The sequence below is a fragment of the Lycorma delicatula genome, chromosome 1 (assembly GCF_047948215.1).
Source record: "Lycorma delicatula isolate Av1 chromosome 1, ASM4794821v1, whole genome shotgun sequence".
NCBI classification, from domain to species: Eukaryota; Metazoa; Arthropoda; class Insecta; order Hemiptera; family Fulgoridae; genus Lycorma; species Lycorma delicatula.
The window spans coordinates 63,879,648-63,951,736 of record NC_134455.1 but is presented as its reverse complement, the minus strand read 5'-3'; the positions used below and the strand labels follow the sequence as shown (position 1 = coordinate 63,951,736).

The window sequence follows — 72,089 nt, the reverse complement described above, 5'->3', positions numbered from 1 at the left end:
TCCTCAACGAGGATTGCTATGTCATCAGCATAGCCAATTGCAGTAACTCCTTCAGGATAATTCAGTCTGAAGACTGCGTCATAAAAAATGTTTCACAAGGTTGGGCCCAGCACAGAACCTTGAGGAACGCCACCAAACATCTGGAAAACTGCCTTACCTTCCAAAGTTTTGATCTCAAGAAACCTTTGATGTAGATAGTGATTAACTTGATTTATTAGATATTCGCTTATTCGCATCTCATGCAATGCATCAATTATAGATGACCAGGTACTGATCCGAACGCGTTCCTAATGTCCAGCATTATCACTAGGGGGATTTTCCTGGTCCTCCAGGTACCGCTCCTGCTATTTAAAGCCCAATTTTTAACTTTCTCTAAGGCATTTATGGTAGATCGGCCTTTTCTGAATCCATATTGTTGTGGATGTAGACAGCCCTTTTCCTCAAGCTCTGCCCTAAGCCTGCCTTCTATCAGCCTCTCAACCACCTTTCCCATATTATTAATAAGAGTAATCGGCCTATATCCATTATTTACCCCCGCCTTGGGTATAAAAACCGTCCTGGCTGCTGGAAAGCAGCCAGGAAAATTACAGTTTTGTAGACCATAACTAGCCAGATCCACAATTTCCCAGGGTATTATTCCTGCTATTGTCTTGATGATGGCCGCAGGTATGCCATCCGGCCCTGGACTTTTCCGGTTTTTCAACTTTTTAATGGCCTCCATTACCTCTTGTTCTGTGAATCTGCCACCTTCACAAACAATTGTTTCCCTATTCAGATTTTCAGGTCTAGGGAAAAGAATCCTAACTTGTCGTTCTGCTTCCTCCTTACTTAACGTTGGGACCTGTCTACCTAGCCTTTTGGTAATTATCTTAAAAGCTTTCCCCAAGGGTCAGTGTCAAGTTCGTTACAGAGCTCTTGCCATTTATTCCTCTTAGATTGCTTAATGAGAAAGTTAACCTTTTTCCTGGCCTGTCTATAGTCTTGGGCAGCACGTCGACTTTCTTCATCGTTACTATTCCTTGCTCGCAACCTCTGAGCAGTTCTTTTGTGACGCTGCATGATTTTCCTTTGGTCTTCAATTTCTCTGGTCCACCAGTACACCGGATGGTATCTATTACCGGACTGCGGTATGTTAGCAATTTCCTCTTTGATTATTTCTTGAAATTTCTCCGGTTCTATGTTTTCACAGTTCCTAATCCTATTTGCCGCATTATTTGACACCCGGTGTATCTGGAAATCCGTTAATCTAGAGATAATATTATCCTGCCTTACCCGCCTTGGACAATCTCTGATGTTAACCAATACAGCCTTGTGATCACTACCAGTTTCTTCGGTAAGGACAGCAAACTCGACGGTATCTGCTCTAAACCTACTATCCACAATTACCAGGTCTATTGTTGATTGGTGACCTCTTGCTCTGTATGTAGGAGCCCCATCATTTATACAGCACGCACCCGTAACCTCCAACAAGTCCTCGAGAATTCTACCTCTAGCATTTGTAGAATTGGCACCCGCTACAGTAGTTTTACAATTAAAATCTCCAAGCACTACCACTCTTTTCCGCGATCTGGTCATGATCTGCTGTAGGTTAAATATCTGGTTTTGATAAAACTCTATAGTGCAACTGCGGCTGATGTATGTACCCATAATAATCGTGTCACTTAATTCAATAGCTATTATTCTGTCTTCTCTGCTGTACAAGTTATAATCCACTCTATCGAGTATTCTTCTGATGGCCACAGCCCCATTCCTGTCTGGTATCCATTGACCTCTGGCAGCCGAATACACATTAGGCTCCGTAGACACCAGAAAGTCGACATTGTATCTTGTGGCTACTTCCAGCGTTAGGTCTCCTGATAGTAGGCTTCTATTATTATTACTTAATAATATTTTAATCATTATGTTTATTGCAGGTCACACTCCCGGTTCTGTGTTCTGTACTTCTGCAATCGAGACACTTCATTGCTTGCCTACAGTCTTTGATGAAATGCCCCGTATTACCACAGTTGAAAGTTGGTGCAGTCAGGGCCCCTGCATTCTATTCTACCGTGCCCCATGCTCCAGCACCGGTAACATTTTTCGTTTTCGATGCGGATATATGCCCTACAGCAAACCCAGCCTACTCTCAGTCTTGCTGTTATTAACTTTGTTGCGCTGCGTTGAGTAGTAATTACTGTAGCATTTTTGGTACTAGCGTATGCGTCTCTCATAGATGTTATTTGAAATCTCTCACCCGTTCCTAGGACCTTCTCAATTGCCTCTTTTAGCTCACCTTCCGTGGTATCTCCAAGCATGTCCTTAATGTGTACAACTGTTCTACGGTCTCCTTTGTTACGTATATCGACCTGAAGATCCCCTGCTCTATCCTTCAGCATTGCAGAAAACTCCCCTGCCTTCTGTACTCCACTTACCCTAACTTCTAACTGTTCATCTCTACCCTTTCTTATAGAAAGAATTTCTCCAGCCTCCTCTACTTTAACTTTCTCTTTCATAGTTTTTAATAGATCAGCGTATGTTTTCCCTTGTCCTTGTACAACAATGGTTTTACTCTCGGCGACCGGTGGGGTTCCTCGCCTTACAGACGCCGATCTGGATCTTGGTCTCGCATTGTCACTAGGATTGGGGAGGACCATCCTCGGTAAGGTCTTCCCCTTCCTTAAAATATATATTACTATTTTCCTAATCAAAATGCCTGGAGGGCTATTTGGTATCATGAAAACTGAAGACTCAGAGTTACCCACTACTCTTCTTAGTGCCTTAAGTACGTGTGACGCCATTTCCTTATCCCCGCAACTGGAGTCATAGATGACTGTGTATCTTGTACCATTAGTTGTGACCTTACTGTCTTCGAGTATCGTTGATTCCTGAAGAAGCATTGCACCAGGCGTTGCTCCTGCATATATGCTGTTTGGTCTTATGCCATTCAAGTCTACAAAGTGACAACTACCCTCTCCAGGTTTTGCTGCGTTAACCTGAGTGATCCTGTTCATCACCCACCTTGACCATCTGGAGGGCAGTCTCTCTATCAATTGCTCGTCTGATAGATCAACATCCAAAATATCCGACATCTCGCTGTTATAATGACCTTCAGTCTGAGTGGTCTGATTACATGTCTCCGCTTTCTCTTCACACAGTCTTTGTAAGTCTTCATATATTTCTTTAAGTTCCCTTTCATGGGCTTTGATTGCAGTTTGACTCCCCTTGCCAGTCATGTGTCTCAGTTGTGTGATTGCATTACCTAATTTGTAGGTAATTTCCTCAAGAGTAGGAGGGGTTTCTTCCTCCTCCGAAGAACCCGCTCTAGGTCTTTTGGCTACTCTGCCCTCGGTTTCCCTCCATTTATTCTTTTCCTGGGTGCTCACCGTAGTATCCATACCTTCAGAGTCCACTGTGCCACTCTCTCTCCTTCCAGTTGCTCCCTTCGAGGGTCCAGCCCCTTGTGAGGCTGTATCCTCAGATGGGAGGGAGCTACGACGTCGCATGTCTCGAAATTGTACTTAGGGGACAATTCCGCATCCGTTCATACCCAAAAAAAAAAAAATATATATATAAATGATAGCTTGATAAACTAAGCTACAGCAGTCTATCTTATCAAGAGATAACAACAACCGAAATTAATTAAATTTATTCCAATATCAAAAGTTTATCACTTGAATAATAATAAACAATATTATCAGTCGATGCCAGTTACAATTGTCTATGCCATCCACTACAGATAAGCTACACCCGAATTGAAAACAACTCAAGGTAAACCACTACTAACTCACACTAACCACTGCGACCAGCAGTCAACTATGAACCTTATTGCCAATAGCAATAAGGCTACTCAGATAAAAAAATTCAATTAAAAGGTCAGTCCGCAACCAAAAATCACCAAATTATATTAAAACACTTCCGAAAATTTTCCACCGTCGATTCCCAATTCCAAAAATCAGATATAAAACCGTTAATCCGAAAAAAAAACAGTATAAGACAGAGCGCACAACAATACGTCCGACCGCAACACAAGCTTCCACTTGACTTTCCTATTGAACCACCTGTTTGTAGAGTTCTGCACCAGAGCACCTGTTGGGATATTACGGAGAGACAGGCACATCGTCTCCAAGAAACGATGTATTAGGTTTGAAGAAAACATAGCAGCACGCCTGGTTGAACCGCTACGACCGAGGGAATTCATGTTAGTGGTGCAGGACGAGTGTGTGGCGTCCGGAGTTTACACCAAACGCCCACCGACTCGCCATGCCTATTGGTGGACTCTCCATATTGAACACCTACGGAAAACAGCATGGGCGGCCAGGCGGACATATCAACGGGCCTCCAGACGAACACCGCAGGAGCAAATAACAGACATCCATACCAGATACAAGACAACAAGGGCTGCCTATAAGGCAGCCATCAAAATTGCAAAGAACGTCTGTTCGAGGGAACTCTACGAGGAGATGGATCAGGATCCTTGGTGGAAGGGATACCGTATCGTCTCCAGGAAGTTAGGCAGGAGAGCCCCAGTACTAACATTAAAGCAAGTACATGACTCTGTAGTGGCGCTGTTTCCGGAGAGGGCAGAATTTTTTCGAGAAGAAATAGTCGTAGAAGATCTAGCCCCGTTTACCATGGAGGAATTGAAAACAGCCGGAAAGAGGCTTAAGCCGCGGACAAGCCCTGGACCGGACGGCATACCGGCAGAGGTGGTACGGATACTGGTGGAAAAAGCACCAGCCGAACTACTTCACGTAATGAACATCATTCTCTTGGAAGAGTCGCGTCTGGTGCTGCTTCCTAAGTCTGGTGCATTGAGTACCACCTATCGCCCGATATGGTTGACAAACACACTCTGCAAGCTATTGGAGAAAATGTTTGACGCCAGACTGAAACGCAGTCGGCTTTCGGAAACGCAGGTCGGCTCCGGATGCGGTGAAACACGTTTTCGACCTGGCGTCTGAGGCAGTAGCTGGTACTTGGCGCACGAGGAGAATACCGTAAGTAGTATTATTAGATGTCAAAAACGCCTTCAACTCGTTGCGCTGTGAGGTCGTCTTCCAAGCTCTCAGGAACAGAAGAATCGATGACGGAATAAGACGGATAATACAAAGGTACCTGGAAGAACGGTACTTACTATATGAAACAAATGACCAACTGATCCGCTTCCCAGTCACGTGCGGGGTCCCACAGGGGTCTGTTCTGGGCCCCACACTGTGGAATATCGTGTTTGACAAAGTACTCCGTCTCCAACTCCCTGAGGGTGTTACTCCTGTAGCATTTGCAGATGATCTTGCTCTGGTGGTAACGGCGAAGACAGTTGACGAAGTAGCGACGTCAGCGACTGAAGCTATCAGGACAGTTCGAGTGGCTGACCAACAATGGGCTGGCTCTCTCCGGGGATAAAACAACGTTTGTTTGTCTAGCAGGTAGACGACCGCTCCCAGCAATCCCAGTGAGGATAGACGGCACACTAGTTTCACAGGTGAAAACAGCCAAATACCTAGGCATTTGGCGGGACCACAGAAGGTCCTTTGCAGTTCATGTTAAGAAGACCGCAGAAAAAGCAGGAGAGCACTCAGCAGGCTGCTGGGAAACGTCACTGGCCCTAGAACCTGTAAAAAGAGGTTATATGGGTGCCTTATAAACTCTATACTTTTGTATGGAGTTTCAGTGTGGGGGAATGCTCTGGAATTTGAAACCATCGTGGCGCGTAGACGGCTGTTCCAGGAGTGGCAGGAACGGTGGGACCAATCGACGACTGGAAGATGGACCCACCAATTTATAAGAGAGATCGAACCATGGGTCAACTGCAAGTTCGGGGACTTGAACTACTGGTTGACCCAACTACTGACGGGCCATGGCATGTTTCGAACCTTCCTCCATGATAGGAGAAGAGCAGATGACGAACAATGTCGATACTGCGGAGAGACCGATACCCCAGAGCACGTCATGTTCGAATGTGGGCACTGGGCGCAGATGCGTCAACGTCACCGGACCTATAACAATCGACACGATAATACAGGTGATGTTAAGCAGCAGAGATAAATTGTGGTGAGATACATAACACTGTGGTGAGACACGTAACACATGTATTCACAACCCAAAGAGGACGGAATGACAAGAGATGAGGGTAACCTCCACAAAACAGCGTCAATGTGTAACATACACTACTGGTGGTTAGGAAGACCACAAGACGTAAACTAAACAGAGAGCGAAGGGGTGAAGGACAGCCCTCTGCAGAGCCATCACTCGTCTGCACCTGAGCGGATGGGTGCTGGTGATGAGGCACGGGGACTCTTGACCCCCTGAGCCCAAAAGACACCCTCGAGGTTGTGCTATGCTTGACTGTTGATCCGGTGTCGGGTGGGGAGATACGGTGAAATAGGAGTTTTAGTCGGTAGGGTACGGGCACACATAGGTTCTGATAACAACATCTAGCCGAACCTGTACGAGTCCGACACTCCCCCACTTTGGAGGGGGGGGTACGTAACTGATATTTCTCCGCAACACTGCAAAAAAAAAGTGAAGGAGATGTATTCCAGAAAGAAGGATGAGTTGATCCGGTTCTGGTTGGTGCGATCAGTGAGATTCTGCACTCGCTACATTGACCATTAAAGTCTTTTGATCTTCCAACTGGTTTATTCCTGTCGATACAAAAGCATATTGTCTTGGACACCTGTAGATTAGTAAGGAAGTGTATAACATGTCATGATCTTGCAGCTCATCAGTATATGATATGAGGCGGAAAGCTTGGAAATGTAATGTAACATCTCTTATGGCAAACGGATAGTTTCCTTTCATGTCTTCATAATGCCGATCCAATATAAATACAATAGTTTTATGCCTTGTCACAACGGCTGAATAATGGAGATAAGCCATGGGATGATTAACAACAATAATAAAATTTAGCTCATAAAATGCTTAATAACAGTTCTCTGAAATGTTATTTTAGGATTTACGACAGATTAACCCTATCTTTATCAGTTGAAAATTGCCTCCAATGCCTTCTCAACATCTTTCTACATGAACTCGAAGCTGAGATAAAATATATTCCAGCCGTTTGTTCACTCCTACATATTTACATAAAACATGTTGCACAAGTCTTTACTAGAGAAAAATAAAATATTATGTTTTATATATATTTCTATATATATATATAGAGTCTAATTAGTCTATATATATAACTTTAGTCTAATTTAGAGAATTATTCGATTGTTAACTATTTGTATTGTGTATACTTAGCGGTTAGTATACAACAGCCTGCCTGGTTTTTAGTTATGAAAACTACTTCTGAAAGTTAATTAATCATTTATGATTGTTTAGTTAAAGTTTTTCGTTAATAATTTCAAGCTTAATTGTATCCAGCTTAACAATTTTTTTTTTTTAATATACAGGAGTTAAAAAGTGAACAAAAATTATTTTTTTCTGTTTGAATTATTTTACCATGTAAACTGGATGTTTGAAATATTATATGAACAAATAACAGATGAGAGGTCCTTTTGATTAAGTATGATAATTAATAATTGTAGTTAATTTATTAGAAGATCTTAGATTATTAGGAAATTTTATAATAAAATTAAACATTTAAAAAAAAACCATGACGAAAAACCTTAAAAAAGTGGAATAATTAAATTACTATGTTTATCTTATAATCCTCTGTGACATTGTGAAATTATTTTCAAGACAATAAAATTGAAGATTTTGATTAACAATTGTGCACGACTATGATGATAACTAAAGCTTATCATGCAGTCGACGGGTCACGCACGATCGTCAATAAAAATCTTAAATTTTATTGTCTTAAAAACAATATCATAATGTCATAGAGGATTATAAGGTCAAAATACAGTTATTTAATTACTTCTCGTTTTTTAAGGTTTTTTCGTCGTTGGTTTTTTTAAAATTTTTAGTTTTAAGTTTTATTTATTACTTTTTAAAGATTAGTAGGCCTGTGCCCAACAGTGGGACGTTAATAGGCTGATGCTGATTAAATTTTAGTACACCTGATCAGCTCAAATTATTTAATAATCCACACAGTAATGTAGCCTTGCTAGAATTAGAAAGACATAAAAACATTCAGAAGCTGTTTTGAAGAAATATATCTACTGCAGTGTCCCCGGTGGCCTATAACCGTAAAACTAATCAAAGAACCTAGTCTGAGGTGATACCTATGTAATGCAAAACACCGCATTGAAATCGGTCCAGTAGTTTTTGAGGAAAATATTAACACACAAACACAAAAAACCTCTTACCCCAAACTCATATACCGTCTCCGTTCCATCGTGGGTAAAAATACATACATTTGTAACTGAAATATAAATTTCTGTAAAAAAAATGCTCAGAAAAAACTAAGTTCCTAGATCTTGTTTATATGAACTTTTTTCTTAAACTGAAATGAGAAATACACTACTGAAATAAATAAAGCAATTTTTATTCCTCCCTTTGATATGAAAAAAATTCTATTGAAAAGGTAAAATTAACACGGTAAAACAGACGATAGTTTTTAAAAACGCTTGACTTATTAAATGTATTCACAATGGACAAGTGACATAGTCCAACCTTTTCATTTTTGTAGACATATTAGGGTTTCAGTGGGTGAATCGTGTGTATAAAAAGGAAGGAAATTATGAAAGATTTTCTTTATCGAAATAATACTTTTCTCAGAAATTAACAACACAATAGGCTGTAGTGGCCGAAGTTGCGCACTACACCTCATTTGGAATAAATATCTACTTTTCTTTTAGTTTTCTTTTGTATTCAGCCTCTCGAAATGTTCTTTTACCCAGCGGTAATCGGCAAGCATTTTTGGGCTCCGTTTTCTCCTTTAGCATAATTCCATCATGAAGTATACTGGTGAAAGCGTTCACAGTGCTTAACACTTATATTACCAAGATTAGGAGAGAAAAAAGCCAAATATGAAAGAAACATTTGTATTTTTAGACGTATTTCATTCCATTATTTTATAGTTTTCAAGAACTTCGCTCTCCAGTTTTATGTAATTCCAATTTTACCAACTATTTACACAATTTACACAAAGAATACAAATATCACTCTCTGTTGTAGAGGATATAAAAACGTTACAAAAATAGTGTTACATGAAGATTTTATGATGAAACAGCTCACATCAAGTACTGTGAACCGATTTAAATAAATTAAATACTTACTGAATTCAAAATTTTCATGTTAAACCTCTACAGGGAGAAGTACCTAAATATTTCTGACCAGACCTGATTTATTTGCGGTCTTAAAAAATTATTAATTAGAGAGGACATTGTAAAATAACATTCGCTCCCAGTTTAATCTTTACTTCCTTCTAATTAATGCAGAAATCTGCATTTTTGTGAAATGTTATGAAGTTCATAACATTTCAAAAAGAATTAGTCAGATCGTCACAGTGGTTCTTGAGTTTTAAACAACCATATTTATCTACAGAAATACAAAATAAGTATACACACAGACATTCAGGTATTATTTATTTATCAATATGGACAACTTTATTACAGTTGATTAGTTACTTCCTAAAATTCCTATTTAGAAACGATAAATCACAAGCAATATTTTGGCTTATGTAATGAAAATTTACGCATTGTCAAATTGGTTGGTGTATCATGGTAGCTATAAAGTGTAACGTGTTAAAGATAATGTTTAAAAATTTATCTTTAGAGAATCAATAATAATTTTGTATTTGAATATTTATGTCACGAGAAATCACTATTTCAAAACCGTGCAGATTAGATTTAAAATATATGATATTATGTTCATTTATTACAGTGAAATAATGTGAATAAACTGAATGGAATGTGGCCCAACCATATTAAGTGATTCTAATCCCCTCGAAGGGAAACTTATTAACATTAAAATACACATGCCCACATATATTGACCCTAACGTTCACCAAACTTTACATCAGATTCATCACCCCGGATAAAGAACTCTTCAGAATAATCCAGTACAGATTCGTTCAATAAAATCAGATTACACCGATTTCCAACTAATCAGAATACCGCATCTTCCTGACTTGTTAAAAGTGTTAATACATTTGACTAATTGGAAAACAGTATATTTTATATCTATATCTTATTTATAATATTCATCATAGATGTATAACTTTGCTGTTTTAGTTAAAATAATCATTTAATTTGCTACTCCCTATTTAGTTTTATTAAATCATTTATGATTTTTTTTTTTATTGAAAATGATTCTATTTTAAATGATTTCATTAGGATGAAATAAAAATTTTGGCAGCTTTAAACTCTAATAAAGAATATTGAAACCATTAAATCAATTCATGTGGTTTTATCTTAATTCCATAACTCATAATTATGAAATTTCTTCTGTTACCAAGAAATTTTAATTTTTTATTAAAAATAAGGACTGAAGTAATTCATATTAAATTATAATGTTTTTATTTTTTTTATCAACAGAAAAAATATATCACTACTAAAGGAACTACTTTTGCTATATAAAAGCTGAAGTAGATTTCTTTTCTACGTTTAGTGCTGCATACATTTCTTAGATTAATTTTTTATTCCTTTTTATTAAGCTAAGAAACGTAGGCAGTACTAAACACAGAAACTATAGTCATCATAGCAGAAAAAATAATAGTAATTATTATCTTAACATCAACAATTTTAGTCTTCATTTATAACACAACTGATGATGAAATGAATGGGTAAAGTAAATGTTTGGTCAAGGATTTTAACTGTATTATTTAAAAGTTAACCATTATATATATATATATATATATAAAGTTTTCTTTCCTTTTATCTATTTTGTAAACCAACAAGTAAGCTGTATTTCTAATAAAAAAACTGAAATTGGGGTTTAGTACTTCAAAAAAGTGATTACCAATTACATTCAATTTAATTTAAAAGGCTTTATGAACAATTAAATTTATTAATTTAAATATTTTAAAAGTTATATTTAATAAACTACAATGAACTGAAAAAAAATAGTTTATGATTATAAAGAACAATTCCTCCTCTATGAATCATGAGACATTGCCGTTGGTGAGGGGGCTTGAGTGCTCAGGGATACAGAGTAGCTGGACCGAAGGTGCAACCATATCGGAGAGATATCTGTTGAGAGCCAGACTAAGGAATGATTCCTGAAAGAGGACAGCAGCTCTTTCAGTAGTTGTTAGGGGCGTGAGTCACAATGACTTAAACGGCCGTATCAACATCACTCAGTCCTCTGAGTACTGCGCAGCTGAAAGCAATGGAAAACTACAGCTGCTTTTTTCCAAGAAAATGTGGCTCTCTGCATTTTCACATAGCACTAATGGAGGAGCCTTCCTTGGTAAAATATTCCGGAGGTAAAATAGTCCCCCGTTCGGATCTCCGGGTGGGGACTACTAAGGAAGGGGTCACCAGAAAATTAAAAAATAACATTGTACGAGTCGGAGCGTGGAATGTTAGAAGCTTAAAAAAGGTTGGTAGGCTAGAAAATTTAAAAAGGGAAATGGATAGGGTGAATGTGGATATAGCAGGAATTAGTGAGGTTCGGTGGGAAGAGGAAGGCGACTTTTGGTCAGGTGATTTTAGAGTAATTAACTCAGCGTCAAATAATGGGCAGGCAGCAGTAGGTTTCGTGATGAACAAGAAGATAGGGAGGAGAGTGGAGTATTTCAAAACACATAGCGATAGAATCATTGTAATAAGGATAAAATCAAAACCTAAACCGACAACGATTGTTAACGTTTATATGCCTACAAGCGCCCATGATGATGATGAGGTAGAGTGTGTATACGAAGAGATTGATGAAGCAATTAAACACGTAAAAGGAACTATCGGCAATTAAGAAATGCTATAAATAGGAAGTGCAAACTGGCGAAAGAAGAGTGGATTAAAGAAAAGTGTTCAGAAGTGGAAAGAGAAATGAACATTGGTAAAATAGACGGAGCATACAGGAAAGTTAAGGAAAATTTTGGGGTACATAAATTAAAATCTAATAATGTGTTAAACAAATATGGTACACCAATATACAATACGAAAGGTAAAGTCGATAGATGGGTGGAATATATTGAAGAGTTATACGGAGGAAATGAATTAGAAAATGGTGTTATAGAGGAAGAAGAGGAAGTTGAGGAGGATGAAATGGGAGAAACAATACTGAGATCTGAATTTAAGAGAGCATTAAAAGATTTAAATGGCAGAAAGGCTCCTGGAATAGACGGAATACCTGTTGAATTACTGCGCAGTGCAGGTGAGGAAGCGATTGATAGATTATACAAACTGGTGTGCAATATTTATGAAAAAGGGGAATTTCCGTCAGACTTCAAAAAAAGTGTTATAGTTATGATACCAAAGAAAGCAGGGGCAGATAAATGTGAAGAATATAGAACAATTAGTTTAACTAGTCATGCATCAAAAATCTTAACTAGAATTTTATACAGAAGAATTGAGAGGAGAGTGGAAGAAGTGTTAGGAGAAGACCAATTTGGTTTCAGGAAAAGTATAGGGACAAGGGAAGCAATTTTAGGCCTCAGATTAATAGTAGATAGAAGATTAAAGAAAAACAAACCAACATACTTGGCGTTTATAGATCTAGAAAAGGCTTTCGATAACGTAGATTGGAATAAAATGTTCAGCATTTTAAAAAAATTAGGGTTCATATACAGAGATAGAAGAACAATTGCTAACATATACAGGAACCAAACAGCAACAATAACAATTGAAGAACATAAGAAAGAAGCCCTAATAAGAAAGGGAGTCCGACAAGGATGTTCCCTATCTCCGTTGCTTTTTAATCTTTACATGGAACTAGCAGTTAATGATGTTAAAGAACAATTTAGATTCGGAGTAACAGTACAAGGTGAAAAGATAAAGATGCTACGATTTGCTGATGATATAGTAATTCTAGCCGAGAGTAAAAAGGATTTAGAAGAAACAATGAACGGCATAGATGAAGTCCTACGCAAGAACTATCGCATGAAAATACACAAGAACAAAACAAAAGTAATGAAAGGTAGTAGAAATAACAAAGATGGACCACTGAATGTGAAAGTAGGAGGAGAAAAGATTATGGAGGTAGAAGAATTACATTCAAAAATTAATTTAAATCTCAGGAAAAGATTTTTGAAAGTGTATGTTTGGAGTGTCGCTTTATATGGAAGTGAAACTTGGACAATCGGAGTATCTGAGAAGAAAAGATTAGAAGCTTTTGAAATGTGGTGCTATAGGAAAATGTTAAAAATCTGATGGGTGGATAAAGTGACAAATGAAGAGGTATTGCGGCAAATAGATGAAGAAAGAAGCATTTGGAAAAATATAGTTAAAAGAAGAGACAGACTTATAGGCCACATACTAAGGCATCCTGGAATAGTCGCTTTAATATTGGAAGGACAGGTAGAAGGAAAAAATTGTGTAGGCAGGCCACGTTTGGAGTATGTAAAACAAATTGTTAGAGATGTAGGATGTAGAGGGTATACTGAAATGAAACGACTAGCACTAGATAGGGAATCTTGGAGAGCTGCATCAAACCAGTCAAATGACTGAAGACAAAAAAAAAAAAAAAAAAAACAATTACAATACAGTTTCATAATTACGAAATTTATAATATTATCAGTGAAAATATTTGGTTATCAAAAATGGTTCATGTAAATCACTACACACACAGATTCATATCTACCAATAAGTTATTTCGAAATTTGTTTATATTGTGTCCTTTTTACTTCCTTGTACGATCACAAGAAAGTATTGTCATCGCGAAAAATTTTAATTTTCATATTTCAGCGGAAATATCAATTTTGACCATCCCTGAATTTTGACTAATTTCGGCATGACGTCTGTACGTACGTATATATGTGCGTATCTCGCATAACTCAAAAACGATTAGCCGTAGGATATTGAAATTTTGGATTTAGAACTGTTGTAACATATAGTTGTGCATTTTGCTTTTTGATTGTAATCGAAATTAAAATTAAAATTTTAATTACTGAAATATCTGGATCTTAAAGGGAAGGCACATCGGTTCGAATCAGACTTCACCTTTTGTTTTTTTAACTTTTTTATTTTTTTCAACTTACCTTTTTTTAATTTAAATATATTGATTTAATAATTATTAATCCGGTGATTGAAAAATCTTTTACAATAAATAATAATAATTCAATGATAATAATAATAAAAAAAAAACAATTATTAGTGAAATAAAATTTTATGTGCTTTTAAAAATGTGTAAATGTAATTTAATAGGCATTACATATGTGTGTAAGTCATATATTTGGTGAAACGTCTGATTAATTAATATTAGTTGAAAATTATAATTTAGAATCGTATTATTTTTGGATTTTCTTAGCAAATAAAAATAATTTGCTTAATTTAAAAAACTATAGAATTTAGTTGACAGTCTTGTATTACCAATTTATTGGTAATTTTGTTACCAAACTAAATATTTTTAATAAAATGCAAGTCCTTTTTTACTTTTTTAATGATCATACAAACTAAAGCAACTATTCATTACATCAGTCCAGTCCCCGATCTTTAGAACTGAAACATGCAAGACATATTTCAAAATGTATTATGCGTTTGTGTGTATATATAAAATGTGTGTGTGTGTGTGTGTGTGTGTGTGTGTGTGTGTGTGTGTGTGTGTGTGTGTGTGTGTGTGTGTGTGTGTGTGTGTGTGTGTGTGTGTGTGTGTGTGTGTGTGTATGTGCCCAAGTGTATGCGTATATATATATATATATATATATATCGTATTGAAAATTATTTACCCTCTAAGGGCTAAAACGATCTTGTGATGTTTTTTTTTAAATTTATAACAGCATTGTAACAGACAATAATATATGCATTTAATAAAAGGAAAGCGATGTGACTAAATACATTTACAGAAATTACACTCTTCTGGGTGGGAAAAGTATTAGCTCCCATCATAACAGATGAAGCTGCTAGCAGTTGGCTATACTTTCTTTTGAAATAAATAATAATTAGAATAAGTAGGCAGTTATTTTAATGCGATAAGTGTCTGGAATTGATTGAAAAACACATCATCAAAGTGCTTGTCTAATAAACAGGATAATAAAATTAAAATTAAGCAAGCCTATATAAAAATATTAATGTTTTATGTTTAATGTTTGATTCAAAAGAATTTAAAAATTGAAATGAAAATTCTGGAACATAAAACAGTTCTTCATCCAGGTTAACCTTTGAAAAACTTCTCCCCTATTATATTGTATTACAATCACACATACTTGATCTTGGACTCATGCAGATAAAAATGTAGTTATTAACTTCTAACCCATTTATGAATAGAATTAATTTGTTTTTTTTCAAATACGTTAGATTTCTTGCATTTAACAATGATGTGTTACTTTGATTAGTGTTTTTAGATTGTATAAAATTTATATTCAATTTTTTTATAAAGAAAATTTAGTTTAGTGTAATTATAATCTGATTTAAATTTATTAAAATCAGACGTTCCACTCCTGAGACATAAAAGAATTTTTTATATTTTTATGTAATTTTATGAAAAATGGATTTCTTCAATGATGCTGTTTTACACTACAAAAAACTGCTTTACAAACTTGTTAAAGAAATTTGTAGAGTTTCAGAAAAGCTTCGTCTTCGAGATATAGTTTGCGAAATACTTTGATTTCCCTACAGGATTTCTACTCTAAGAGTAAAGACCTACTGAAATTTTTAGAACTTAAATTAGGAGTAAATTTTAAGTTTGACATCGTTTTTGACCTGAAAAACCGAATAAAATATATTCCAGAACCGTATCTCTTGAAATGTTTTTTTTTAGAAATTACTTTACAACTCAAAAAAATTAGTGTCGCAAATCACGGTTTTTAAGTTTGGAATACAGAAACTGCGTTAAATTCTCATTAAAAAAATCAAATTTTTCAAGAATATTTATGGAGGCATTAAAAACTGTATGTAGGTAAATATACATATGTAATGGCAACTGAACATAAAAGAAAGTTAAAGCAATTTGACTTTTTTTTAATAAAAAGAGAGTGAAATTTGGCAGAAAAATACTATATTGTAATTTTAAACCGAATAATAATAATTATAAAATTGGAAAATATTTAAAAAACATAAAAATTATTTATAAAAAATATTAAAAACCTATTACAAACTTAGTATTTCAATTATTGTTCAAAATGTTTTTCAATCTTTGCACAATATATCGTTTAATTTAAAACATATGTAATTAACTACTTAACTACTTTGAAATAACGTTGATATACCAGATTTACGGTTAACTTAAAGCTTTGGAATTTTAAACACCTTTAGAAGTAATTGCATCATATTAAAGCTCAGTTTTCTATGGCCACGATACAAAAAAGCACGAAAACATTGCAAGAATTTCCCGGCTACGCTGGTTAACATATATGAAAGTAATGAAAAAATTTGCTTCTCATTAGGGTCCGGAATATAATGTAGGTCCCAAAGCTACTTTAATTTTAATAGTAGTTCTTGTGATGAAAGATATTACACAATTTTTTTTTAATAATAAAAATTAAAAGAGTTTTTAACTCCGTTAAATTAATTATGTTAAAGTTATGTTAATTAATTATATTAGAATTTTAATTTTGTTAAAAGAGTTTTAAGAGCCAACAAACAGAATATATGATTCTTGTGGTGGGGAAGAAATTTAAGAAAAACGTTTTTTTTTAAATATTCATATACGGTTTAAGCTTAACAAATTTGCTTAAGTAAATTTGTTAAATCTAACACCACCTTAATTCTAATCTAATTAAATTAATCTAATCTAATCTAATTAAATCTAACACCACCTTAAATAAAGACTAATATAAGAAAAAAAAATTTCCGAAAACTGTTCCTGCATTTTAGGTCCAGGGTCTAAATTTTAAAAATATTGTAGACATTTCGTGATTGCTGTATGTATGAAGTATAAACTTTCAAAAAAAAAATTGAGAAATATTTAAACCACAGGGAGATAGTGCTAAAGAACAAAAAACATATATTTCAATCTTAAGAGGGTGGTTTGATTTTTTTTTAAATAAAAAGTGGATGGATTATTTATATATGCATTGTAGGTAACACAAATTTGCTTTAACAAAGTTTTCTTTAAAATGCCTCTTCAAGAATATCGAAATTGGTTTTTAAATGCCAATTCCATAAATGTAGATATATTTTAGTATTTCCGAAAAATGTATGTTGAACCAATCTGGAGATATATATCAAAATATAAGATTAAATATGTACATACATCTTTTGGGAATTTCTATAGCTTTTTTCCGATTTTGAACTAAGGGGAATTTGAAATGTCGACATATTCAAAAATCTTTATACCCAAAATTTTTGTCTATCAATATAGTACTTGTTATGCTAAACTACCAATAGATCTATAACGGGAAAATAAAGATTTTTCTAATTTAAAACAAATTGTACATACCACAGGGGATAATTATTTTTAATTTGCATATTGATAATATTATATAAATTTAATTTATTAACGGATAATAAATGTTTTAACATTTCGAAATAATATAATTTTACGTTATTGTAAAAAATTTAATACAGTTGTAAATAAATGTAAGTGTCCTACTCAATATAAAATATATTATTATGAATTCTTATTTTTTAGACAATTAAGTGAATAGATTTAATTATGAAACAATATAAAATAAGTAGAAAAGTAATAATTTAAATAAAATGCATTATTGCTTATTTAGAATAAATTATATATAAAATATGATTACCTTAAATGTAAAGGAAGATAAAACCAAAACTTAAGATTTCTTACACGATAACTTAAAGTATTAATGGAATTTAATTTGTATTTTTGGCTTATTTTTAAGCAAATTGATAGAGAATATTATGTAAAGACAGGAGAGAAAATTTTAATTGTAATTAATCAAATTCATTAAAATGTTCATTATTTTTGGAATAGATTAGTCCATTTTAATTAATAAAAGCTTTACACGAAGTTATGTGGTTTTTGGTTATCTTTTCAGTAAACAATAATTAATCATGTATAGTAATGCAATTTTTACATTATGATTATCTCAAGAAAATTGAAAAAGAACATCCTTGTATTAATTACCAATACTTTAAATACAAACATAATTTTTTTTATTAAATCATTTAAGAAAAAAAAAAATGGAATTATTTCATTGAGTGATGGACTAAATGATCATCTTCTCTTGCTTTATTATAAGAAAATGAAAAATAATGAAACACATATTATTAATTTAATTTTCAATGCTACTACGGTTTTTGATGAACTTTACGATAAATAATAATTAATTACGTACAGTTATGCACGTTTTATCAGGCTTATCTTCAGAAAATTGAGTTAAGTACATCCTTGCATTAATTTCCAACATATTAAACACAAACACAATTTTTTCATGAAATCTTTTAAGAAAAAAAAAATTTTTTTTTTGATTCATAGATTAGATAATCTATCACTTAAGATCAGTTATAAGAAAAATAAAAATAATGAAACAGAATTATTAATTTAATGTTCAGTGCTACTATATGTTTGAATTAACAATAATGAATTACGTACAATAATGCACTTTTTACATTATGCTTCTTTACAGAAAATTGAGAAAATAACATCCTTGCATTAATTACCAATAGATTAAACACAAACATAATTTTTTTATGAATTATTTAATTATTTTTTAAGCAAAAAATGGAAAATATTTTTTTGACGGAGCGACTAAATTATCATCTACTTTAACTTAATTATAATAAAAAGAAAAATAATTAAACGGAAATTATTATTTTTATGATCAATGCAACTATGGTTTTTAATTTTCTTTTCGATAAACATTAATTAATCACGTATAATAATGTAATTTTTACATTATGCTTATCTTAAGAAAATTGAGAAAAGAATATCCTTGCATTAATTACCAATAGATTAAACACAACCATATTTTTTTCAGGAAATCATTTAATAATTTTTTAAGAAAAAAATGGAATATAATTTTTTGTCGGAGCGACTAAATTATCATCTACTTTAACTTTATTATAAGAAAAAGATAAATTAATGAAATAAATTATTATTTTAATGTTCATTGCTAATAACTCTATAAGCAAACTAATTTTTCTAAGATACTTTTAAGTATACCGTTTTAAAAACAGTTTTTCTACATTTACAATATAAATTTTATTTTTTTTAAATCTCTAGTCTCGTTTAAAAAATATTAATGAAAGAATACAAAACACCTCTAAAAGTTAATTTAATTGAAAATTACAGCAAAAAACTTACGTCATTTTAGATTGTTAATATCCGTGTGTTGTTTCCAAAGGAAGAAAAAAGATACTGATGAAACTTCTTTTTTTTTATTTCAAAAATAATAAAATAGTAAATGTAGGAAGTATTTTAAAAGATTCTAAATAAAACTTCCTTTTGTAAACTTATAAATAATGAATTTATGATATATCATTTTGATTTATTGATGAGGACCTGGCGGTTGTAGAATTTTAAAACATCGCGTGTTTAGGATTTTATTTTCAGTATCGTAAATTATTATTTATTCACTTGACTTGTATGACGTCAAAATAAATTTATTCATGAATTAAAAATCAGAATTAATTTTTTATCACCCATTTCCAACAAAAATAAAAATATATTCCTTTAAAAAAAAAAAAAAAAATATTTTTTTGTATTACTCCAAGTTTTAATATAATTTTAATATTTAGATAATTGTTCAATAAATTTTAAATCCTTGTACGTTAATAGATTTATAAACGTTGGTCTAGAAAATTACATAAAAATCATTATTTTGAGTATTTGGTTTTTATTTATAATAAAAAAAATGTCCTTACTCATACCCCAAAATCTGATTTTGTCCACAATAATAATAAACTTAGATTATATCACTTATGCCTTATGCACAGGGGATAGTGTTCGTACGTATGTATGTGTGTTGGCGTGTTTGAAACTTAACTACTTTCGATTGGATAAACCGATTTTTATGAAATTTTGTACAGATACTCATGTATATGAGTTTTTTGTTGATAACATTTTCGAGTCAAATCTGCAGGGGATTGGGTAGATAGTTCTTTGGAGTCAATTTTCTCAAAACTTTACAAACACCTCACTTTATATAAATCTTAGTTCATGCCTGAATGCTTATATTACCATTTTTTTTTTTAAATTTGCCCCAAAATGCCTACTTCCCCAAAAATCGAAAAAGATATCTTTTTATTTATTTCATATTTTTATCTGATTTTTTATGTCTTCCTATAGATAGTAATAGTCCTCGTGATAAAAAAAATGTACTTTAAGGGCAATATGGGGGAAGCCGATCGAAGTTTGAAAATATCAATTTTTTTAATTATTTAAAACGTTTTTTGATTTATTTAAACTTTTAATAATAATATTCCAATAAAATTTCATCATAATTCACTTCCTATCAAAAAAAAAATCTTAGGTTGGTTTTTATTGGTGGTACATTTTTCAGCCTTTTTTTTTAATTTGGTACATTTGATATCGTAAATGTAGAAAAATCGAAAAATTTTCTTTGAAGGTATATTGGTGGTGGTAGAGCAGAAAAAGTAAAAATACAGATTTTAAAATATTATGAAAACCTTTTTTGGTTTTAACATGTATATAATTAACGTTTTGCAATAAAATTTGATCCTAAATTATTCCCTCCTCAAAAAGAAATATTGGGTAACTCTTTTCACTTCATTATTTTTCCATTATATAAGAACAAATAACCGATACCAGGAAAGTATAACAACTTTGTTGTCAGTGTTTTTTAATTTCTTTATTTTTACTTTTACTTTACCGTTATATTTTTAAAAAAAACGTAAAAAAATGTGTAACACTTTGAACCCTCTTTTTGTCGTTTATTCAATAATATTTCGAAGTGCTGCTGATGATACAAAATTTTATCCGAGCTCATCTAATTTGGACCATTGTTTGAATGAGGAAAAACTTTGAGAATTTTCTTGAATTAAGAAAAACCTTTTTCGGATTATGACTTGTGTCTAGGTACATACTAAGAATGTGTCGAAGAAAATTGGCCGGAATGATTTTCCGATTTTAATTGTGTATTTGTCAATTAAAATAATGTATGACAATCAATGAAAGTGTGTGACTTTTTCATTGGCAACCGGAATCTCCACAAGGTGGGTGTCTTCCCCTACGGGGTTGGGATGTTCTATTTCATTTAATAAGCTTCTTTTTGTTTTTAAAAAAAAAACTTGATAAACATGTTGGCAGTTCTCAGAGCATCGATTTCTCACTTATTCGAGCATATATCAAGGTTGTCTTAAAAAATTGCACCCGAGTTCTCTTAATTTTCACCGTCGTTAGAAACGAAATAACCTTTAGAAATTTTCAAGAAACAAGGCAAATCCGTTTTAGATAATTAACTGGATTCAGTTAACAGAAAATATAATTATCGTTGCTTTTATTTTAATTTCCGCTTTTATGTACTGCATGACCAAATTAACATTTCATCTGGACTTGATGATCACAGCGTTGCGATCAATTTTAGTCTACAACGTAACCAACTTAACTTCACGTACAACAAATATGTGAACTTATTATCGAAGTAAATGAAATAATCTTCCTGGTTTTTCCCCTCTTCATTAGAGAACCTTTTAATCATTACTTATAATATTTCTATTTTCTTTATGAAAATAGGTTTTCTCTTAACTGCTGACCTGTCCTTATACTATGACCTTAATCATTGCAAAATAAATACTAAAAAGAAAATTACGACAAAATAACTAAAGACTAACAGACTAAATTTAATTACTGAAAATTCCAGAAATAAACAATGGAAAATTAATATTAATATTCATACTGAATACCAATAATAATAATTTTATTTATTTATTTATTAAGATTTTATCTATAAGATTTTACTTTAAATCCAACTCGGACCAGTCTTATTAAACATAAAATAGTAGCAAAGTAAAAATAATATCAAAGGAAATAAACAATAAAATGTACATGTCATACAACGAAGTTTTCAAAATAACATATTAGATTATAAATTTTAAAGGTTGTTATACCTTCAGACATAAGATTCACGACATGTTGACAGCGTTATTAATAATTTGATTCGTCATTTTAGAAGTTTGCTTGTAAATAAAGAATTTAATATTGGAAGTCTTACCCTCTAGTGTAAATATCTGTTTTAAGTAAATGTTTTTAAACTTTGTGATGTGTGTTGTAACAGTAGATATACGAAAAATTATAAAGTAGGTATGTAAAAAATAACAGTTTAGTAGAATCTGTCATTATTTACAGCTATGTTATTTCCAAATACAATTCAACCCACCTGTGAACTAATATTTAAAAAATAAGTTATTTAGTTTTTGCCTAGCTTTAAGTGTGTGTTGTATAGATCTCACTTCTTGTAGGAGTTCATTTAAAAGGTTCGGTACACGGTATTCAAGCAGTGCTTTACCATATGAATTATTAAACCTTGGGGTTAAAAATTTTGTGTTCGTGTTTCATTATACTTTCTCTATGAACTCTATATAGTAAATCAAAATAATATTTCTGTAATATACAATATTTTGACAGTCCCTCAAAAGCCATTATTCCAAGAAAGCTAGGGAAACGAGGGATTTTAGAGGAGCTAATATATAATCTGGAGCTGTTGAGTAAGAAGAGATTTCATACCTTAGTAAGCTTTCTATTAATGAAAAATATAACACACGTTTAATTTGAATTGGAAAACAGCCCGATAATTTGTAAAGCTTATATAGAGGTACTTTAAATACGTTGCATAGATTAGTAATATGTATGATATATGTCACGTTACTATCCAAATAAACTCCCAAGCGCTTCAGACTGTCGACCAAAACTAGACTTTCACATCTACAGGCAAGATCTGTTCTTAAACAATTGTGATTATGATAATATATTGGGTAATAACCCTATATACTTGTATATTGGGTTAATAAGTATACTAGTATACTTAATAAAGTATACTAGTGTAATTATTTTTATTTATACCTCATTTTCTACCTTTGAAGACTATCAGTTGCGTTTTATTTGCGTTAAGGGTGATTTAATTACTGAAAATTAGTAAGACCTTTCCTCCAAAGTTAAGATATGCTAAATCATTTACATATAGATTGTAAAGGAAAGGTGCTAAAATAATTCCCTGGATCAGGCCACATTTCTGTTTTAAAGAAAGACTTATAAAATTACCTATGATTACTTGGACGTATCTGTCAGCAAAATAATTTTAAAAAAGTTAATAATTTTCCTCCAGTTCCTATCAGCGTTAGTTTCTGAAAGTATATCGTGCTATACCATGTCAAAAGACTTTGAAAGATCCAAGGACACAGCAACTAAAAATCTTTTATCATTAAGTGCTATATTAATATTATTTGTTAGTTTATCAATAAGATCTGCAGTAGATTTATTTGAAACAAACCATATTAAATATTATTAATTATATTATATTTTAGATAAAAAGTGTTGTCGATAAAAAATACAATGTTCAATTATTTTTATTATCGCTGAAATAGAACCAATCGGCCTATATTTACAGAAGTTTGTTTTAACACCTTTTTTCTTCCTTGTACAAAGTAAACGAAGTATTGTGATCGCGAAAAATTTTGATTGTCAGGTTTCAACGGAAATATCCATTTTGACTATCCCAGAATCCATTTTGACTAATTGATGTCTGTGCGGCAACTAGGCCGTAACGGTGTGACGTTAGTACGTACGTATGTATCTCGCATAACTAAAACACGATTAGCCGTAAGATGCTGAAATTTTGGATTTAGGATTGTTATAACATCTAGTTGTGCACCTCTCTTTTTAATTGCAATCGGCTGAACCAAAAGTGTCCAAAAAAGCCCAAAATAAAAAAAAAAATTATTTTTGACTTTATCTTAACTCCTCCTCTATGAATCATGAGACCTTGCCGTTGGTGAGGGGGCTTGAGTGCTCAGGGATACAGAGTAGCTGGACCGAAGGTGCAATCATATCGGAGAGGTATCTGTTGAGAGCCAGACTAAGGAATGTAGCTCTTTCAGTAGTTGTTAGGGGCGTGAGTCAGAGTGACTTAAACGGCCATATCAACATCACTCAGTCCTCTGAGTACTGCGCAGCTGAAAACAACGGAAAACTACAGCTGCTTTTTTTCCAAGAAAATGTGGCTCTCTGCATTTTCATATAGCAATGATGGAGGCGCCTTCCTTGGTAAAATATTCCGGAAGTAAAATAGTCCCCCGTTCGGATCTCCGGGTGGGGACTACTAAGGAAGGGGTCACCAGAAAATTAAAAAATAACATTCTACGAGTCGGAGCGTGGAATGTTAGAAGTTTAAAAAAGGTTGGTAGGCTAGAAAATTTAAAAAGGGAAATGGATACGATAAATGTGTATGTAGTAGGAATTAGTGAGGTTCAGTGGGAAGAGGAAGGCGACTTTTGGTCAGGTGATTTTAGAATAATTAACTCAGCTTCAAATAATGGGCAGGCAGGAGTAGGTTTCATAATGAACAAGAAGATAGGGGAGAGAGTAGAGTATTTCAAAACGCATAGCGATAGAATCATTGTAATAAGGATAAAATCAAAACCTAAACCGACAACGATTGTTAACGTCTATATGCCTACAAGCGCCCATGATTATGATGAGGTAGAGTGTGTATACGAAGAGATTGTTGAAACAATTAAACACGTAAAAAAAGATGAAAATTTAATAATAGTTGGAGATTGGAATGCAAGCATTGGAAAAGGCAAGGAGGGAAATATAGTAGGTGAATACGGGCTGGGCAAAAGGAATGAAAGAGGGGACCGACTTATAGAGTTTTCCACGAAGTATAATTTAATAATTGCCAACACCCAATTTAAAAATCATAATAGAAGAATATACACTTGGAAAAAGCCAGGCGATACTGCAAGGTATCAGATAGATTATATCATGGTTAAGCAATGATTTAGAAATCAACTCGTTGACTGCAAAACTTACCCTGGAGCAGACATTGAGAGCGACCATAATTTGGTGATAATGAAATGTAGATTGGGCTTTAAAAACCTGAAGAAAAGGTGTCAGATGAATCGGTGGAATTTAGAGAAGCTTGAAGAAGAGGAGGTACAGAAGATAAGATTTAGAAGATTTTGAGATCTTTGACATCGCAAGAGGTCTGAGTAAAAAATCTGAGCTAGAAAATGTAGAAGAAGAATGGGAGAATGTTAAAAAGGAAATTCTTAAATCAGCAGAAGTAAACTTAGGCAGAATAAATAGAACTGGTAGAAAACCTTGGATTTCATACGATATATTGCAGTTGATGGATGAATGCAGAAAATATAAGAATGCTAGTGATGAAGAAAGTAAAAGGAATTATTGACAATTAACAATTATTATAAACAGGAAGTGCAAACTAGCGAAAGAAGAGTGGTTTAAATAAAAGTGTTAAGAAGTGGAAAAAGAAATGAACACTGGTAAAATAGACGGAGCATACAGGAAAATTAAGGAAAATTTTGGGGTGCATAAATTAAAATCTAATAATGTTTTAAACAAAGATGGTACACTAATTTATAATATGAAAGGCAAAGTCGATAGGTGGGTGGAATATATTGAAGAGTTATATAGTGGAAATGAATTAGAAAATGGTGTTATATACAAAGAAGAGGAAGTTGAAGAGGAAGAAAGGGGATATAAACAAGACTGCGATCTGAATTTAAGACAGCATTAAAAGATTTTAATGGCAGAAAGGCTCCTGTAGTAGACAGAATACCTGAAGAATTACTGCGCAGTGCAGGTGAGGAAGCGATTGATAGATTATACAAACTGGTGTGTAATATTTATGAAAACAGGGAAATTTCCGTCAGACTTCAAAAAAAGTGCTATAGTAATGATACCAAAGAAAGCAGGGGCAGATAAATGTGAAGAATACAGAACAATTAGTTTAACTAGTCATGCATCAAAAATCTTAATTAGAATTCTATACAGAAGAATTGAGAGGAGAGTGGAGAAAGTGTTAGGAGAAGACCAATTTGATTTCAGGAAAAGTATAGGGACAAGGGAAGCAATTTTAGGCCTCAGATTAATAGTAGAAGGAAGATTAAAGAAAAACAAACCAACATACTTGGCGTTAATAGACCTACAAAAGGCATTCGATAACGTAGACTGGAATAAAATGTTCAGCATTTTAAAAAAATTAGGGTTCAAATACAGAGATAGAAGAACAATTGCAAACATGAACAGGAACCAAACAGCAACAGTAACAATTGAAGAACATAAGAAAGAAGCCGTAATAAGAAAGGGAGTCCGACAAGGATGTTCCCTATCTCCGTTACTTTTTAATCTTTACATGGAACTAGCAGTTAATGATGTTAAAGAACAATTTAGATTCGGAGTAACAGTACAAGGTGAAAAGATAAAGATGCTACGATTTGCTGATGATATAGTAATTCTAGCCGAGAGTAAAAAGGATTTAGAAGAAACAATGAACGGCATAGATGAAGTCCTACGCAAGAACTATCGCATAAAAATAAACAAGAACAAAACAAAAGTAATGAAATGTAGTAGAAATAACAAAGATGGACCACTGAATGTGAAAATAGGAGGAGAAAAGATTATGGAGGTAGAAGAATTTTGTTATTTGGGAAGTAGAATTACTAAAGATGGACGAAGCAGGAGCGATATAAAATGCCGAATAGCACAAGCTAAACGAGCCTTCAGTAAGAAATATAATTTGTTTACTTCAAAAATTAATTTAAATGTCAGGAAAAGATTTTTGAAAGTGTATGTTTGGAGTGTCGCTTTATATGGAAGTGAAATTTGGACGATCGGAGTATCTGAGAAGAAAAGATTAGAAGCTTTTGAAATGTGGTGCTATAGGAGAATGTTAAAAATCAGATGGGTGGATAAAGTGACAAATGAAGAGGTATTGCGGCAAATAGATAAAGTAAGAAGCATTTGGAAAAATATAGTTAAAAGGAGAGACAGACTTATAGGTCACATACTAAGGCATCCTGGAATAGTCGCTTTAATATTGGAAGGACAGGTAGAAGGGAAAAATTGTGTAGGCAGGCCATGTTTGGAATATGTAAAACAAATTGTTAGGGATGTAGGATGTAGAGGGTATACTGAAATGAAACGACTAGCACTAGATAGGGAATCTTAGAGAGCTGCATCAAACCAGTCAAATGACTGAAGACAAAAAAAAAAATTTTCTTAACTGCAGCAACAAGCCCTAATTGAGAGCTTTTCAACGATATATCAAAAGTGATACTTATTTCCATTAATTCCATTGATTCCAGAATTATCGCCAAATGAAATTTTGGTAATTCTGAGCAATTATTCCCCCAGTCACTATTTTTTCTATATTGCAATATGTTGTATTAGAGGTCAACATGAACAGAAAACTAGAGAAAAAGTTTCCTGAATTTTCGTAGATAACGTGAAGGAGCAGTTGAAGATAACGAAAAGAGCAATTACTCAGGATTACCTCCTAAACTATGCATTCTATTAAAAATGCTCTGTAATTCTGACCAATTAATCAGTCTGTATAGTGATGGAAACCTAACCTTTTTTGTTTTTTTCTGTTTAACCTCCGGAACCACCGTAAGGATGAATAAGGTTGATATGTATAAATGCAAGTGAAATGTCTTGTACAGTCTCAGGTCGACCATTTCTGAGATGTGTGGTTAATTGAAACCCAACCACTAAAGAATACCGGTATCCGCGATCTAGTATTCAAATCATCATAAAAGTAACTGCCCTTACTAGGACTGAACCTTAGAACTCTACTTCGAAATCTGCTGATTTGCGATGTCGAGTTCTCCACTAGACCAACCGGAAGGGTTGATTGAAACCTAATCTAACCTTTTTTTCTTTTTTTAATCCCTATTCCCTGAGCCGGACCCAACAATTAAGTAAATCTTGGTCCAGGAGAGTGTCCATTACTCTAACGAGCCTTCCCGTCTACCGGCATAACAGGTCGGCTCGCCGATCGGATTTGTTTTTAATGTTTTGCCCACTCTAGTAATATTTTTTCTAAAGTAGGATTCCCTCACCGGTCTCGGCTCGTTTCATTAATTATCCTCCTAACACTCCCCTGGAGTCTCCAGCTGATCCTCGGTACCGACACACCTCAGCATGTCGGCCATCACAGCTGGGGCTATCCGCCCTTCAAAACCCTCTTCGCCGTCCATCGTCGTCCTTGGTGCACAGAATCCTTCTGGCCAGTCGATCGACCGCTCCCCAATTTTCACGTGAGGCCAGCATGTAATCATCTTGGTTTTACGAAACTAATCCAGTGGTTCCTGTTTGTCACGCACTTCGTTTCTTTTTATCTCGCACCTTGTTCCGTGTTATTGACAGAATCCTGTTCGTGGCAGAACATACATGCGGGGGAGTTCCGCCTTCCTATCTTGTACAAATAGTCCTCGAAGTTACCGTGTCCAGAAATTAGTTGTGACAGGTAAAAATGTAAAACTCTATGCCTTCTACTGATCCATCGTTCTAAGTCGGGAACCAACTTCCGTGTCCACTGTACTGTACGGCTGGAATTGCCATCGGTCCTGCCATTCACGAAGGAAGAGCGATCTCATATTCGTCCTGCTAATTCCAGTGAATCTGTCTGACCTGTCCTATATCAGAAGGTCGATAGGAGGAACATCCGACAAAACGCAAGCCACCTCGTAGGACAAGGTTATGCAGGCAGACATTTCCAGATACGTTTCAGTAATCAACAATCTCTCATCTCTATACACCCCATATCTGTCGTTCGTTCTGTTGAATGTAATAATTTACAGTAGTTCCCAAGCCTAGAGAGAAAAAGAAGAGATGGTACTAAGTAGTGTTAACATTCAAAATTAGAAACTATCGTTGTACTACCGACCGTGATTAATGTAATGCGATTAATTTTGCAAGCAGAAGGACAAAGAAATCCATTGATGATTGTGTTGCTTTTAAGGTATAATATAATGAATAACAGCACTGAAAGATCAGTGTCAAAAATTCCAAGAGGAGGATACGTAAATGAATAGATGGAAATACAACATAGTGACTGATAAATTCTATCAAAATGTTGAACATGACTACTAAATGTAGAATGTATTATTTTCTTGAATCTGATTTATTCATAACCTCAACACTGTATATTTTCATTATTTACTTATAAATTATTGCCAGCCGAAAAGTTTCTGAATTTAAAAATTCAGTTGCTCTTTGGATTTCAGAATTACATATTACAATTATAAAACTAAGCGCGGGTCAAACTAATACTACAGAGAATTAACCGACATCATCATCAATGATGGTAGCGACTGCTACGATTGCTACTTGCCTAGCCAAGTTAGCTAGGCAAGTTACCCTATTTTTCTTCTTTTTTTTTGTGATGAATATTTTATATTAACATATCGACCAATAGATTGACACATTTGATCAAAGTTTTTAAATTTTTAGCATTTCATCAAATCAAATAGTAAAATAAAAATAAACATCAGCGTACAGTATAGTATAGGTGAATGATTTTACTTGTTTCATGAGTTATTTGGATTTTTTTGCTCTCTATGCCAATTTGTTTCTTCAATAAAAATGTACATCTTAGAACAGATTGAAATATTTTAATGAAATTTGGTAACTTTCAAAAATTGTGATCGTTTAAACTCTTTAATCAAATTACATTTCATTAAATAAAATGTTAAGCCTTTTATTGCGAATAAAATCGCATTCCATTTGTTTAAGTCGGTTGATAAACAGCTGATATATGGCTAATACTATTTAATGTATGTCTGCAATTGTCAACCGATTTAAACAAATAAGATGTAATTTTATTTAATAAAATTAATGCTTGGAGCTATTAATAATTATAAAATTTAAATGGCTACTACTTTAAAATATTTTCCAAGCTTACTTATTTTATGAAGGATATCTTATTTCATCAGAATATGTTGATCCATTGTCAAGATACATATTTTTTTTGGAAAAAACAAAATGGCAGATATAGGGAAACAATGTGAGACAAGGTTTTGTTACGTATTTGCCGTTTAACGAGCATACTGACATAGCACACATAAAAACTCTTACAAGCGTAATTTATTTAAATAACTTTTTTTTTGTCTTCAGCATTTGACTGGTTTGATTTGACTGGTTTGAGCTCTACAAGATTCCCTATCTAGTGCTAGTCGTTTCATTTCATTATAGCCCCTACATCCTACATCCCCAACAATTGTTTTTTACATACGAGTATTCCAAACGTTGCCTGCCTGCAAAAGTTTTCCCTTCTAACTGTCCTTCCAATATTAAAGCGACTATTCCAGGATGCCTTAGTATGTGGCCTATAAGTCTGTCTCTTCTTTTAACTATATTTTTCCAAATGCTTCTTTCTTCATCTATTTGCCGCAATACCTCTTCATTTGTCACTTTATCTACCCATCTGATTTTTAACATTCTCCTATAGCACCACATTTCAAAAGCTTCTAATCTTTTCTTCTCCGATCGTCCAAGTTTTATTTCCATATAAAGCTACGCTCCAAACATATACTTTCAAAAATCTTTTTCTGACCTTGAAATTAATTTTTGATGTAATCAAATTATAATTCTGACTGAAGACTAGTTTCGCCTGTGCGATTGGGCATTTTATATCTCTCCTGCTTCGTCCATCTTCAGTAATTCTACTTCCCAAATAACAAAATTCTTCTACCTCCATAAACTTTTCTCTTCCTATTTTTACATTCAGTGGTCCCTTATCGTCATTTCTACTACATTTCATTACTTTCGTTTTGTTCTTGTTTATTTTCACGAGGTAGTTTGCGTAGGACTTCATCCATATCGTTCATTGTTTCTTCTAAATCCTTTTTACTCTCAGCTAGAATTGCAATATCATCAGTAAATCGTAGCATTTTTATCTTTTCACCTTGTACTGTTACTCCGGATCTAAACTGTTCTTTAACATCATAACTGCTAATTCATCGAATTAGAAGTTATGATGTTACATAGATAAAGTTATAATGTTTACATAGGTAAAGATAAAAAGTAACGGGGATATGGGCCATCCTTGTCGGACTCCCTTTTTTATTACAGCTTCTTTCTTATGTTCTTCAATTATTACAGTTGCTGTTTAGTTCCTGCAAATGTTAGCAATCATTCTTCTATCCTTGTATTTGAAACCTAATTTTTTAAAATGCTAAACATTTTATTCCAGTCTACGTTACCGAATGCCTTTTCTAGGTTTATAAATGCCAAGTATGTTGGTTTGTTTTTCTAAAATCTTCCTTCTACTATTAATCTGAGCCATAAAATTGTTTCCCTTGTCCCTATACTTTTCCTGAAAGCAAATTGGTCTTCTCCTAACACTTCTTCCACTCTCCTCTCAATTCTTCTGCACAGAATTCTAGTTAAAGTTTTTGATGCATGACTAGTAAAGTTAATTTGTTCTGTACTCTTCACATTTATCTGCTCCTGCTTTCTTTGGTATCATGACTGTAACACTCTTTTTGAAGTCTGATATTACTTCCTCTTTTTCACAAATATTACTCACCAGTTTGTATAATCTATCAATCACTTCCCCGCCTGCACTGTGCAGTTATTGGACAGGTATTCTGTCTACTCCAGGAGCATTTCTGCCCTTCAAATCTTTTAATGCTGTCTTAAATCCAGATCTCAGTATTGTTTATCCCCTTTCTTCCTCTTCAACTTCCTCTTCTTTGTCTATAACACCATTTTCTAATTCATTTCCTCTATATAACTCTTCAATATATTCCACCCACCTTCAGACTTTGCCTTTCATATTATAAATTAGTGTACCATCTTTGTTTAAAACATTATTAGATTTTAATATATGCACCCCAAAATTTTCCTTAACTTTCCTGTATGCTCCGTCTATTTTACCAATGTTCATTTCTTTTTCCACTTCTTAACACTTTTATTTAAACCACTCTTCTTTCGCTAGTTTGCACTTCCTGTTTATAATATTTGTTAATTGTCAATAATTCCTTTTACATTCTTCATCACTATCATTCTTATATTTTCTACATTCATCCATCAACTACAATATATCGTCTGAAATCCAAGGTTTTCTACCAGTTCTATTTGTTCTGCCTAAGATACTTCTGCTGATTTAAGAATTTCCTTTTTAACATTCTCCCATTCTTCTTCTACATTTTCTGGCTCAGCTTTTTTACTCAGACCTCTTGCGATGTCCTCCTCAAAAATCTTCTTTACCTCCTCTTCTTCAAGCTTCTCTAAATTCCACCGATTCATCTGACACCTTTTTTCAGGTTTTTAAACCCCAATCTACATTTCATTATCACTAAATGATGGTCGCTATCAATGTCTGCTCAGGGTAAGTTTTGCAGTCAACGAGTTAATTTCTAAATCTTTGCTTAACCATGATATAATCTATATAATCGGTCCAGCTACTCTGTATCACTGAGCACTCAAGCTCACTCACCATCAGCAAGGTCTCATGATTCATAGAGGGAGTTAAATAACTTATATTGTACAAAATAGGTCAATCATAAATAAATAAATAGATAGTAAAATACAACTCTAATCTTAATTGTAATTTTATGATACTAATTGGAAACTAATATTGTTGAGGTCTGGGTTTTAAGCAATGAGTAAAAAAAGTATTAATAATAACTATATTTATTAATCACATCCATACATTACCTGACTCGACACTCCAATACTTTCATTAACCAATAGATGTCACCACTTTGCCTATTATAAGAACAGTAAAAGTATCACGTACTCAACACGCCTCCTTACTTTTAGTATTTCCAATTTTACACTTTTATAAATGAAATTTTTTACATTAAACAATTTTTAACAAATTCCTACATTTTTCAAACTTATCTTTATACAAACTCTGTAAATATATCAGCAATATTATTCTCAGTTTCAAGTTTAATCAAATCAATAACTTCTTTTTCATGATTTTTATTCACATAATGATATTGCAGTTCTATGTGTTTTGAGTTTTTCGTGAAATTTCCATTATTTGCTATTGCTAATGCTCCTGAATTGCCTTCATATATTTTTACAGGCTCTTTAACTTTTACTTTAAAAGTTTCCTTTAACATATCAGTTACAAGATTAATATCAGTTACTACCTCTGATAGAGCCACATATTCAGCAAATGTTGAAGACTTTGTCACAGAATTTTGCTTATGAGATTGCTCCAGTAAATGAAATTATTAAATAATCTAATTGCATAACCACTAGTTGACTTTCTATCAACATTATCACCAGCCCAATCGACATCTACATAACAATCAATTATATTTATGTTTTCATTCTTATTGTAAATTAATTTTAGATCTTTAGTTTTGAATAAATACTTCAAAATTCTAAGAGCATACTTACAATGAGTATCATTGTATCCACTTTGGAATCTCAGTAATTAATTAACTCTATAAGCTACATCAGGTGTAGTTCCTGTACGTATATATAATAACTCTCCAATTAAATTTCTGTATTTAATAATTTCATCAATTTTAGTTGATTTATCTAATTTTAAATTTGTTTCCATTAGTGTATTATAAAGTTTTGCATTCTCCAAATTATACTTTCTAATTAGCGAGATGGATTTATATTTTTTTTTAAATTTAACAACCCAAAACAGCCCACCCATTTTTCTATTTTTTTGGAAAAATGTATAGATGATTTCTCCCTCAAGGAAGTAACTGTCTACTAGATTTAAAGACAATCGGTTAATGGGGCCTTCAGTTATAACATAATTATAGGCCAATATACATACGTATATACACACATATGTCTATCTGACAAATATAAATTTTTTGGGCTTTGGAGCATTGGAATAAAGACATTTTTTGCAGATGATTTACAATTTATTCTTTTAAATGTCTCCTTAAGGTACGAAACAAATTATCTTATCGACACGATAGTACAGCTGCTGTGAAACTGTCCATCAGTACACTACACAATAATATCTATCACAGAATAAACGTAGCCACATATGTATACACGTATTCTTTTATGGGTATGGTCTCATAATATATCAGTTTTTACTGATTGGATTCTAGTCCCCATACGACGTTAACTTGGATCCTCTTCATGCTCGTAAGACCTCCTAATTTTTTATTACTTCCGTTGCTTGCCTTGATTTTTTTTTTTTTTATGTTCAGACACAGTTTTAAACATAACATCGGCACATTTTTCCACATCTTAAATTTCTGATAATTAAATAAGATTTAGTAATTCTTTGTAAATTAAATCTCTCGACGTAAATCATACGTACTGTTGAACTTTTCACTCCGTCCTAATAGGGTTACATCATCTCGCTATAGAAATCGACAAATTCTTGTGCGCTGTGTTTAGATAAATGCACATAAAGCATATAACTTAATTTCAGACGTACATAATGTTCCTGTGACCTCAACAGACGAATGCGCATATCGGTTTCTGTTGCCGTATAGGAATCGCAGGCGATAAACGAAACGATGAATTTGCTAAGAAGACTTCTAACCAATCTTCACGAAGTGAATGACTCATTCTGATTAAATGTACTTCGTAAAACGTCGGTCGAGGACACTACGGCAGGATGAGCGGGTGACCGTTGTGGATAAGCTTTATAATATTTTATTGCTATTTTATTTCGCGTAAGTATTAGGAACGAGATAATAGTTGTGAAGAAATAGTGAAAGACGGTGATCTTTTCAGGACGTTTCAAGGACAAAAGAAGCTTCCTCTTTCACACCTTGGCCAAACCTAACCTCTACTGAGCAATGCGGCATCTTTTTTAGAATGGTTCTTTGTCAACATTTTAACACAGTGGATTTTTTAATAAATTAATTGTAATAATTTTTACAAATTTTTTAGTGGAAGCTGAATTTTTTTGCAGTATTTTCACTAATTTTATGTAATTACTTTTTTTACAGTGCAAATATGATAATATGGCCGTATCACGTTATGTATTACCAATAAATAAAGATGTGTACAAAAGTTCATCTTTCTAAGAATAGATTCTGAAAAAAGGTACATTTTATTAATAAAATCTCATTAAAAAGTTATTAAAAAAAGTTACTTATATAAAGTTTTTTCTTAATCTAAAACATTCCAGGTCCATATAATACTACTACCATCTCTTGTCCATCATTTAGTATGCCTTCTACTTTCTTTTCGCTTGTCTTTTGCTTATTCGGGCTTTTTTCGCAAACTCATTCACCACTCATTCAACATTCTTATACGTTCTTTGTCAAATTCCATCACTGCTGTTGTCCTATTACAACCAGCACTTAAACCAAACTGTCGAAACAACTAATTGTATTACCTTCATTAAAACATCCTATAGCATCATATACAACAAGTTTAAAACTTTCCAGCTCAACGAATGTGGTCTTTGGTAGCCTTATCTACACGAAACTGTTTACACTCTCATTAGGATTCTGAGTGCGTCCATGCAGACTGTTTTAAAAAATCTGTCAGTGATAGATCCTTGTATATTGGTTTTATTTCTGCCATAACTGCTGCAGAAACACTGTGTTCATGGTTGTACGTTTCTCCAGCCTTGTACTTACAAACCTATTTCAACCTTGTACTTATACTAGCTGCCAATGGACATTGACCATGTGCTGGTCGATCATTAAATGTGCTGATTGATAGAAAATGGAAATACATAGTCCAAATGAATCACTGAATTTTCTCTAAGTTACTAACATTTCTGCAGTTATCCTGTCTATATAATTTTGAATTTAGTCTATGACTGCATTTGTAAGCCGACAGGTGTGTACATTCTTTACTTGCCGGAAAATTTACAAAAACTTCAAATAAAATATTTAAATCGACTATTTCATTTCCAAATTGTTCTTTACAACTAAACTTATCATACATTAAATCTGTCGTGGAGCGTTTTGGAATAACTGCTTGCAAATTGTGAAGAATTAGCTTGATTAAGTCCCGCCTTAGGTTCAAAGTTTTCTTGATTAATTTGTTTTATTCCTACAAATTTTCTTTTTTTGTTTACTATTGTAGTACTACACCGAGGCATTCAAACTGATTATAAAACAAATTTTCTCACTGTTTATAAAACAACACTAGAACAGTATCAACTTGTACGATCAGAAAACTAACCACAATATAGATGGAAAATAAACCATACTGCAATAGATGAGCAACAGAGCCAGACGAGAACCGGTGTATTCAACGTGGTATGGCCGTTGTCGAGCAACAGAACCATCTTGATCACATACCTAAATTACTAAATATAAAAATCTAACCTCTAAAAAAATCGAAGGGAGATTGAAACAGCTATATAGTAGCTGCTAACTACACATGTTCCATTTGAAATTACCATTTTGTGTGACCTGAAAAAAACAGCTATGCATTGTTTACAAAAAGTGATTTATCTTCGATAATAATAATCAATTGTAATAGTTTATTCACCATTTTAAAGAGAAAAGTCTGAATAATTAATAAATAAAATTTAAAAAACTGTCAATTTTTTCATTTAATTGCCTTTCATGTACCTTAACTACGACAGCAGCATTGATGGAAGTTGACAAAAAACGTACAGAAATGCTGAACAAGTGGCGAATGAATTTGCGATAAAAGCCGGAATAAACAAAAGAGAAGCGAAAAGAAACTAGAAGGCAAACTAAATGATAAAAAAAGATGATAGTGGTATATGCCGAATAATATTAGATTAAGAAAAAACCTTATGTGTAAGTAAGTAGTTATTTTTTTATAAGTTTTTTTTTAATAAAACGTACCTTTTTCAAAATTTATTTAACTTACGAAGATGAATTTTTGCACACACCTTTATTTATTGGTAATACATAATGTAACATGGCCATATTATCATATCTCAGTATTATCTCATATCAGTAAAAAAAGTAATTGTATAAATAAGTGAAAATACTACAAAAAAAATTTAGTTTCTACTAAACCATTTGTAAAAATTATTAAAAGTAATTTATAAAAAAAATCCTGTGTTAACAAAGAACCATTCTACAAAATAAAATTTAAAAATCATCCTATGTGTTGTAGTTTTTGTAAAAAGGTACATTGAATTTGTAATTTGTAAAATTAGCATTGGCGAGATAGGATATTCCGAGTCCCCTTAATATATTTTACTAAATTTGTCATCGTCGAATCTGGAGGTGCGCTGCAAGAACTCATCCTGACGTGACTAAAGTAGCACTCTGTAGAGTTTTATATTCTCATCGAAGACGTTCGATCAGGGTAAACCGTACACATAATCGGCATTCAATGTTTTCGACGTTCAATTCTGTATTAAAATTTTCATAACGTCTAGTTCGGTGAGGTCACAGACAGAAAGAAGATATAACAAAATTTATGATCGCAGACAATGTGAAACTACGCCAGAACGTTCTCAAAGACTAACAATTCTCAGAGAATAACAATGCATACTCTCGGCTCGAAGTCAAGTTCAACCTTTGAGAAATATGTTTTGAGTAGTGAATAGCGATAACTCTGATAGAAGAGCCCACACACCATAATTACTAAAAAACTATTTCCAATTTCCAATGTTCTGTATGCATTCAGCGCAAGCTAAGCCGCGACGGGAATACTAATAATTAAATAAATTGCAACCTGACTAACCTTATTACGGTCGTAGGATGGCGTGATTAATTTTGAAATCAGACTTCATGTTAAAATTCACCGGGTTGGATTAGTGGTGAACGCGTCTTCCCAAATCAGCTGATTTAGAAGTCGAGAGTCGAGAGCGTTCAGCCTAGTAAAGACAGATAATTTTATACGGATTTGAATACTAGATCGTGGATACCGGTGTTCCTTGGTGGTTGGGTTTTAATAAACCACACATCTCAGGAACGGTCGACCTGAGACTCTACACTTCACTTCACTTACACTCACACATATCATCCTCATTCATCCTCTGAAGTAATACCTGAACGGTAGTAATTCCCGGAGGTTAAACAGGAAAAAGAAAAAAGAAAGAAAGACTTCATGTTAAACCACTCGGCCTCTGTGGCGCGAGTGGTAGTCTCGGCGTTTCATCCGGAGGTCCCGGGTTCGAATCCCGGTCAGGCATGGCATTTTCACGCGCTACAAATCATTCATCTCATCCTCTAAGAAAAACCTAACGGTGGTCCCGGAGGACTTCATGTCAGCCTTCTAGAATTCTTTTATTTATTTATCTTCTTAAACACCTAATTTTCTGGGTTGTTAGGGGTGGGAGGGTTGCTTCGGTGATAATTTTATAGTGAGATTCTATTGATTAATATTTACAATTATTTATTATTTTGGTCTTTATAACAATGTAAAGTTATTTCAGTTGACTAACTTTCATTGTAATTGCTATATATTTGTGATCTTTTTTTATTTTACCGTAGTTCACTCCTATTTTGATTATTTAATTACGTTTAAGAAATTGATTTTGTACAGTTCATTCAAGAAAATAATCAAGATTAAAATTATAATTAAAAATAAATTTAAAAAAAAAATTGTATAATGTAAGTTTTTACATATTTTATGTAATATATATATTACTAGATTTCTTAAATATTTTTTCTAAATATTGCTGTTCATACGTTTAATAATGATAGTTCATGTGTTGAAGCGATCAGATTTTACCAACCGATAAAACAGAAATTAATAAACACTTGAAAATTGTTAATCGATTTAATAAGCGTTCTATTTAAATTTACTGTAAAATATGTTTACACTGCAGTAAGTTTTATATTTAAAACATTATTTTGCAAATGATTGTTTATGATTTTGTAAAGAGACCTCGTTTGTTAAAAGCGTAGGGTAAAACCTTCGTTAGATGTAATTTATTTTTTTAATTATTATTTTTTTGCTTAATAATTTTTGTTCAGTGTAGATTATAATAACTCTGAACGAGCATATAACTTACATATGAAAAGTAAATTGTCATAAAAATCGAAATATCCATAAAAGTTTTAAATTATATAATTTTTCTGAAAATAGTACAATTAATAAAAATTTATACCAATTAAATTTATTCGGTATTCACATTATTTCTATTGCCTCGCTACTTAATTCGATTCTATCTTCAACATTTAGTAATTGAGACATTTTTATCGTAATTTTATATATTATTTGGATGAATTTTATTTCTCGAAAATAATTTTACATCAAGTGTATTACTTTCTTCAAAATATAAAATTATATTCCATAAGGATAATTAAATAATTTTTATTTACATTACTGTTAAGATCGGTCGACTGATTAAAACTAAACAGAACACAAAACGAAAGATTAAGGATTCCTGAGGGTTACCTGTGTAGGAGATACCGGCATATATTGGTTACAACAAAAAGTTTATTCTGTGCCTACCATGCAATAATAATTATTTTGTTTAAGCTGTTGTAATCGGATATTAATATTTCTTATTCTTGAATATGGAACCGATGAAATATCATCGATCAGCCCTTCAATGTTTCTCTATTTCAAACGTTCACCTGATAAGAATTGTATGCTTTCTGATCTTCGCCGATCAACCGAAAGTGCAAAAATTGAACGAGTAGTAGCACCACCTATCAAGCGCGTAACTACACCGGTTGGAGTAGTCACAGGAATGATTGGTTTTTTAGTGTCCACAGAGAATGATAATCTCAGAACTTTTTCTACTATTATTTTCAGAACAAATATTTTTTCGCTTCCAGCGCCAACAGTAATGAAAAATAAGAGAGGTGAACGGTTTTGTCAAATAATTTCTCTGAAAATTTGTTGAAGAATTGTTTTTATTTTACGTTCATACACCGTACAGCATTTTCAAATTCCTCATTCGTTATAGTCAGTTCACAACTTCGTTTTGTTGTGACGCTTTTTCATCAACATTTATTAATTCAAGACAAATATCTGCATGTTGTTGCTCGATAAATCAACAGTGACTTCGCAGCTAAAGTTTTAGCGGCTAAACGAGTTGAAACATTCTAATAAATCATCTTCATTCCTAAAAAGAAGATAGGTCGCCAGAAGGTTGTAATAATAATTTTCTTGATCTGCAGTTTGTGTGACGTACTTTGTGCGTAAAATTGGTGGGCTATTTGTAATTTTTATTTTTTCCATGTTACATAGTAATACAGTATATTTTGAGTGATTATCCGATGTTTCATCAATCTCATCATTTACGCTTTTGCCTCTTCTTCATCTTCTTGTATGAACAGTCCTGAATTCGTAACATCCGGTAACGTTTGGATGGTAGGCTTGTATTAACAAAAACAGATTTACATGAACTATCTCTCTGTTTGAGGTGACACAACCGGAAAGTATATTTATACTCTTGTCTGTCTGTACGAACAACATTTTCAACTGAAAAGATTTTATATGCAAAATTACCACAGTTTTTCTGTACTTTCTTAATAGCTTCTGATATTCTTCATGCTACCTCTTTTGGCTTAGATTTCGATACATATTTCGCTGTATAACAAGCCACACCTGTAGCAGGTACACAAGGTTGTGTACCTGTACTGGTCTGCCACATTTTTAACATTTGTTTAACTATTTATCATAATTTCATCTTCTTTCTTTTTTAAAATCGTATACCTACCGCCATTTCTCGTTGCTTGCTCTCTATCTAGAAAGATAGCACGTTTTCTCAAAGATTGGCATTAGGAATCCAAATCTGTAATCATTTCCCTCTCTATTTTTTAAACACGTTTCGATATGCGAATGTCGTTATTCCCTTAAAACTGAACTTTGTAACTCATCATCGATATTTAACTATATCATCAATAATATGTTCCTTCGAGACGATCAAAAAGTGGCGTATTTTCGCACCGTAACACTAAATGAACATCGGACTGACCTTCGGCTGAAATTCAGTTCGCCAGAAGAAATCAGTAATTTTTATTTCTAAGATAGAATTCTTTTGACGTTTTTAGAATCTGAAGAATGCATACAAAAATGACATGAATTGTCGAGACAGTGTCAAAGAATATTTTTCAGTCGAATCAAGGTTTTCTGAGGAAAAATTGTTAAATTCTCAATTTTATTGCCCAGACTATCATCTGCTACTAACAGTACTTCAAGAATATCTCGCCGGTTCAAGTCGTTACAGAACAAAGTGATGTATCGATGCGGTGGACCAAGATTTTTTATCATCGCCAATTAATCTGCGAATACCTTATGCCAGTAGACCTGCGTATCTCGAATATTTCTCATACTTAGATGAATATTTTTTATCAGAACTGTCGGCTGTACCATCTTTTCGTAATCGACCATACACAATTTTGTTTAGCTTTCAGAAGTTCATAATAAGAAAAAAGTAAAGCAAATATTGAACGACTTAAAATGGTTGCTCTGTGTTATTATCCCCCTTGGCAGCCTTCTCTCGTTAATAACTGCTTTCATCTTTTATTTTGGTCAATATAATAAAATTGACCAAATTGCTGATGAACTTAGTACTCAGGGTGTTGTAGAGGTGAAACGTATGATGAAACGGCAGAACGGAACAGAAGAACCGACGCCGTCCCTTATACTGACGTTCGGTCTTCCTGTTCCTCCAGAGAGGATTATAGTAGGTTACCTCTCCATTCGGGTACGCCAGTTCATTCCCAACCCACGGTGGTGTTTCAGGTGCCAAAGGTACGGTCACACTACAACATCTTGCTCGAGGTCGGAGATCTGTGCTCGATGTGCTACCGAAGGCCACAGTGACACTAACTGCGAGGAAAGAGAAAGATGTGCGAACTGCAATGGTTCGCATACGGCTCGCTCCCGGGATTGCCCAACCTTTAAGGAAGAGAAGGCGATTCTCAAGATCTGTACTGAGCAGAAACTATCTTTCCCGGCTGCACGCAGGGAGTATAGGAAGATAGTTAACTCACGTAATCTCGTTCAACCTGATGTGTCCTTCGCCACTGCTGCGTCAAAACAGACTGCTACACCTGTTCATGCTCCACAGTGCGGATCCTGCACGGAACTTAAGAAGCTTGTTCAGACGCTTTCTGATCAGGTTACTTCGCTTACGGCCACTATTTCCGGGCTGACGAGGATGAGTGAAAAGTCCTGCGTCTCAATAACGGAATCCAGCAGTGTGGTCCGTACAAACGTTCCTACTCCCAAAGTGCTGCCGACGACCACTATTTCCGGGCTGGTAAGGGTGAGTGAAAAGTCCTGTGTCGCAGTAACTGAATCCAACAGTGTGGTTCATAAAAAAGTTCCTGCTCCTAACGTGCTGCCGGTACGGGCACGGGGCTACTACAGACGGCGGTAAGCCGACTAACAAGGTCCCCACGAAAGTGACCCTCATAGCCACACCCTCAGGAATGTCAGTAGCGACATCCCGTTCTCATAAACCTCCTCCGCCGTCACCCCATATACTGGAGGATATGGTTGAGGAACCTCTCGACCCAAAGGCGTCGGAGTTGTCTAAGTTGAAGAACACAAAAAAGAAAAATAGAATCACGTACAACTGAATTCTATATGGTTTCCTGAGTATATATATTATTTATTATATTTGTTATTATTTATTATTATATTTATATTTTTTATTTTATTTTAATTTTATGAACATTATTCAGTGGAATGTTCGGGGTGTACGTCCCGCATTGCAGATATTGGAGTACGGGTGCAGCTGCATGATCCGATTGTAATGTGTTTCCAGGAGACTCATCTTCTGCGACATGACCCAATCGCACTCAGGGGATACTTTTGTGAGAGATTCGACTGTGTAGTGGACGGTAGAGAGAGTGGTGGAGTGGCTATTTTCATGAGGGATGAGGTATCAGCTTCAAGGATTCGACTGACCACTCTCGTTCCTGCTGTTGCAGTAAAGATCTCTGTCACCTTCAAGTTGCATATCTGCAATCTATATCTCTCGCCGAACACTGAGTTCAGTGCTCTGGATATCTCAGACCTCCTCGCACAAATACCATCTCCATCATTAATAGTGAGAGACTTCAATGCCCACCATGTTTCTTGGGGCTCAACTTTCTGCTCCACTCGGGGAAATATAGTACACGATGTGAGACAGGACTTGGACCTTTGTTTGCTGAATGATGGGTCTCATACATTCATGTCTTTATCATCTGGTACTGTGTCTAATATCGATCTCTCCATGTGCTCGCCGTCTTTACTCCCTCGTTTTGATTGGTCTGTTTGTGATGATTTTCATGGCAGCGACCATAAACCAATTGTTCTTCGTTTCGGTGTGGACCACGAGGTTCGGAGAAGGCCACGGAGGTGGATTGTCGAAAAGGCGAATTGGGATGGATATCGTATGGCCTTCCAAACGCAGTGTGACGTCGGTACGGACATCCTTGAGCAACTTTCCTCTTTTACGTCCAAAATACTTGAAACAGCCAGCAGCTATGTCCCACAAACATCGGGTAATCCTAAACGTCCTTCCGTTCCGTGGTGCAATGATGATTGCAAGTGTGCTATTCGGAATCGACGGCGAGCACTACGCAAATTCAATAATAGACCTACAACTGAAAATCTAGATATGTACCGCAGGGCTAGGGCAGTGTGCCGTCGGGTCTTCTTGACCGCTAAGAGGAATTCATGGACGAAGTATGTGAACTCCATCTCACGTACTACTCCCACGTCTACTGTGTGGAGAAAAATCCATGCAATTTTCAGGTCGCCAGGGCAATCTATTCTCGGTCTCGTCGATGAGGGGGAACTCCTTACGTCATCTTCGGCTGTAGCAAATACTTTAACGGAATCTTTCTGTTCGGTGTCTCTCACCTCGTCATATAGTAACGACTTTCAGAGGTACAAAGCACGGATGGAAGTATTGGGGTTGAATATTGGTGTTTCGGATGGTGAATTGAACACTCCATTCTTACTTAAAGAATTGTTGCACGCACTTAGGAACTCTCGTGACACTTTCCCTGGACCGGACAACGTTCACCTTTGTATGCTTTCGCACCTTCCTGACTCAGCACTACAACATCTTTTGAGTATTTACAATGGTTTATTATCCGGACAAGTCTTTCTGCCCAACTGGTTGGAGGCATTTATTATACCAGTACTAAAGCCCGGCAAAGAGAAAACCGATCCCTTAAGCTTCCGCCCTATTTCATTAACAAGCGTGTTGTGTAAAGTAATGGAGAGGATGGTGAACCGCAGGCTTGCGTGGTACTTAGAGAAACATGGCTTTCTTTCTTCGGAACAGTGTGGTTTCCGACATGGGAGATTTTCCATTGACCATTTGGTGTCAATGGAAACAGCCATACAAAACGCTTTCCTGAACCGCCAACACCTCATTGCTATTTTTTTCGATATAAAAAAGGCGTACGACACGGCCTGGCGACGTAGCATTCTTAACACCCTTCGGAGGTGGGGGATCACTGGGAACATGCTTGCTTTTATCGGGGGATTCTTGAATCACCGGACGTTTCGTGTTTGTGTAGACGATTCCCCTTCAGACAGTATCGTCTCAGAAAATGGGGTACCGCAAGGTAGTGTATTAAGTACCACCTTGTTTTCTGTGGCCATAAACAGCATTACCAATTGTGTACAGGCTCCTGTCTCTTGTTATCTTTTCGTTGATGATTTTGTTATTTACGTTGCGAGCCGCTCTACACTCACTGCGGAGCGACTGATGCAGAACACTATTCTTCGCCTTGAGGCTTGGTCAGGGACTACTGGTTTCACATTTTCACCCGACAAGACGAAATGTGTATTTTTTTCTCAGCTACGGAACCCTTCTAATCCGCGGGTTTTTCTGAACAGGGAGCAAATTGCTGTCTCTACTTAGGTCAGGTTTCTGGGTTTGCTTTTTGATAGGCGTCTTACTTGGGTCACACATATGAGGGATTTGAGGACAAAGTGTTCCAAACTTTTGGATATGATGCGGGTTCTAAGTAACACCAACTGGAGGGCCGATCGGTCGTGTATGTTACGTTTTTACTACTCCCTTGTTCGTTCTCGTTTGGATTATGGTTGTGTCGCCTATTCCTCAGCTCGTCAAACCGTACTTAAGATGCTGGACGGTGTGCATCATTCTTTTCTTCGGCTTGCCACGGGTGCGTTTAGATCGAGCCCTATCGCAAGCTTACTTGTAGACAGTGGCGAGCCATCACTTTGGGATAGACGAGACCAGCTTTTGTTATCTTATTTTGCCCGTCTCAGCGGACAACCGAATCACCCAGCTTTTGACCCAGTTCTTAAGAATCCTAATTTGAGGAAGTATGAGGACCGTCCACGTTGTACTGCGCCTGTGGGTGTCTGTACACGACGTCTGCTGCAGCGTATGAATGTTGGCACTCCCTCGTTCTTTCCATCATGCCCGTGCTCGAATCCCCCGTGGAGAATAAACCATGTAAATTTTACGTTTGATCTTACAACGTATGATAAACAATCAACGCCACCTATTGTTTATCAGCAGGTGTTCCAGTTTCTCCTCACCAAGTCGAACCCAGACGTGGTGGTATACACTGATGGGTCGAATCATGACGGTAACGTTGGTTGTGCTTTTGTTTTCAATGAACGGACTTATATGTTTGGCCTACCCGGTGTTACGAGTGTGTTCACCGCGGAACTACTCGCTGTGGCTAGGGCTCTAAGTATCGTTGACCCTAAATATAGGAACATTCTTATTTGCAGTGACTCGTACAGTGCTCTCCAGGCGTTGGAAAACCTTTATTCCGGACATCCTGTCGTCGTTGGCATTTATGATAAAATCGCTGAGTTAGAAAAACGAAACAAGGGGTTAGGTTTTTGCTGGATCCCTAGCCACGTTGGGATTCTTGGTAATGAGAGGGCAGATTCTGCCGCGAAAGATGCGTGTATTCAGCCTCCTTTCACCACCCGAGTTACTACCTTTGATTTTATTAATCATATAAAACAATCACTGCGAGCAAGGTGGCAAAGTGGCTGGACGGCTGCCGTCGATAGTAAACTTCGACGGATTAAAGACTCAGTGTTGCCGTGGGGCTCCTCTTGCAGAAACTCTCGTCGTGAGTAAGTGGTCCTTTGCCGGTTACGGTTGGGGCATACGAGGATCACACACGAATATCTAATGTCAGGACGAGACCCACCCCTGCGCACACGATGCAACTGCCGCATGACTTTGTACCACATTCTCGTGGACTGCGTATGTTATGCGGCTTTGCGTCGTCAGTTTAATATACCCAGCAGCATTCGTGATGTCTTGGGCAATGATGGCAGTGTTTTGGAGCGAATGTTTCTCTTTTTGCATAGTACTGGGTTACTAAAAGGATTTAATATACTTATATAAGTTTTTCTGTAAGGAGAGTTTTTTTATCATTTTAACCTTTATTTTCGATTTGATTTTTTAGTTCTATGTGTTTAATTTTACTATCCGGGGTGGGGATTTTTGCACAACCCACCAGAGTTAGGTAAATTTTTATACTTTCTTTATTCTATTATTTTATCTTTAATATTTTATCAACTTTTTCTGTGATATTAGTTTTGGGTTTTATTTTGCTTTCTTGGCTTGTTTTCGTAAAATTTTATTGTATGATTATTATTACGTTTACACCTTGTATAGCTTATTATTTTGGAGTAATATTACTCTTTTAATAATAACTACCGGGCGATGATAACGCCCAAGCGTTTTTCGCCCACAAAACAACCAAAAAATAAAAAATTAAAAAAATATAATAAAAAGAGCACTAGTCCGATTACCGTACGAAACAAATTTTATAATGTTATTAATGGGATTAATCCTGATGTTACAATTTATACAGACGGCTCTAGAAACGTTAATTCGGTTGGTTGTGGTTTTCTGATCGGCAGCAGAACATACATGTTTGGCCTTCCCAGCATCACCAGTATTTTCATTGCAGAACCGTAAGCCATTAATAAAGCCTTACATGGTTAGCCCAAAATTTCGACATGTTTAGTTACAGTTGTACAGTATATGGTACAGGTTATTTCGCAAATGACTAGATGTAATACAACAGTGAGCTAGCTTCTACTGGATTTCCAGTCGTATAGGGATTTCAGGTAATGAGCGCGCAGACAGTTCGGCAAAAGAGGCTTGTTTTCAGTTTCCTTTTACCCGTTGCATTGCTTCCAAATATCTTGTTTGTTTCCTGAAGAGGGTAGTTCATGATGAGTGGCAAAGTGAATGGGATGCCACCATGATTATTGCTACCAGCAATAACAAACTTCGTTCAGTTAAGAACACAGTTTAACCGTGGAGCTCCTCATGCAGAAATAACCGTTAAGAGGAGATTATTATCTGCCGTTTGCGAATAGGGCACACTAGGCTCATTCTTGGATATCTGATGACGCAAACAGATATCCTTTGTGTTCGCTGTGACCGCTAACTTACAGTGCACCACATCCTTGTGAATTGTATCTGTTATGCGGCATCGTGACGCAAATTTAAGCTAGGGGCTAACATGCGAAATATTGTAGGGAATAATGCAACCAAGTTATCTTATGTTTTACGATTCCTTAGGGCCGTCCGTTTATATTCAAATATTTGCTGTGTTTCAACTATTTACGCCATTTACCGTAAAGCAGATGGTAATATTATTATCTTATTATCTTTAGCATACGCTACACGTTTTTACATTTTAAGATGAATTTTAATTGTTCTTAAAGATGTTTTTGTTTTTAATTAATTTTGAATTGTTAACACTGATTTTTTTAAAACAAATAAATCATGTGCGGGTGATGTTAACATGAAAGTGTTTTTGGTTCTGAAAAACAAAAAAAACATTCGTTTCATTTTACTCATTACTGTGTCCTGAGAATTTTCATTTTTTTCCCATCTGGAAAGAGGTTCACCCAACTAAGCCCTTCAGCACGTGGTTCTGACATAATGCCGACCGCATTAGATTGTTTTCCGCTTTAGATTTTAGTAGATATGGGGTATAGTTTTTCATTATTTGTTTTTGTTATTGAAGATTTTCGACAAGTCAGTATTGTTAGGCGTTATTATCGACAGGAAGCTAACTAAGTTTGTATTCTGTTTAATGTGAACACCAGTTATAGAGCACTGAAAATTTTTAAACTTTTTAGCCACAAACATACGTCGCATCAGTTTTCCGACGTGTCAAATTTCATCACCATCGATGTACCTTTTTCTCCGGCTATACCACTTTTTGGACCACGCGAATGAAAATCAAAAATATTAAACCGGTTTTTCTTCTTAAAAATTGCGATCGACTTGCAACAATTCCGCCGATGTAAACACTTAATAAATGATTGAGATAGTGTTATAAATTTGAAAAGAGATTATTTGATAAATCGTGTTCATCCGGATTCGTTGCATTGATTAAACCGACTACGATGTCTGCGTCAATTTGTACTTCATACTGTGTGCTATCGCGCACAGGTTTTTAGCTGTCATTAAATTAACTTAAAATAGTTATAAACAAATCACATAGACACGCACTCCGTAAACAGTGTAGACGAGAATGAAGCACGACTTTACGTAACAGCTGATATGAAATGATTGCTGTATCCCGTTGATATTACATCGTGTTTAAATACCAATATTTTTTTTATCCAAAGATAAATAAAAATAATTTATCACCGAAAAAATGAGTTAAAATAGATAGCCGATACATCGCCGGCTGGTCTTTTTCACATATTTCTTATCGACCGTATATCGTCGATAATTATTTTTCACATATATTGTAATCGAAGATAAATCGTCCAACGGTTTCCAAAGCCTAGAAGTCATTATCGAGTGACAGTTGTTAAGAAGTCTGTACCCTTTGTCGATTGCTTTAAAAGATGCCAGATTAATCCTCCAAAATTCAGCCCTTAATGCTTCAAATCTCCCTTTTATAACTGCTGCATAACAGTGTAACACGCTGTACTCGATTGTGTACGTATCGCTTTCTTACAAAGGTTCAAATCAGGAAAAAGAGTTTTAAATGATCTAGTAAAAATCGACAAACTATTTAAATATTAATAATAAATTTTAGTTTGATTTTTAATAAATTTCCACTCTCTATTTACTTAAACTTGGTGTTAAAATTGGATGTCAACTTGGAATTTATCTGTAAAAAATAAACTTTTCTACCTCAATCGCATTTTATACTTTCATTATTGCTAATTTAATTATTATCATTTTTTTTTTATAGAGTAAGTATGAAGAGTTCATCCTATGAGTTAGCCGGGAAGGATCAAATAAAGCTGATCGATTACTACATTGGCAAAATATTTAGCCGACTTAAATCTAAAAGCAGAAAATTAAAAATAGGTAAATTAATATCTATAAACTACACACATTACAAACAAATTTTTGAGGACTTATGCGTAATGAAATTATACAAAATTTGTCAAGAAAATCTAACAAGAAGTCATATGAGTATTATAAATAACCAGCTGGCAGTGCTTCCACCCGGCTCACCAAATAAAGTTGACATCGATAAAAAAATCAGCAAACTCAGCGAACATTGTAGACATCGAGCAGGAAAATTGTGAAAAACTATTAAATGAAATTAAAGTAAGAAAAATAATATATATATTCAAGTAACTTAATTTTTATTGTATGCTGTTTTTCTTTTTACGTGTTTTCATCCACCCTATTGTGTTTCTTCTGCTTCGGGTATCAGAATGCGTATTTTCGGCTAATTTCCCAAGAATATTTTATACATCTCTCTCAAATGTACATATTTATCGTATTTATATGTATCATATCATATTTATTGTATTTATCTGTTTTATTTTTTTGTTTGCGTTTGCGGATAGAGTTTTTTTTCTATCTGTTCTTTTCAATTGTTTGATTAATTCTGACAGTCAAATTAAAAGCAAGCAGTAAAAATAAATACCACATAATGAAGTACTTATAGAAAATATCTAGTAGTTATTTTAATATATGTTTAAAGATATAATTTTTAAGAAATACCTGTAAATCTTTTATTTATTTATAATTATTGCTCGTCTGATCGCAGAATACATCATATGCATGTGTGTGTGTGTGTGTGTTTGTATATATATATATATATATATATATATTTATATATATATGTGTGTGTGTGTGTGTGTGTGTGTTTTCAACAAAATTATTTGTTTTTACTTTAACTCGACTGCAGCATTGTTTTATTTCTGGTTTTTGGGCGGGAAAGATCTTTTCGGTAGGTAATGGTAAAGTACGTTTAACAATAAGGAACTAAATAATTGAAAAATAAGAAACTTTGCCTCGCAAAGACATCATGAGCGTAAGGTATACGGACGGGGTCGGTAAGCGAGGCATCTACACGGATTATTTTTCAATTTATGCATTCATATTTAACGGTTATGTATTAACTTTTATTTTAAGTACTAACTATTTCATCTTTGTAATACGAGTACTTTTCTTAACGGTAGAAACTTTTATACCCATCTTCCTTTAAACACCACAGTGTTATTGTTTTTTTTATGCCTATGTTTTTAAATTTCTTTTACCAATATCTCTAAAATCTGTTTCAATTAATTGAATAGCATATTTATTTTGGCTTCCTTGTTATAAATAGCCTATCTGGGTCGTTAGCCTTAAAATTTAGTAAAAGATCTGAATTATTATTTATTTGGAATAGGTTTTCTTCCGATTTTAGTTCAGAGCCCTTTGACTGTCTTTCTCATATGTTCACTTATTTATTTCTGTTTTATGTTTATCTTTTTTATTTTAATGTTTTATTTGTTAATTTTTCTTCAGTATAACTATTATACCACTTTTTCAGCATTTCTACAAAGATAAACACGGTGTTTCACCCTAGTATTGCACCGTTATCGTTTGTGTTCGGGCAACAATAATCATTCTGGCAGTTAACCCGTATAAACGCAAAAAAAAACAGTAAATTAAATTAACACAATACTGTCGGTATCTCATATTTATTCACTTTATCTCAAAGAAAGTTTATAAATTGTGACTCGGCCCTATTTCACATAAGTAATTTTTTCATTTAATTTACTGTTTGTTTATCGTTCACGTTTGAGAATTTTTTCATCGATCATCTGTCGTTCATATTTCATAAGTTTTAATGACATTAAATTAATCAGGTCGGGTTTGATTTTTTTATAATTTTGAGTAGAGTTACAGTCGTCTATTTATAATTTTTAACCGGGATCCAGAAGTGAAATTTTGAGAAACGTTGTCTTAACCCTGTCAAGGGTTACATTCGTCTTAAATCTGAACCGTTCAAGTAATAATAATCATGATTTTTTACCTCTAAAATAAAATTAAAAAACTACGTTTAAAGTTTTTCGTCAAAATTTATTAATGGTTTTCACAGACAGTACAATTTGGCATTATGCTGTTTGTGTTTAGCCGACAATAATCTTTAGGGTTTTTTGTCAAAATGAAATTAATGAAAAACATATTTTACTAAAATTTACGTACTTTAAAAATTGTTAATGTGTAAGCTCAATATACAGAGTGAGCAACATAAAACCGAACACATAACGTAACCGCTGCAGAATCGGTAGGTTATGTTGGAATGAAATTTTACGGATAAATTAAATAAGAAAAACAAAAAAGTAATTTAAATGTTGCGTTTATTTACTTTACTGTTACAAAAGATGTTCAAAATGATCACCCTGGGTATAGATGCGCTTTTGTGCTCGACTGATTATAGTGAGAGTCGTCCGACGCAAAGCGTTGTTGTCAATTGCGTTGATTTCTCGTTGAATGTTCATCTTCAGTTCATGTTCTGCGAATTAAATGACCAGATAAATGAAACCATGTCTCATCTGACATGAAATACGACTTCAGGCTCTCTGTCCACCAACAATGTTTTCGAGAAGTCAGTTGAAATAATCAAGTCGTTTCGGTTTGTCTGTCTACTTCAGTTGTTGCACAGTTCTAACGCATATCGGTTGGTTTCAATTTTGATTCATGAAGAATTTTACGATAAGATGTGTATTTAACACCAGATTGTTGGGATAACTTGCGTAGTGATTTTTTTGGACTAGCAGTAATTGTCCTATCAATATCGGCAACGGCCTGTGGAGTTCTAACGGAAGGTTGCCAATTTCGTTTTCCATTTGAAACCGAACCTGCTGTATGCAATTTATTAACTAAATCGTGTATGCTTCTCTTCGCTGGGACACAGGCATTCGGAAAGTTTTCTACGAATATTTGTGATTCATCATTTGAAGAACGAAATTAGGCTTCAACTGTAGCTATCCTCTCGTGATTGAATAAGTCATTTTACACAAAACGTATATTACACTGACACCTAACCACCTGCCAAATGGCAACAACGATCAGTAGTAACATATACATCCACTAGTCGCACTAGTTGTGTGACAGTCTTTCATAAATAGTGTTGGGTAGCGATTTCATTATGGGTTCGGTTTTTTGTGTTCACTCTGTACTTTTACATTATATTTGTTACAACAAAATTAAATAATAGTTTTTTTTTAAGTTAATAGTGGAGATATTTAAATATATTTTTAATGTATATGCCCGATTTCAGGGCAGTCAGGGTAGGGTGGTACTCTTAAAGGGTTTGCCGAATAGGGAAGTCGAAAGACACGCAGGCTTCTTTTGTAACGCTCAAGAATACAATTTCTAGGTTCATGTCGAGTTCTCAAAATATTAGGTTCTTCTGGTTCGAAATGAATTAGGAGTTAAGGATATAATTTATACATTCAATGGAGACGACTGCACTAAATCGGTTAATTATATCCGGAATACAGTGGGTCGAGAAATTAAAATTTTTAATTAGGAAAAGCCAATATTTTTTAAGTAGCCTGTATTTGATTATTATTTAAAATTAATATGTATTCCTTTTTGCTTACATTCTTGACGTCAACCTGAGAAACGAAGTCGCGGTCATTCCGAAGGTGTAGTTTGTTTATTTACATGTAAATCTTGTACATTAATTTTGTTAGAATTCTGCTTTATATCAACAAGCAAACAATTACTATTATATTACTTTTTATCACGTTACACGATTTCATTTACAGGGAAATACAACTGGAAATGAAACGCTACGAGAAAAATCTTGTTAAATTCCATCAAAAAATTTATATTTTTTGTCTAAGTCGTTAGACCACCAGGCGAAGGACTTCACAGCCCCTCGTGCACGCGGCATCGTGGCTCTGGGGTCAGTTAGTGGTGAACCCCTGGCGGGATACTTGGCGTTGGAGTCCAGAGCAACCAACACTCTGATGCCCAGGAGACCGTCCAGAATCCGCTCCAACTTCGTCAACAAGTTATCGATATTCCATCCAAGCTTGAAGTGTCCCGACACCAGTACAACATCGAGCGTACTCCTCGTGACTCGTACGACGGTGAATTGCTCATCAGAAAACTGAGGCATCCAGAAGACACCCAACGAGACTAAGCCGACCACGATCGAGAGAGCGGTGGTTTTCCACGAGAATGAATAACATCAACCCCGTGGAAGCCGACCACCTTATCCCCGACCATGTACAGCTACTGGACCAAGAGGATCTCAAGGTCGTACTCCTCAAGGATCCTCATGGCTTCATTGGTGGCCGCTGGGGAATGGTGCAGGTTTAACTGCCCCAGGCGCAAGCGTTCAATATGGTGACGACCGTCATCAAAAGCTTCCCCCAATTTAGGCCTTGCCATTGGCCGTATTATGCACGAACTTCGCCCGAGCTATGTCATGTGATCTGCATTGTTTGCCCCCGACCCTGTGTCTGGCATCAAAGCCTTTCACCAAGACACAAGGAGCGCACTTTGCAGGCGCGGTCTTGCTAGGGCAATTAACTGCCCTGTGCCCTACAAGGGCGCAATGACCACACATCTCCACTGTGCTCTTCAGCGGAGAGAGATGTGGCAAAAGCCATGATATTTGAATCACTGGGGTACTTCTGTATGGTCAACAATCCTGCATGAGGTCCACCCAAGGAACAGCCATCCACTGGCCACAAAGACCTGTTGGATCTTTGGCAAGGTCTCAACCATCCAGTGACTCTTTGAGGCCTCTTTCCGCCTCAACTGCCGCCGGACCACCATTGTTCCTTGAGGAAGTCCTCGGCAGCCACATCTAACGCTGGATTTTGTATTTTGTGTATTGCCTTGAGGATTTCGGGCTCCTCTGCCCTCGTTGCCCTTGGTAAATCATATATTAATATTTGTTTGCTCGGCCAGAAACTGAGCCTTCAGCCTGTTCTTTTTCAAAACGTCGGCCTTCAGCAGACGCTTCGCCTGCTGCTCATTTACCACCTCCAGCACGACGCCATTCTTCCTTGGTTTCATGACCCGAGAAAATTGAAACTTTTCTTTCCTCGGATCCTGGATCTTTTTCAGGGTTAGCTCCTTCATGGCTGATGAAGCGCCTGGACCAGGTGTAATCGGGACCACCTTGACAGTGGTCCGCTTAATTTTGAATACCCATACCTGGGCTGGTGAACGGTGGACTAAGCCACTTAGGCCCAAGAGCGGCAGTTACTGCGGCAAAGGAGACAGGCTTTTTAACCTTCTCCTCCACATGTTTAATACTTTTGCGGAACTCACCCGTCACCGGCTGAAAACCCCTGATTCCCTCCATCACCTGGTCAACTTTACCGGAGAGCATTGACACAACTGTATCAAGGGCCCAGTTGGTGCCCGGGAGGCTTACAAACATTAAAGCCAGCTCAGCAACCAAACGACTACTTACAGACAGGTAGGAGTCGACTAACTCTCGACCCTCCACCGAAATTCATGACTCCTTCTTTGAGGAGAATTTAGTCCATGTGGACCTCATCTCCTCGATCCTCACCAAACCGTCAGCTGCAGAGCTAGACCTCCCTAAGAAGGCTTCGCTCCAATGGTCTCCAGTTAAGGGCCGCTCACTGCGCCACGGTCATTCACCACTTTCGACTTCGCTAGGAGGTGCCTTTCAGACTGGCTACCTACTCCAGAGGCTAGGTCTCGCTGCACGGTTCCAACCTCACAGCTAGACATTGAGACTTCGATAGGAGTTTGTGTACAGTCCGCTGGTGCACGATGACGCTCCACTAGCCTCGTGGAGACCTCCGAGATCTCCTTCTCGGAGGATCGGGGCCCCGGCGGAGACCTGCCGAGCGATCTTCTCGCCTTGAACGGGTCACCGGCCACCATGTCCTTGCCTAAACCGACCAAGTTGTCCAAGCAACCCCCTCCGGATTGCTCCGTAACCGGAGCAATCCGAGCCAAAGAATATAAGCCAAGAATGCACAGCTTCTTTCATTGTTTCGTCCGAGGTAAATCGACGGCTCCTTAATGCCTCTTTGAGTGGACCAAACAAGTGATAGTCAGAAGGGGCAAGATCAGGACTATACGGAGGATGAGCCAGTATTTCAAAATTGAGTTTCTGGAGCGTTTCAGTAGTGTGGGCAGCAGTATGTGGACGAGCATTGTCGTGCAACAACACAACACCTTTCGACAGCAGTCTTCGGCGTTTGCTTCGAATTGCAGGCTTCAGCTTGGCAGTAAGCATATCACTGTAACGTACAGTGTTTATTGTCGTGCCCCTTTCCTCATAATGTTCCAGTACTGGGCCTTGTAAGTCCCAAAAAACCGTAAGCATCAGTTTTCCTGCGAATGGTTGGGTCTTGAACTTTTTTTGCAGGGCGAATTTGGATGTTTCCATTCCATACTCTGTCGTTTACTCTCCGTCTCATAATGATGGATGCATGTTTCGTCACCAGTGATTCTATCTAAGATGTCCCGTTCGTTACCATGGAGATCCAAATGTTTTTTGCAGATGTCCAAGCGCCGTTGTTTATGCAATTGTGTAAGTTGTTTTGGGACCCATCTTGCACAGACTATATGAAACCCAAGTCTATTGTGGATGATTTCGTAGGCAGACTAATTTGACTAATTTGCAGACGATGTGCCACTTCATCAATAGTTACTCGTCTGTCTAAGAAAACCATGTCACGTGCACGCTCAATGTTTTCCTCATTTCTGGCGGTAAACGGTCGTCCGGCTCATTCGTCATGCGTAACACTTGTGCGACCGTTTTTGAATTTTTCAATCCATTCGTAGACACTCCGTTGCGGCAACACACTGTTCCCGTATTGTACCGAAAGTCTTCGATGAATTTCGGCCCCTGATACACCTTCCGACTACAAAAAACGGATCACTCAACGTTGCTCTTCTTTGGTGCAAACAGAAAGAGGAGCATCCATGGTTAACCGCAGGGCAGCGATAATGAAACTAACCTAGCAGCATCAAACGTCCACATACATAACAACAATTAAACCACGCATGCGTCATCTATGCAACACGACAGTACTACCAACATAAACAAAAATATAATTAAATTGCGGATAATAATTGACATACCCTCGTATAAGCCACATTAAAGACATCATTTGCATTGGTGATGCAAAAAATAAGCTCCCCCAAAGTGAAAAATGTAAGCATCCCTTTCTGATCCAGTGAGAACAAGATTGAAGTACTTTTGATTGCTTCTTTCAGTTAGTGAGAAATAAAAATGATTTTTGAAAGAAGAAAAGGTAAATTTACAGATTCAGAACTTTTTGTGATTACTGAAATTTTATCCAACTTTATATCCCTTTTGCAGTTAGTTGTCCTAACTAAACCTCCAAAAAAGGATTCTGATCACATAGAAATTAAAAATCATTGTAAAGGATTTGACCAAAGTAGTACTGATTGATAGAAGCTCTAACTGTAGTAAAATCTAATAGTAACATAATCCAATCAAAAAAATTGGCAAGCAGTGAGACTGTGGCAATAATTTGCTGATACCTACTCCAAGTCTTTTACATTTTCCACATATGGGCTGATGAAGCAATTAAAAAAAATTCCTTTAAAGGCACCATTATATCAGGAGAACTTACGAACTTCAACTCAAAAGGAATTTTTTGATGAAGATCAGTTGGACTGTAGTAAAATATTATAATTCTATTAAATGGGATGAAGATACTTGAAGGCTTAAGCTATTAGAAGTTAAATGGAAAATTCTGACTTTATTGACTGAAGAGTTTTTTTAAGATCTTTGAAAGTAAGGATTTGAAAACATCAAAAACATTAACCATAAATAGTTTAACCATTAACAGTGAAACTTCATGATTTGGTTTGATAATTTTAAAAATTTGTATTTAGCAATAAAGAAAAAATTAAAGCAAAAATAAAGGAAAGTTGTAAAATTTTGCAATTGAAACTTACGCAATTTTCAGTTAAGTAATCAACCTGACAACAATTATCTAGAACGTTTTTAAGAAAATAGTTTTTTATCTTTTATAAAGTACAATAATAGAATAAATTCTTAAAATTTTCAATTTCTTTTACGTTACAATTTTTTACATTAAATTACGAATATTAAATTACATATAAAAAAATCCTTTTTTTACATTACATTTTAAAGAATAAATAAAATAAAACAAATAGAGAAAAGTTGTATTGTTGTTTTCTGTCCAAAATTCACAATTTACACGTGTAAATTGTGTAATATGATTACTGGCCTAAACTGAAATGAAGGCCATTTGTTTGAATCAGATATTTCAAATATTTTCTTGAAAACAGCTTTATAAAGGATTTTAAGAATTTTGCTTTGATGTGGTATTGATTGTACACTCGAAAATCATATTGATTGTACACTCGAAAATCATTTTAAGAGATCTGAACAGTGTAAATATAAAAAACCGTGTTGTAAGAAAGTACAGTGTGATATGTTCATATCTTATCTTCTCCTGGGAAAAGAACACAAAAAAACATTGATTAGCTACGTAAATTGTTTATTATCACGAAGCAAATAAATATAAATACTCTTACTAGTGTCAAAAATAGCCAGAAAATATTACTGATGTAGGATACCAATAGTACACACGATAGTTTGTTTCACTGGATCTTTCTACTAATACTATAGGTAAAAACTAGGCATTTAAAAATTAATTTTAGTATAAAAATACTTTTAGTATATAAATAATTTTTGTTATAACTGATAAATGATCTATTTAAACTCATTTATACCCATAAGCAATGAAATAACAATAACAATGGATGTGGAACGGAAATTATCAATTTTACTGATTTGTCAACCTTTTTTGCTTCGGATTGTTCCAAATATTTAGTATAGCTTTTTTAAGTTAAGCTTTCTTAGGCAGCTGTGTTCTTTATTAGTGTAATATATTTACTATTGTTTGTTACATTTCTGGATTACCAGCCAAAGATATGCAGTTATCAGAACTCAAAATTACATTATTGGTAGTAAACTGTTATATTTAAAATAAGCAATTTCTGATTAATGGTAACTCACCGAAGCTCCATTAGTTTCAATGTCTATGCTTATAGCCAATGTTAATTTAATTGCGTATTAATTCAATTTGATTATATGGTTACATTATATGCATTATATGGTTACTTGTGCTTCCCGTCAATCTTTTAATATATGTTTATTAATCAAGTAACAGGCAGGTGCAGCCAGTCACACACACAGTAATGGTGACAGTGGCTGTGGTGGTTGAGCCACAGTGCTATATAATTTCACACCCCTTAAAGAAACTACAATTAAAAAAAACAAAAATGGTTTTTAAATATTTATCTGGTTTTTAATTATATCTGAAGATTTATTTGCAAACCTAAATCTAATGAATATTTCGTTTACTATAGTCGGGATTGAGAAAATTTATAATCATTGTTCAACTATTTTTTTTTCCTTTCTTCATCCCCTTTCAAGGTAGAATTTCAAAAATCTACAAACTGGTTTATCGACATGAAGATTACACTCACCAAAAATCAAATTAATTTTTCATTTGTTAGCAAGAAATTAAAAAAAATAACAGGGTTTAAAAAAAAATCTAGAAATCTATTTTTAGATGTTCATTATCAATCAGTTCAAACCCAGTTCACAGAGTGATAGACACAGTTTACAATTCATTAAAGTTTGTGCTTCAACCAGCAAATCTTTAACTATATATATATATATATATATATATAGACATTTTTCGAGGTGAATTATACCCATAATTTTTTTCAGTTATGTTATTCAGCATTAAGTACAGCTGTTGCCGCCCTGGACGTGGAACATAGATGTTGTGTTCCGGACGTGGGGATTATCTACCTCAGGGCATTATTATTATTATTATTATTTTCCCGTCAAGCGCTATAGCAGAACTATAGATTTAGAAGGGAAAGTATTGTAATCGTTCCAGTTTGGGCATATTCAGCATTAAGTACAGCTGTTGCCACCCTGGACGTGGAACATAGATGTTGTGTTCCGGACGTGAGGATTATCTACCTCAGGGCATTATTATTATTATTATTTTCCCGCCAAGCGCTATAGCAGAACTATAGATTTAAGCGCTATAGATTTAGAAGGGAAAGTATTGTAATCGTTCCAGTTTGGGCATATGCGGTTTTCACCGAAGGAACCCAAAAAACAGAAAAACTTGATGGAAATGTTCACATGTACAGTACGAATGTTCGGTGTTTCACACCTTATACCTCCAGAACTACTCGACCGATTTTGACCTAACTTGGTCAGATTACTTCTATATATGGGAAATTGATGCCATTAAATTTTCAACTTGAAAGGTTAAGGAGATGAGGCTGTAGAGCAAGGTCATCCTCAGTGTATCGAAATTTCGCCCAATTAAGGTCTTATTTTCTTAGGCACGTTTGTTAACAATTAAAAAATAATAATATTGGCAAAAAAAACCTTTTTTGTAAAACGGCACCCCCTCTCCGAAAAATTCTCTAAATAAACCAGTGGCTAAGTGGATATAGTGCGTCATTAGTACCCTTTCTCACCACAAGAAGCGCTAGTGAAGCACTGATCATCAGCTGCTGAAGTCGTCCGCTATGTTTTAACGTCACAGGTGAGCAGTAGAGTTAAATAAATGAATACTATATATATTGTAAAAAGTCTTATGTGGATACCCCATGACTTCCTTGTACGCCTATTTAATTACATATACACATTTTTTTTTAAATGAAAAGTACTTAACACTTTATTTCATTAATAACTTCTGTTATTTTTTCATAATTATTTTTTTATTATTATTATTGTACTATTATTTATTGTAAAAACGTTTCTACAATCAAAGGTTAGTAATTATTAATAAATGAATATATTTAAATAAAAAAAAGGTAAAAAAAGAAGATGAAGTTTGATTCGAACCGATATATCCTCCCCTTATAAGATCCAAATATTTAATTAATTAAAATTTTATTTGGCTATAACTCTGGGACTAATAAAAATAAGTATCACTTATGATATATCGTTGAAAATCTCTCAATAAGTGCTTATTACTGCAATTAAGAGAAAGTCCAATATCCAATTTTTTTTTGTTGATTTTCAGCTTTTTTGGACACTTTTGGTTCAGTCGATTGCAATCAAAAGGGGAGGTGCACAACTAGATGTTACAACAGTCCTAAATCCTACAGTCCTAAAATTTCAACATCCTACGGCCAATCGTTTTTTAGTTATGCGAGATACATACGTATATACGTACGTATAGATGTCATGCCGAACTAGTCAAAATGGATTCAGGGATAGTCAAAATGGATATTTCCGTTGAAATCTGAAAACCGAAATTTTTCGCGATCATAATATTTCCTTACTTCGTACAAGGAAGTAAAAAGTATTTAAAGTGGCCGCTAGTACCGCCACCCTCGCTCGTATGAAATACGTTATGCGCGCGCGCTTTAGTTAGAATCATTGAATTAAATAAATATTATATTTAAATCAAATGATAAATATTTTAAATTAAGTTGTGTGTGTAAGCCGTGCATCAGAAAAGGCGTGACGGGAAAGACCAACAACTGTGTTGTCAGCTTTTTTCTTTTCTTTTCATTCTTATTTTTCTGTGGTATTCGAACAGCTAAATGACTTCTTGGTATAATGTGTTTACTGTAGAGAATGAAACACAATATTAAACAGAAAATTTAACCATAAGGAATGAGTTTTTGATAAATAAAAATAATCAGGAAATTTGCTAATACGGTAAACAGAAATCAACTCCTAAACATTTCTTTAGAATTTGTTTTTAATTTCTCTTCGTCAAAGATCAATCTGTTTTGACACTTAATGGCCACAGAGGTACATCTTCGTGCCGAGATAATTGTTTAAATTATATGATAATAATAACTAACTTTTTTTAGTTTCTATTATTTTCCGTAGGAATTGCAGAACGTCAGTTTAGTTTCAAATTCGAATCGTGCGTCTGGTGCCTTTATTTAAGTTTTTAGAAGTGTAGTTCGATTGAAAATAATAATAATTGAGATTTCAGTTGTTTAGCTGCGGTCAAATGGTGTAAATGGTTTTATTTCAGTTAAATTCTTATCCAAAATTGATAAATTTATGAAAAGATAAGTGAGCCATCTGAATCCAGTGAATCAGCTGGTAAAAAAACAATATTGTACAGTGACAGTTACTTAAATTATGGTTTTACCTCATTGGATGGAAAGCTACAGCGTGTTGTTTGCTTTCAAATCCTCTCCTGTGAAAGCATGAAGCCATTAAAATTAATTCGACATTTGAAAATTTAAAATCCGCATCATAAAAGCAATCCGTTGTAATTTTTTGAATGAAAATTACATACTTCGGGAAATCAAGAAATTTTTATTTGTAAATCGATCCGTAGTGATAAAAGTACACTTGAAACATCTTATCTCTTATCGTTGTGTAGCTAAGATGTCCAAACCCCATACAATAGCAGAAAACGTCGTATTCATATAGTTAGTATTCAAAAAGGTATGGAAGAAGCGAGAAAATTGAAAAAATTCCGCTTTCAGTATTATGACATGGCTGTCGATGTTTGCAATCAGATAATTCAGCAAGTGAGTTCAAATGAATTTTTTAGTATTCAATTTGATGAATTTACAAATGCAAACATTTACAGAGGCAAACATTTCGCAGTTCTTACGTTTTGTGAGCTGTAAACGCAATAGGGACAGATTAACAAAGAAAATATGTTGTTTCGCAAATTAATACCTAGTCATGCAACAGGACATCTTTTTAATGTTTCTTTTTTTGTGAATTTATTAAAAAATATAACATAGATTGAACAAAATGTATTCCAGCATGTATGGAGTGATGGTGCAAAAATGATAACAGGAAAGAATAGTGGCTTTCTGAAAAAATTAATAGGTTGTCTTATATCACGGGTGGAATGGACGCATTGCTTCGTTCACAGAGACGTTCTTGCCACAAAAAAAACAGATTCTTTGTAAAGTTGTAAAAATGGTTAATTTTATTCAAAGTCGACCATTACAGAAGAAGCTGTTTGCTAAACTATGCGATGAAATGGGCGAAAAAAATCTTCTTTTCCATACTGAAGTCAGACGGTTATCGCGGTAGAAATGTTAACCCGGTATTTGGAATTGCGAGATGAATTTTTTCCAAGATAAACAGAGGCCATTCTCAATGTTTTTACAGAATAGTGAATATATGTTGCTGTTGGCTTACTTAGCTAATTTATTTTCTCATTTAAATCACTTGAATGTGATACAAGGACGTGATAAAACATTTAATTAATGACAGACAAACTTTATGCTTTCATTAAGAAGCTTGATATCTGGGTTATTAGTCTTCAAAACAAAAATTTTGATGCCTCTACTCACTTCCGATTATATTAGGAAAAATTTGAATGAAGAAGACATTATTATTCACCACAGTTTGGATAGCATGAAGATGCATTTGCCTGAGCTAAAAATTCATTTGGCGGAGTATTTCCCGGAAGATAAAAATGATTTTTCGAAGAGATGAGTACTGAATCCACTTAGTGAAAACGTTGTTGCGGCTGCTAAGTAACCAGTTGAGATTCACGACCAGCAATGTCTACCGATAAAAAGTTACAACTAAAATTCACATCTGAGGGATTAGATACGCTTTCGCTTGCTTGTTAAAATGAATATGGAAATTTAGTCACAAAAGAATTGAAAAAACTAATCCCTTTCCACAGGTCTTAACCTCTATGAAAAGAGTTTATCGTCTATGGTTGAGTTACTAAATGTAGAAATCGCCTTTTATCACTTCAAAACAATCTGCTTTCTTCTGTTTCTAAGAGATCTATGTATGGTGTAAAACTTTAAATAAGAAACCAATGCAACCATATCATTAATTTATTTTCTTTACAGGTGTACTTACAAATGTAAGTAAAATGTTTGTAATAAATGATTTTTTCTCATAAAATGATTTCATTATTGTTTACGTGCAAAGTTGTAGGCTAATTTCACGAGCCCCCCTTTTATACCACAGCGACCCCCAGGTTGATAAACGCTGGTCTATGCGATAGATGGCTCTTTATTTTGAAATAGTTTCCTTGATGGAAATGGCTTTTTCTAAAGGCGTGCACGTACACACAAACGCACACACATTGGTGTATGTTCAGATAATAATATTAGTTTATTTAATTGTAATATGCATCCATTTATGTCACATTGGAGAAGTCTTTCAAACTTTTGAATTAGGAAGATGCTTTTCCTGGGTAGACCTTTAGCCATTCTTTTCCGTTTTTCCTTCCCCCATTAAGGACAAATTAATAATTTACAATAACGTCGTCGCCTGTGTAGCTCTCACCCAGAGTCGAAGACTACGGAAGGAGCGGACGACGACGACGAATTAGGTTCATTACTTTTAAAAGGAGTCGAACAGTGTAGGGGTAGAAAAAACACACAGCCGGGGAGGCATAAGCTTTAAACCCTATGATGGGTGGCATGTACATCCTGTACTTGATTTTGGTAGCCTCTGTTTTTTGGGGGAGGGTCCACCACAGAAGGAATCGGTGCTTGAACTTCAGTGTTATTTTTTGCCTGATCAGACTTAAATTTATTTTGTTGGAAGTACTGCTGAATATTGCTTTCTAATCTTCCTTTTGAGAAACAGGTTTCGTTTTATTCAATATGATCCTTTCAATCATGGCTGGTAAGTTCGGTGCGAAATCATAGAGAAGCTGATCTGTATCAATACTTGACGTAACATGTAATGAGGTTTCCTGGGCTTACCTTATGGTAGAACGGGGTCTGGCCTGTTGACTATTTTCTTGGCTTCGAAATAGTTAATCTTTTATAGTGTTTTGACTTCCTGGATAACAGTATCCAATTTGTAGACTGGACAATTTCTGTAACGGCTAGTGTATTATACTTATAACTTATGCAGATTAGTAGATTTCTGCACGATTCACCTCTTCAACACATATACATATTGGCGGTCTCTTGTATCTAACGGCGGTGTGTTAAAACCGTTGAGATTTGAAACATCATCATCATCATTGTGGAATAAAGGCACGTACAGCTATCTAATCGGTGTATACCGGCGCGCACTTTGTCAAACAACGTAGGTCTGTTGAAGGTTAGTATATGAGAAGCAGACAATAGTATTTTGCCGTTTCTTCTTATTGTAAATTTTTGACAGACAATTATACCTTGTGAAGATAATTAACTCATCAACGATTTTCTGTTCCATACAGTTCAACAGATCAGTACTGAAAACTCTTGGTTGGATGAATGAAGAGTGTTATGAGGACAAGGACAGAAAAATAATCTATATCTTAAGAGATGGGATCTTCTTTGTTTGATTATAATCATTCACCGTTTCAATAGATAACCAATTCGATATTTTTGTATTTCTTTAACGGGATATCCAACACAACCAGAGATCGGAAATCTCTGGAGATGGAGGTAGTAGCAAACTCCGCGATGAAAAAGAGGCCGATCCTCAAAGTAACATTAAAGGATTGGTTTGCTTGGCATTTCTCCTGCCACCACGCCATTCGTTCGCCCTAAAGCATAAGACCGAATGTCTGTGCCACAAAAGGCAACTGAGCCTCGAACAGTTTAGCGACCAGTATCCTAACATAGCTCCAGAGCTTGCCTAACAGCGTGAGCGGACTAAACGTGGTGTTATACCACGGATTACGTGTCCCAGCCGCTCACTTGTCATATATTTGCTAAAATTGGTACGCACCCCGTCAACTACTAAAAATATATATTACAACTATAATAAACTTTATTTCGTCTAGACAGCAATTCGCTGCCACGCCTAGGTCGCTGAATGCCAGTAAGTATCTGTTCACCATTTTATAGCGCTTGGAGCCTTAATAATTGGCGGTGGTCAGCCATACTCAGAGTTAGGTTCTCACGGCAATGCGGTAAGAGTCTTCCCTTAAGCAAACTACGGATGCCGGTTGAACAAAGCAACCGCATCTAAGAATCCCCAAATTTTGTATAAACTTATACAAGGATCTTTCCTTAGTCGTTGTGTCCATTCCAGCTGCCATGCTTCCATCGCGAGGCTCTGCAGTCTCTTCCGCAGGCTGGGCAAATGAAAAAAATTTAGATCCGGTGTATTTTGATCGCCGTTCCGCTCCGGTTCTGGCCCGGCTCGAAACCGCATCCCAAATACCTTAGCCTCCCGGCCTCTTTGCAATTTCCACATGGCTGCCCGAACTTTCACCTCTAAATTGACTGGGAGAAACATTCCCAACACTGTGGTAGCCTCACAGGAGGCTGTTTTAAAAATACCAGTGCATACAGTTAAGGCTCTGCGCTGGGCACTTCTTAAATTTTGAAGAAGTGCTCTATTCATATCCAACTTGTGCGCCCAAACGGGCGGCGCATAAGACGTCATAATTTCAAAGACATCTCGGCACACCATGTACATTTGACGGTCCGACAACCCGTAGTCTTTCCGAGCAATCCTCCTAAGTTTGTGCATCACTGAAACGGTGTCCGCCGCTATTGCTTAATGTGGTTGCTAAACAGCAACTTTTCATCAAACAAAACACATAGGTACTTATGAACTCTAACTAGGCTGATTACACAGCCTTTAAATTTAATATGAGAGTTACGACTGTACGATAATTTTTCTGCGCCCTTGAGAAGCATAAACTTCGTCTTGGGCAAGAAATCTTTAAATTTTGCATGTCCATCTAGCCGTCTGCGGTTGACAAGCCCGCCTGCGCCCGGTCTTTTAGTTGTGGTTGTGAATTATCATAAACTAAAAGGAGACAGTCATGGCGAAAGCCTGGGCAGTGATCCCTTCTGGAAATGTCAATCCCAGAAATCCGTCGAATACCAGGTTCCACAGCAGGGGACTGGTAACGGCTTCCTCTGGCAACGGATTTTTCAATAACTATGTGCGCATCTTTAAACAGAGCTGTATGGTTAGACAAATAGTCACGTGCCACGGCCTGCAGGGCTACGGGAACATTGCGGTGTTCCAACTCATAGAGGACAGAACTCCAACAGAAGGAAGGAAATGCTGCCTCTATATCTATAAAAATTGTCAAACATGTATACAGTCGGCGCTTTCCACCTCCGCAAGAGCATTTAAGATGCAATCCTCGGTGCCAACCCCTTTCGTGAAACCATACTGGCCTAGATTTAGAAAACAGTTCACCTCAATGCTTTCCCACAGCCGTTTCACAACCAGCCTTTCAAGCAACTTGCTGATGGGTCGATAACTGCCGACCTCACTAGGATTCTTTCTTGGTTTTAAGAACACCCTCACCAAAGCCACCTTCCAACAAGTCGGGAAGCAACCCCAGCTTAGACACCCCGAGAACAGCCTGCGAAGCGGCTTTCTTATGATAGGCAGCAGATGGAATAATATATCCTGGCCAAGTTGGTCAATCCCCGGTGCCTTTTTCAGTGCCATTTGAGAAACCACTCGATCTATATCAACGAGATCCAAGCCCGTGCGCCAGGGAAGGGTATAGCCCCCGCCCTAACGCCGACCTCAGCTTCACCCTCCGGAGCATCTGGAAATAGAGTATCTTGGAATGCCTGGTTAGTCGCCAGAAATGTTAAAGTGAGGTCACGACCACCAAACCCGCATCGAAAACTGGACAGCACGTGCAATGGCTCATTTAACATTAGAGGATAGGAGAATAGTGTCGAGGCCAGCAATAAAGCACCTCGACAAATGGATAGATACCAGGTTAAGATTTAGCACACAAGCAGAAGAGGCAGTTAATAAAGCCAAGAGGACTACGAGATTAATAGCCGGCCTCCTGCCTAATACTGGTGGACCGACTATACATCGGAGGAGATTATTAGCAAGAGTGACGTATGTTACAATGCTGTTCGGGGCAGAGAGCTGATGTAACGATATTTGAAAAATATCGTGGAAGACTAGAGTCGGTTCATAGACGATGTTGTCTGCGAATTATGGCAGCGTATAGAATAGACTCTAAGAAGGCAGCTGAAGTCCTGGCGGGTGCAACACCGATAGATTTGGTTATCTTGCAGAAGAAGAGGCTCTGGAAGCAGAGGCTCCTGTAATTAAGAGATAAAAGCGCATAACATCACTTGTCAGGAACGGTGGGACCGAGCCATTAAAGGTCGATGGACCCATCGCCTTATAAGCGACATCGGGAGTTGGTGTAGGAGGACTCATGGCTCGCTGGGATACAGTTTAACACAGTTCGTGGTGAGTACCGCAGTTTCAGGGCGTATCTGTATAAATACAGCCTGGACCACACGGATCGCTGCCCTGACTGCGATTAGGAAGAGACTCCTGATTTCTCTTGCCCGCGCTTTGATAAAGAACGCAGGGAGATGTTAAATATGTTAAGCTTGGAAGATATATTCCGTCCAGAGGACACACAAAGCACAATATTAAAAGAAGTTAAACGATGGAAAGCGGTTAAGAGCTATGTTAAGAAGGTGATGGATAAGCTACATATTTATGAAGAGTCTCGTCAGGAAATGAGACATCGGAGGGTGCCTAGGCGATAAGTCCGCGGCTGAGCGCTTAGGAGGCCCTCGGAGCACGTGCGGGTAGCTTCTGCGCAATGAGGCAGTGGGCACTCCGCATTTAGGTGCCTGACAGCGTGACACTCCCCTTTACCAGACGTAATGCTCTTCATGAGCGGTCCCAGGAAGGGGAAGGAAAAAAAAGAAGATGTGTGGTGATTTAAAAAAAATCTACGCTGACTTCACAACTCATTTCCGATTCGTTCTGGCTCAATAGGTTTTTCCGTTTCGCTTCCAGAAGATCGGATGTTTCTAAACTAGAGTATTTACCTAATCTCTCAGCCACGATAGATTTTTCAGAAGCATTCATAGGATTTTCCTCCCTTCTTTATCAAGGCTAATCGCAGGGGTCCACTCCCATTCCAGTGATATCAACCCCGGAAGTTCGACCAGATTCTCCGGTGCAACCGGTTATGTCATAACAGAGAGCGGGTCCTGTCTGTTCAGCTGACTCCAAATCGCTACCCACCAAAGCTTTTACGGTTCCCGTGCATCGACACGTGAGCAATTTACTACATATTTGACATCGCAGGGATCATGTAAACAACAGAATGTTCTCTATTGCAGCTGTTATCACTTCGACCTCGCCACCACATCACCAGTTAAAAAGGTGGTGTAAGTCCGTTTTCAAAATCGTTTTCATTATACATGATCTAAAGGGGAGGGCGAAAATTCCTATCTTTAAACTGACCTGAAGCTGGAAGTCAGGTCAAAATAATTAATAAAGAAAAGATCTTGTTCAAATAATCTAATTTTTAACATTTTGCTGCTGATAATGCAGGTTTTGATATTTTCTTTATTTTATTTGTTCTTTGTACAATTTTACTGTTTATATTCAAAAATTCTATTAAATTACGATCCAATGCTTTAATAATTAACCCCTAATAGTCCCCCTTCCTTTTGCATTTCATTTCCTTCATTTTTTATCTTGTTTATTTTCCAACTGAATTTTATTCAGAATAATAGTATGTTTCATTTGGTGATTAATTACTTAATTTACTTATTTTCAGAAATCAAAAAAATGGCTGTAAATATACCGACCTGGTTGACAAAAGATTATATCCGAACTGCTTTACAAAATGACGAAAATACAAAGAATATTATATCAATTGAAAAAATGGAAGTAGATACACCAGTTCCAGTAGGTAACAATGGCACTTGTTTAATAATCAGAGTACAAGCGTTTTATTTTATAAAAGATGAAAAAGACGTACAAAAAATATCTTTCATTCTTAAAGCACCGATGAAAAGTGAACTCCATGAATTTATATCCGAAGGTGGGGTTTATCAAAAGGAAAGCATGATTTATAGTGAACTGGTACCAAAATATAAATCAATGTTCAAAGATGTATCACCTGATTTGTTTGCAAAATCATTTTATTCAACTGAAAAAGATGTTGTAATTTTGGAAGATTTAAAAGTAAAAGGTTACATGATGGCAGACAAAGCGAAGCAATTAAGTTTTGAGGAGTGCGCGGTAGCATTATCAAGTTTAGCTATATTTCACGCTGCTTCAGTGAAATTATACGAAACTGAGCCCGAATTAATTAAAAAGGTTAGTGTAGAAATACTATTTCGTGAGGATACAAAAGAATATTTTACCGGTATCACTGAAGGTTTTATTCACAGAGCTGGAGATGAATTTGAAAAACATCCTGAATTAAGAAAATATGTTGAATCAATACGTAAAGTCGAAAAACGTATATTTGATGAACTCGTTCAGCTATGTAAACCTAAAGAAAGCGAATTTAATGTACTAAACCACGGGGATTTTTGGACAAATAATATGATGTTTAAATATATCGACAATAAACCGGTTCATGTTATACCTATCGATTTGCAAGCATGTCGTTATGCAACTCCGGCTCTCGATATCGTATACTTTATGTATTCAAGTGCAAAAGAAGAAGTTAGAACGGAAAAGTACGATGATTTGTTGAATATATATTTAAATAAATTAAATAAATATCTTGAAATATTTCGTAGTGAAAAAAGACTTAACATAACGGAATTAAAGAACGCTATCGATGAGTGTGGAATACTAGCTGTCCAAGTAACTATTGCTTTTTTGCCGTTTTTCCTAGTAGATTCAGATAAAACTGAAATCATTGATGTGAGGGAAATGTCCATAGAAGAATTCAAAAATTCGGGAAGCGGTAATAATATGGATGGTTATTTCAGAAATAATAAGTATTTGAAAATAATAGAAAAACGTTTTGAAGAATTTGAAAATAATAGATGGTATTTAAAAACTTAATTTTTTTTTTTGTATAAAAATATACTTTGTACATAAAATAGCATTACTGTAAAAGTCATAATTGTTTAATAAAATTTTTTTTTTTAAATCAAATTTTTTATAAAGATAAAACTAAGCTATATATATATTATATATTTTAATATATAATATATATATATATTCCTAGAAAAAAAATGTCTTGTCTGTTATGAATTTTCTGCAGTGATTAATGTACCTTCTTTTTGGAAACACCAGATAGCATACTTTTTCTTTTAACTGTGAAAAATATTTTACAATCATCCTGCACTTCAAATAAGCTAGCTATATATAGTTTGACTATCGCAGACTTATACTTTGCTCATTCTTCAAGCCTCACATGGCTCATTAAATGATGATGTTCAAGATATTTGGATCTCAATATACAGTTTTTTGTTCCAATTTTAAAATTAAAATAGAAGGAGTATAATTTAAGAAACTAAATATCCATAAATAATTCCTGTCTATGACACTCGGAGACATGAATTTCAGAAAACATGAGAACACCAAATATGTAACAGGTAAGAAAATTGAAAATTTGGTGGCTTTATTGCAAAAAAAAAACAATAAAAACTATAATAATGCTTAATAAAAAGAATAATTGAAAAATAATTATTTTTAGCATTTAGTGTTTTTTAAGTTTTTTTTAGATAGAAGTTCAGTAAAAGGAGATTAAAATTTAATTTTTGTGTGAACAGATTTTATAGAAAAACTGAATACGTTTTTTTTAGTAATAGGTTGAGTGGATACAACATTTTCCAAATCGGTGCAAATTTTATATTGACTTGAATAGAGTCCAGGGTAATCTTTAACGGAACACAATAAATTAGTTAATAATGGAAATGCATGTTTAAATTGTTTTGCACCCTAAACAAAAAAATGATCACATTCACACGCGCACGCACACAAACTCATATACATATGTACATCTTTAAACATAGGAATGTTTAAACTAGAAGTTTAACATTCCGAAGTTTAAATTCCAAGAAATTCAGAACTTTGAGAAACACAAAAATTTATTTCGAGTGCTTTTTTTACGCAATATAGAATAAAAATTGGAGATGCAGAGTAATTTAGTATAATTATTTAAAACTAATTACAATGGGAAAAAAATTAAGATAATGCTTTGGCTAGGAACCAAAACCATTCATTGAGAGAACTTACTATTATTAAGTCAGTATTCTTTAGATTATAAATACTTGATATTGTGATGCTGTTTAGTGGATATATTTGTATTTATTATTTATTTCAGGACCTAAATGCCTTAATCACCAAAACTACTGCATAAAACTGCAGACAGTTGTAATGGATTTAATGAAATTTGCGAAATTATTATAATCATTTTAATGTTGTAAATGTTATATTTTTACAAGTGTATTAAACTTCTTTATGATAATGCAAGAAGTTTCATGTTAAATTTTAATTCAATGAAATGGTAACTAAAATTTATTCATTAGTTGTGTAATTCAATCTCATAGAATTCAGACTTAATGAAATTAAGGGGTCAAGATGGCCCATTGTGGGCTAATAATCATCTCCTGCTGAAAGGTATGGAAATTTTTTAGTAAAGAACTTACACAATCAAGGAACATTTTAGGGTTACAGTGCTGAAGTTAAATTAAGTGTGTTTTATTTTTATGTTCTTTATATCACCATCAGCTTTCTCAAAGAATATTCCTGCTAATGTAATGATTAAAAAAATAAATATGCACTTTAATTTTAATTTAACTACCAAATTTGTTTTATTAAAGGTTTTTTTTTTGTCTTCAGTCATTTGACTGGTTTGATGCAGCTCTCCAAGATTCCCTATCTAGTCCTAGTCGTTTCATTTCAGTATACCCTCTACATCCTACATCCCTAACAATTTGTTTTACATATTCCAAACGTGGCCTGCCTACACAATTTTTTCCTTCTACCTGTCCTTCCAATATTAAAGCGACTATTCCAGGATGAATAAAATTTTATGAATCTAATCATTATTATAATTAAATAAAGCTACAATTTTACTACTATTAATTTAAAGATATCATATGGTAAAGTGGTGACTTTTAGTTCTGGTTCTCAGATTAGCGTCTCAAAAATCTGACTGTATTTCTTCTGAAATTGTCTATATATGAAACTGTTTTTCTTTGAATTTTGGATTTGAATGCTGTTTGACTGTTTATACAAATTTGGGTTTACTGCTCAGAGTATTAGATATCGCACTGGGATATAACAAACACAAAACAGCCATATAATATACAGAATGCCGCAAAAAACATTGTTCATTGAGCACAATGCTGTATCTACTCTGGTGGAGGACATTTTCAGCAATTTATTTCATTATTTGTTAGTCGGTTTGATTGATTTTATTTGTAATTTTTCTAAAATATTTAATTCCTTTGTTTTATAATATTAAAAATTATATTTCCTTTAAATAGTTAAAATATACCATATTTTGGTGTTTTGTTTTCAATAAACTTCTAAACTCTTACA

At 34.9% G+C, this 72,089-nt stretch overlaps 1 protein-coding gene across 1 annotated transcript; it reads left to right on the top strand.

Annotated features, from left to right (window-relative positions):
* The first annotated feature begins 57,391 nt into the window (after positions 1 to 57,391).
* Positions 57,392 to 69,684, top strand: LOC142319020 (uncharacterized). Its single transcript, XM_075355832.1, has 2 exons — positions 57,392 to 57,509; positions 68,353 to 69,684. The coding sequence occupies exon 2, from the start codon at positions 68,364 to 68,366 to the stop codon at positions 69,597 to 69,599; it is 1,236 nt and encodes a 411-aa protein (XP_075211947.1). The 5' UTR covers positions 57,392 to 57,509; positions 68,353 to 68,363; the 3' UTR covers positions 69,600 to 69,684.
* The last annotated feature ends 2,405 nt before the right edge of the window (positions 69,685 to 72,089 follow it).

What these genes read in the sequence shown, in the direction of transcription:
- LOC142319020 (XM_075355832.1), top strand. Translation starts at nt 68,364, where the DNA reads ATGGCTGTAAATATACCGACCTGGTTGACAAAAGATTATATCCGAACT.